General features: G+C 40.3%; 2 protein-coding genes across 2 annotated transcripts in view; both read left to right on the top strand.

Annotated features, from left to right (window-relative positions):
• KLHL14 (kelch like family member 14) overlaps nt 1–5,611 on the top strand; it is a gene marked incomplete at both ends in the record, with an annotated part of 56,639 nt that extends 51,028 nt beyond the window's left edge. The window contains 4 exons of the mRNA XM_082290947.1: nt 1,645–1,835; nt 2,000–2,158; nt 4,862–5,019; nt 5,471–5,611. Coding sequence (XP_082147073.1) covers nt 1,645–1,835; nt 2,000–2,158; nt 4,862–5,019; nt 5,471–5,611 — 649 coding nt within the window. The remainder of the gene's footprint in view (nt 1–1,644; nt 1,836–1,999; nt 2,159–4,861; nt 5,020–5,470) is intronic.
• Nucleotides 5,612–38,911: 33,300 nt separating this feature from the next.
• On the top strand, nt 38,912–71,605 carry LOC309571409 (ras-related protein Rab-10-like; the record flags this gene model as incomplete). The annotated part of the gene is made up of 6 exons (XM_082278881.1): nt 38,912–39,071; nt 45,121–45,181; nt 48,365–48,503; nt 56,641–56,730; nt 61,924–62,025; nt 71,222–71,605. The coding sequence occupies 6 exons, from the start codon at nt 38,912–38,914 to the stop codon at nt 71,294–71,296; spliced, it is 627 nt and encodes a 208-aa protein (XP_082135007.1). The 3' UTR covers nt 71,297–71,605.
• Nucleotides 71,606–72,089: the final 484 nt, after the last annotated feature.

The raw sequence follows: 72,089 nt of genomic DNA, 5'->3' as shown, positions 1-72,089 counted from the left end.
CTGCTGTTTCCATGGCTGTATCTCTTGATGTCTGCCTCACTTCTCTTCCAACTTATAAACCACCAGCCAGTCTCAGATGCTTTTAACAAAGAGGGAGATTTCTCCAGAATGTTAAAGGATGCTACAAACTTCGTGAAAATAAGTAGCTGTGCAAAAGAGCAAGAACTTATTCCTGCCTTCACTGAAGGAAATGCTCCTGAACATGCCTGGCTTGATGTCAGGTTTAGGGACAGGGCACACCAGACTTGGCTAGTTCAGCTGGTCATGGGATGGCTCTCGGGAAGCCTGGGGAGGAGTTGGACATACCAAAGCTGTTCACTGAGGATGCTGAGCTCTGTGTGTACCACTGTTCATCCAAATGCTTTACAGTGGTCTGCAGGTTCAAGTCCCTGATGGTGCAGGTGACCATCAAGCCCCCAAGATTTACTGCATGATTCAGGACTGAGATATGCAGCTGCTCCCAGATTCAAATTAAAGCGCCTGGGCAGGAACCAGAGTGCATTGAATCAGCCACAGAGCAGGGGTTGGCAAGCTACAGCCACACTCCAGAGTGCCTGCTTTGCAGGCACTGTCAGAGCTACACTTTGCTGTACCTGGCCTGCCTGCTTATTTCTGGTCTCCCACGTCATTCTGGTTTCACCCAGGAGAAAACTTTATGTTGGGGACTGGCAACTCTTGTCATTCAGTATTTTGTACAGATCTTCATCCTAGCCCAGCTGTGCTCTTCTGCAATTTTCTTTCTCATGTTATTGCAGCTTAAAATTAAAGGTCTCTACTCCAGAAGACCTTCCTGCTGTTGAATGATCCAGGGAGCTTTCCCTGAGAGTGGACTACACCAACCAAGGTCTCTCAAAATCGTCTACTGCTCAATTTTTACTTCAGCAACAAACACTCAGCAATAATTTTGGAGTCACGAGGAAGACAAACTAATATATGCCCAACAGTCCTGGCCAGAAAAATTAATTCTTTACGTGCACACCCGAGTCTCATGTAAAAGCAGACAGGTGGCTAAAAGTTTTCTCAGGGTTAGCTGAATGGAGACAGACCTCTTTTGAGTTAAAGGGTGGAGATGTAGTGTTGTGGCTAGCGTAAGGAAAGTTGTTCTATTTGCAGTACTGCAGAAGGAAGAAAAAAATGATAATTGAAGAAAAATTTTGATGATGTGGTTCTCTTAGTAAATTGGGAACAATGACCCTTGAAGGACCATAAAGAAAGTGAATGTCAAGATAATTTATTATTGTTACATTATCTACCTCATTTTTCACTTTGTCTTACTGAGTTGTTATATCCCTTACAAGGTAATGCCCCAAACATTAATGAGCACCTTTTTATCTTTCACGGGTGTGAAAAAGCAACAAACAGCTTTGAAAAGGGGTATTTCCTGGAAGTTTTATGTGTGCCTAATTGTTTTGACACAAAAAATGAAGTATTTTTTGATGTGGAATGTGTTTGATTTGTGAAGCAGCCACAGTCTCTAGGACAGCTGTAAGCGTGTGAAGCTCCTGGACACTTCTCTCTGATGTAGCATTTGAAGGAGCAGCTCTCTTAGTTCAGGGAGTCAGCTGGAGAGGGGGAAAAAAATGTTTGACATGGCTAATTGGTTTGTTGTTGACTTGTTGGGTTCTGTTCTGCCCTGTCCCCCAGGAGAGCCAGTTTCTACGCCTGCCGCCTTGACAAGAACTTGTATGTCATCGGTGGAAGAAACGAAACTGGCTACTTGTCCAGCGTTGAGTGCTACAACCTGGAGACAAACGAGTGGCGTTACGTGTCTTCGTTACCACAGCCCTTGGCAGCCCATGCAGGAGCTGTTCACAATGGCAAGATATATATTTCAGGCCAGTGTCTTGTATAATTCCTGCTATATGACAAGAAAACCAACCCAAAACCACCATAAAAGAACCCAAAAAATCCGCAGAACCCCAAAACCAGAGAGCTGAATTCCTGCTGCAGCTCAATGTCTTTATGGATATTAATTAACTGATGTGTATTTACTTTGCAGGAGGTGTTCACAATGGAGAATATGTCCCCTGGCTGTACTGCTATGACCCTGTGATGGACGTCTGGGCCCGAAAACAGGACATGAACACAAAACGAGCAATCCACACTTTGGCTGTAATGAATGACCGACTGTATGCAATTGGAGGAAACCATCTGAAAGGTCACATTTTTAATAGCAAAAAAGTACCCAGTGTCCCACATCTCTGATAAAGAATATTTTTGTAAGACAGTCACTGTTAAATACATTAAAAACCAAGCAACACAATTTAACAGGACACTTGAGCCAGCAATTTTAAAAACATTTTATGCAAATTATTTTAAAATTATAACAGTACATTAAATATATGAGTAATGAATGTATTAGATAATAAAAATGGGAGCTTCCATTACTCAAAGGCATGGACAATTTGTCATTACCAAGAATTCAATGAAACAAACAGATTATTCTTTGACCCGAAAGTACCAGCAATATTTTCCTCTTTAAATCATTTTCCAAAATGTGCAATTAAAGAGAGCTTTATTCAGAGCAACACACAAAAACAAGCTCCTGATTTAATGAAGAGAAAAAAAAAGGAAACTTCCAGCCATTAAATATTAGGACTAGGCTCTTTAAATCCCTTTTTAGTATTAAATGTAGCTTGTTTATTATAATTCTTTTTAGGGGTCCCTTGTTTTCATCTTTCCAAATGGTCTCATATTAAAATAACTATTGCTTGGGCATCTGGTATTTTTATCTTAATACCTATATGTCATTGCTGTTAAAGATGCTTCTTAATCCAGCCACTTAGACAAAAAGCACACCTCCTGCTCCTTTGTCCCATGATAATATTTAATAGTTTATATTCACTTTTTTTCTTCTTTCTCCTTTAAAGTTTAAAATGAAAGAAATAAAAGACTCCCAACAACAAAAGAGAAAATCATAATAGAGAAGAAAAAGTGAAAAAATATGTTAAGTGCCAGTAAGACCAGGTCATGTCTGACTCTGGTACCCAGGGCCTGCTGTAAAGCCACAGGCTGCTTTTGGAGGTCTGAGTGTCTGTGGAGCATGCAGGGGACCAAGTCCCAGCTGTAAATTTTCCCTGATAAATAGTACTGGTGCATAAACCCCTGCAGGCAGGTTCAGGGCTGCTGTGCCTCTGCTCCCCTCCCCCCCTCTGTGATGGGTGTTTATGGACTGGACCTTATAAGGTGAAGAGGGCAAAAGCTGCTTGCACATGAACACCTGAAAATTTTGTAGGTTTCAGTGCTTCACAGTGTTGGCTTTTCCTCCTACAAAACTAAAACCTTTCACAGCTCTCCTCTAGCTAAAGCACATGCTTTGGTTTGCAGAGGCTTGAGTTGCTTCTATTCTGCCACCTTTTTTTTTTTTTCCACACAGTTTCACCTACTTCTAATAAGCCTTGCATTTTTGCCTCTACAGCTGTTGCCCTGGGTGCCTTTGTAACGTTTGAACTGCTCACTGTTGTGAGAGGTGTTTAACATCCAGGCTGTCTGGTAAAAGGACTTCTTGGAAAAAAATGGTTTCACCTGTACAGTGAAACAAAAGGAAGAACTGCAAGGACAGAGAGGAGGGAGGGGACTGAAGTGTGGATGAAATGTTACAAATTCTCCAGGGGCAGGGAATAGCAGGGCTCCATGGCAAAGCCCTCCTCTGTGAAGCTGGAACTGTGTAGTAGTGTTAGCAGTGCCTTTACCACATCACAGCTAATCATGTGCATACTGCAGTTTGTTACAGAGCTTTTGATGGGCTCTGGGTGCACAGCAGTGGCCTTTATATGGCCCCTTGAAAACCTTACAGCAGCAAAGAATTATTTCATATTATTATGAATTATTTCATATTATTTCATATTCATTCCAGACATAAATAATATTCTAGCAAGCAGCTTCCTTGTGAAGTGCCGATATCATCAAATGCCCTTTTTGCAGAAATAATACCCTTTGCTGTCATACCTTGAAGAGAAGACAGAAGGGTTAAGTAAAGCACCTCACATTATTAAGAAAGTCACAATTTTACTGCAGTGCTCTGATAGAGGAGGTAGATTGAGGTAGGGAATTGCCTAAATATTGGAGCAGGAACCGGGATTCCTGCGTTCAGTGTCTGTGTTCAGCTCACTTAATTCATATTCATTGACACAGCTTGAGAATCTTGAGCTGAGACCTCTCTGCCTTTTGGTGATCAAACAGCAGCAGTTGCTTGGACATTTTTTGGCCTACCCGGGAAGGATGGGACCACCGTGTTTGTGGTTACATTTTTTGTTGCCTTAAAGACTTCACCCCAGCTGTGTGCTTTAGGGTATACCTTAAATCAGCTGGAAAATTGCAACTGGTCCTGCACATCATGTCCATCATGCTAAGCACTTTGTCCCTCTAGAACCAAGTGGTATCGGTTGTCTAAGCTCTCCCTGGACTTGTTAGACATTGATTTCTGAGAAAAATTCAACCTGTTCATTTTTGAATAGATTAGATCTGCCTGCTTTTGAGGAAGACTGCCAGGACAGTCTCTTCCTACATGTTCAAACTTGTATTAGCACTGAGAAACAAGGAAGAATTTTGCTTGAATCTGCTTGCATCATTGATAAGTTATTACTGAATGTTTCCTGATATGGTCAGGTTTTCTATGGATTCCTGATTTGTAGAAGACTAATGCTAAAAGCCTTGAACAGATTTATTTGATCTGAATTAATGAAGCATTAATGTTACAGAAGTTGGGTTAGATGTATATGAAGATATTGTCTAGAAAAATGTTTAACAATTATGTTATAATTGTAATATTGTAACTGTAATTTAATAAATTTAACAGTAAACCAAGTAATAAAACAATATGTCATAACACATATTCTCTTTTCTCAATGCCCTCATCCAGGTTTCTCCCATCTCGACGTAATGCTTGTGGAATGCTACGATCCAAAAGGTGACCAGTGGAATATCCTGCAGACTCCTATTCTGGAGGGTCGCAGTGGCCCTGGCTGCGCAGTCCTGGATGACAGTATTTACCTTGTAGGAGGCTACAGCTGGAGTATGGTGTGTACCAGCATTCTACAACCAACTTTTTATTCCTTCTGAGTTCTTGTGGCCAGTCCATATAATATGCAGATGGGATGGAGAGCAGATGAGAGGGGAAGTAGCTGCAGGGGAAGGTTCAGGTTGGTTTTCAGCTTGTGGAGAACATGGAGTGTTTTTTCACCTTTGTGCTTTCTATTTAGATAAGTTATTATTAGACTGTATTCACAAATATGGAGTAATTTAAAAATCAGAAGGAATTTTGGAAAAGTAATTGATGGGACTGTATGCTTAGAGCTCTGCTTATGAGGAGTCTGATTTTCAGAGACTGGGTGCTGAAAAACAAAACCAAACCTTTTGAAGAGCTTCTAAGTTAGAGTCACCATGGGTCGTTCTCAAATATCTTTGGAGCTGACATGTGACTTGGATTTTACCAAAGCCACATTTAATATGACATTTTGTTCTACTACAGGGAGCCTACAAATCTTCTACTATTTGCTACAGTCCTGAGAAAGGGACTTGGACAGAACTGGAAGGAGATGTTGCGGAGCCCCTTGCAGGACCTGCCTGTTCGACTGTGGTATTGCCGGCCTGCGTTCCGTACAACAAGTGATGGGCCAGGAGCACTGACACGAACACTGAGTGCATTTGGGAAAATAATGACGGGTGACGTAAATATTTTATTAGAACAGAATTCCTGTTAAAACAAAGCTACCATAATTGACCCCTCATTCCATGTTTATGCTTTAGGAGCAAACTAAAAGAAAAGAAAAACCAAGTGTTGTCCCATCTCAGATAGGTGCCGGTGTCTTACGAAGCACAGACTGCCATTTCAGACTGATTTAAACTTTTCCTGCTGCAGAGACACTCCTCACGTCAAATTTAACTTAAAAAAAAAATGATGGCTAACTGTTCAAATACAGCCTGAAGAGACAAGATCAGTATTGTGCATTGTATCTACCTGCATGTGATCTGTGTTGAAGTCATGAGGATGTTGTTTTCATGAATGCTTCAGAATTCAGATAGTGAAAAGCTCACACTGCATTGCAGAATTGTCTCCTCCTCTGTAATCCTAACCTACAACTACTTCATATGCTCTGCAAGCAACACAGCATCAGAAGATTATAAAAGGTAAAGAAATATCATTCAGTTTTTGCACAGCTTGGCAACTAATACACTCTGCCTTCAAAGTCCCCATGTGCAAGTGCAGCAGAAAGCAGACTACAATGAAAGCTATGCTTTACAGAGCACTTCTTGCAATAGCAGCTTAGGGATTAGGATCAAAGTCTTCTAATCACAGTTGTGTAAAGTCAGAGTCATTTCACTGAAATCACATGGAATGACTGTTTCTGCATTAGTATAACAGAATTTGGATCCTACAGCTTAAAATCTGGCTTTGTAAAGTAAGTTATTTCTATGACCACTTAATGAAGCACCAGAGACCTTACTTCCTTTTCACTAACCTGTTAGGTATCAGTATCTGTGCTAGTTCTTTCCAAAGACAAGAAGACTGCATTTAATCACAAATTTATTGCTTTGGACTCTGAAATGCTTATGCACATTTTTGGAGAGACACTGGTAAGTAGTTAAAGTAGTCCTGTGTGGTTAATCTTAAGATGCACTCTGAGAGAGTTTTACTATTGATCCAAAGTAATATAAGGCTAGACTTTCCACTGCCTTATAGCCTGTGTAATTATTTACACTTTGCAAAGCGAGTTCAGAATGCCCCCACATGGGACCAGTAGCACTTAGGGCTTGCTTCATGAAGTCATAGTTGCTTGCACAAATCAGACTGTCTACATGTTAAGCTTATGTCTTTCTGTCCTGGCTTTGCAAAAGCAGTGACAAAATCTGAGCCTGATTCTTCACTACCTTCACTACCAGACATAATCATCTGCAGCTCATTAAAGTATGTGCATAATTCTTCCACTGTGGTTTACTAGTGCTGCATCCATTACTCTCAGGACCATCCTCTTCACTGGTGTAAACTGACATTGCTCCATTGAAGCCAATGGATGTACTTTATGTCGGCTAAGTATCTGGCCTTTAATCTGCCTAGCTGTAGCTGGCTGCCCCAGATAAAAGGCAAAGGACACTCAGATCCTGCATTTTCAGCCTTGCACATACCTTTCACAACAGGACTTAATGCTAGTGCATTAAGCAAGGAGCAGGCAGCTGCTGGAGGTTGGTTCTGCTGCAGAGGCAATAGATGGGAGAAAGACTTCATTATTTGCTTTGCAAAATAGAAAAAGGGTGACTGTACACAGAAATTACACTATATATTGATGCTTGAGAGCAATATAAATAAAGGAGAGCAAATACCATGGGACTGCTTCTCTCTGGCATCAGTCCAGTTTTATCGCAACTCCCTTGCTTGCAGCAGAATTACACAACTTGTAAAATTGGAGTAATGCAGTAAAGACTTATACCACACAAATGCAGTAATCCAGTTGATGAGGTAGCTGCACGCCTGGAAAAAATGTTTAAACAAAATAATTATCTGAAGATGCTAATATTTGAATGTGCCCTTGGGGAGTTTTCCAGTGAGCATCACAAAAGAACTCATAAAGGTGGAGTGTATATCCTGAAACTCAATCCATTTCTCCTATATAGTGCAATCTTAGTTGGTTTTGTATTTATTTATATTGTTCAGATCCAAGGGATCCCTTGTAAAATATATTTGGTGCAATCATGACTTTTTTTTCCTTTCCTGTTGAAAGTATATAAATATAAATATATATAAAAAAGGAAACTGTTAAGATACTAAATGAAGAAACCTTGTATGACATTTAAAAGGTCTGCCACTGAACACTGACTGTCACCTGTCTCTACTAAAATGTACCATTTTTAAAGGATACTTCTTGTCCTTTTAAATGGTTCCTTTTTTTTATCAAGATAATGCAAAGATTTATGAGGACTGTCTAAATCTTTCTGTCTTTCAGGAAGGCATGACCAGGGAAAAAGTGCTAACTAAATAAGTCACACAAAGAATGTAAATTTTGTACAGTACTAGACTGTGTAAATGAAGCTTGCTTGTAGGGGGGAAACTTTAAATAAAACTTTATGTACTAATTCAACTGTCTGCCATATTCCTACTTATAAAGTGTATGTATAAATAATATCTACATTAAATTCTTTGGAACTTTTTTTATCATGTAGATGTGTGAACTTCCTTTATTTTGTGGTGTAATATAACAACCTCATTGTTTTCCAAGTGTCACTACTCAGTGCTTGTCAGGGCAGTGACCGCAGTAAAACACGGGTCTGTAGTGAGTTGGTCTTCCCCAGAAAGAAGGGAAAGGTGCTGCCTGGGAAAGCAGCACCTTTTTCCAGCAGGGAAAGCTCCACCCTTGTGCTTGCTCTGACTGGAGAAGCCACTGCATGCCTGTGAAATGCCTCTGCCATGCTCTGCTCCCTCTGTCCCACGGTAAGGTAAGTGAAAAGGACACTGCTTTGTTAAGCCCAGTCTTGCTCTGGGGAATTTAGTGCTTGTTGTGGCAACTTCATACCTCTTAAAAATGTTCCTCCTGTGGCAACTGACCCTTCTAACTATGGGTATTTCAGTTCTTGGAGGCAAAGTGCTGGCATGGGCATGCAGTAGAGGAGTTGGGACAAGAGGTATTGCCAGGCTGAGAAGACAAGGTAAAAGCAGGAGGTTCTACCAGGAAGCAGAGGCATTATAAGTGCCAGTTACTATTCATGCATTGTTTTTTCATGCCTACCAACCTTTGTCAGGGACCAGAACCTGCCTATGCAAACCAGGGGGGTGCACTGAGCAAACTGGCCCCCGTGCTTACAGCAGGTGTGGGCTGTACTGGAGGGTGGCTGTGGGCACAATGAAAGAGGGTTCTGATGGGAGGGAATCAATCCTGTTCAGACCTTTGGAGGAATGGAGAAGTGAGCCAGTGGCAACTATGGTAAGATAGCACAGTGAATAGGATTGTTTCATTAATGAGTTTATTTCAGCAGAAGAAGGAAGGGAGGGAAATTTATGCATATTGTTTTTAAGTAATGTGGGAGGAGGATGAAGAGGAGAAACCGGAAGCAGTGGACAGAGATATGATTTAGAAAGGAAGGGAACATAGTAAGAAAGAAGAGTTAAGAACGAAAGGAAAAAATAGAAAACAAGACTGTGAGAGGAGAAGGTGGGGATTTTTTGAGGACCAAGAGCACAGAAAAAATCAGGACTAATGAGGAAAGCAAAGATGGTTTCTGAGAAGCATATATCAGAGCAAGGCTGGAAAAAATTAGAGGAAAGGCAGTACAAAGGGCAGAAGAGAAATGTAAGAAAATTCAATAGAAGACAACATGAGACAAACATGAAAAGAACTAAGTAAGCCCTTGGGTGGTGGTATTCAGCTAATAATTTTCAGTGGTCTAGCTGTCAAGCAGAGGGATAAATTAGCAGAGTACTTAGGTGTTGCAGTGTTTAAGCTTTAATGCACAGACTTCAGCACAACAAAACCTATCAAAGAGATGCCCAGTGACACCTCTGTGGAGGGCCTGGGCTGTGGCCAGCACTTAGCCACAGCCAGCACCTGTGATGCAGGAGGGGAGCTGATGCTGGTGGTGGGAAGCACAGGAAGAGCAGATGAGTCACAATTTCTGGTCCCAGCTGCATTGGAGGGATTCTCTGATGAGAGTCATGTTTGGCACCTGGACACATGGACTGTTCCATAGTTCTCCTTCTCTCCTGTCCTTCCTGCCAAACCTTAATCTTCTCCATTTTTCCTTCAGCATGACAAACTTGCCTAGGTACTTTTGCAGAGTGGGGCCTGGAAAACAACAGATTGGTGAATGAAGGTACTTCCCTGGTCTTGAGCTGTGGTCCCATCCACTGGCCGAGAAGTGTGAGAACACTGACTTGCTGTTGACTTGCAACGTGTACCCATGCCCTTAAGAATAACAAAGAGGGCATTTGAAAAATATCCTTTTCCTTAATTACAGCACTGTCTTCAAAGGTACTGTGCACCCGCCTCCCAAAACCTGGCATTGCTTTCCCTCATGTGTTTGTCCCCCTTGCTGCTTTTAATACAATGATTTACTCTGCTAGCTGCATCTGTGAGCCAATTTCTGAGAAAAATCCATGCCAAACCTCATTACATATACTGGTTTCTATTGTATTATAATCACTCATCAATAAAGTCCTCTAGTTCCCTTGCTTTTAAGGGAGAGACCATATTTCAATTTAAATAGAGCTTTCTGGTACAGACAAAGGAGATAGAAATCCCAAGCAGTGCTAAAAGGCCAAGGGAAGTGCAAATGCACACATTCCAGGGCAGTTTTAAGATACACATTTCTAATTTCTTTTCTTAGTGCAGCAGTGGAAAAGAGTCACTGGTTTCAGCCTCTCAGGTCCTGTCCAAGGAAGCAGTGACAGCAGCCCTGGAGGTCAGAGTGGTTTGCAGGAAGGGAAAGCACACTAATGAATTCTGGAGGGCTTGTAATGCCATAAAAGATTCAGTTAATCTGCAGCATAGATGTTGATCAGCGAAACTGAACCTAACTCTCTGGACCTTGTCAGATGTATTCTGTGCATGTCAGTGTTCCACACCAATTACAGATTTTAGAAGATGCTCTCATGCAAAACTATGCACCCTAATATATAAGCCAGCTCAGATGTAACTAAAATTAAAATCTGACTGTGGCAAATCTCTGTGATCCTGATATATGAAAATCCAAATAAATGATTTGTTCCCAGAAATGAAAAATAACTTCAGCAGGAAATTTCAAAATTACTTATGCAGGATTAATCCAGTTCAATGAATGCATCTTGCGTTGATTAATAAAGCAATCCTGAATTGCAAACTAAAACGAGAGGAGACTTCTGGTGCTGATATATTTGTGTATTTCTGAAGCTGGAGAGAAATGCGCACTTGCAAGAGATGTGGTCAACCAGTGTAAACAGAGATTGAATACAAATAGTGATTTTCTAATTGTCTGTCTTCTCCCTGCAGCAGAAAACTACCTTTTTGTCATTGATCTTTTCTTGAAGAACATAGGTACTATGTTACCTGCCACATGCTGAATGAGAACAGGGCATCTAACATGATTGTACAATGACTCCAATTAGTATCCAAATGACATCTGCCGTCTTATACAGCAAAGAAAAGAAAAACTTCGGCTACTTTCTGCTGATTTTCTTGCCACACAGAGTAGAAATTTTGGTCAAGTAGCATTAAGTTTTGTGATCTGCTGCCCTTGAATTTAATTGGGCTTAGAGGTGAACAGATACAGGGAACATTTTCGGAAAGTGAAAACAAGGGAAGGAGATTTAAATGAATATAGCATTTTCCCAAATTTTTTGTCAGCATCTACACAGACAAAAAAAAATTAATTTTATTTATTTAAAGGGGTCTCATGGTTAAATCTAAACACCCGTTCTTCAGTTTGGAGAATTACCTTCAATCATTGCAGTGTTTTAAAAAGGAGGAGTTATTAATGGTTGAGATAGATTGCAAAATATCATTAAAATCCTTATGGTTTTATCTTTAAAAAATGGTTTCTCATGTCACTCTTAATAATCTTCCAGAAAATCACACTTGCAGGATCAGATTCGTAAAGCTTCCTTAAGATCTCAGTATGTTGTGTGGTATTCAGCTCCTGATTCTTTGCAAACTCATTTCCATTTATTTTTCCATTTGTGCAAAATAATTCAGTTTTCAAAAAACTTTGTTTGACTGAGGCTATTTTGTATGAATGGAGGCTGAACTTCAAATGTACTGAATAGTGAATAGTGAATACCAACACTGATGATCCTTTGCATAAACAGTAACAGAAAAAAATCGTTGCTTCCTGTGTATGTAGGGGTTTTGCAAAAGGGGTACAAGTATACATATACACATTTGCACCCAAAAAATGTTAAGTTCATAGGCCATAGCAAGGACTGCTGTGCCATTGTTTTTGCTAAAACTATTAACTCAGTAACAGCGCTGAAACTTGGATGTTTTTCTTTAAAAACCACCTCTTTAGCTGCAAAGATGCCATTAGTCACAGCAGGGAGCATAACCAGAAGGAGGATGTCTGTAACTATAGCAAGAGAGCACATTAAACTGTAGGTCAAAATCACGACTGACTGATTACCTTCAGGGTGAAAGTAAATCTTCAGCCTTGCCGGAGTGAGAGGGAACAGGACTGGCTGGGGCTTGCCAAGGTCATCCCCTGCCTCCCCCCCAGCACGGCGGGGCCGGCCGTGTCCGGCGCGCTCCCAGCAGACATTTGCTGACTCGCCTACCCTTCGTAGCCAAGTGTGACGGGATGGAGTCACCGTCATCATCAGAAAATGCTTCCTAATGCCTAGAGTAAATGTCTCATTAGTTTAAAGAGGTGATTCCAGGAAAAACCTAAAATAGAAAACAAATATTTTCCAAAAATCTAAGTCCACAATTAAATTATCTCTAACTTTCACAACTGACAGAATCTTCAAAGCTGCTTTTTCTTCTCCTGCTTTCAGTGGATAAGGACAACTGCTTATTACCACTCTTTGCAACAGCTTTTTTTGCAAACCCAAAGACTATCAGTCCTCACTTTTCTCCAAGCCTGTGACTCAGTCTCTCCCTGACTATGGAATTTACATCTACCAGCAGTTCTGGTTTTCCGTTTTTAGCTGATCTCCACCTGGCCCACATCTTCAGCTGCCCAGTGACCAGGAGGTTTCTGTCTAACTTACAGTAATGCAGCCCAGGGCTGCATTGGACTGCAGCTTTGCAATGAGGTCTTTCCATCCCTACAAAGCCTCCCTATAACTTGCCCAAGTCAGAACTGATCAGACTGATATTTTAGCACTATTCAAGACAAAACATCCACTTCTTACCAGCACTTCCACTGAAAACAAGGATGAAAGCTGACATCTGGCTGTGCAAGATTCAGGTAGGGAGTCCAATAAACTTTAGCGAATGGAGTTTACATACAGGACTGTGTAAAGATTAATTAACCAGCTGTAGGAAAGTGTGGCACTTTAATCAGTGGCTGGGCACTCAGAAAAAAGAAATTACTAATGTCTTTTAAACTCTTTTGCCTCTTCTAGTGGAATAAAATTAAAGATATTGGTGAAGAATTATGTCTGGCACATCATCACCTCTTGTGAATTATTCTCCAAGCATTCACTTTTGCCATTATATATTCCACTGGTTTCAAGAGCTGCTGAGCATTTCCAGTACCTGACCTGAAAAGATGTATTTCTCCAACAAAGGTCTGTTTTGACTAGCACAAGGGTGTCGTGCTCTGGATCCCCTCGTCTTGCCTTTTTAGGCAGTTGCTCAGGGCACTTATTTTCATAGATGGATGTATTCATGCTTCTGAAAAACACAAGCTCTCCTGCTTGTCCTGTAAAAAATGTCATTGGACATCAACTTCAGTTGATTCCAGCATGGATATTTACTCCACCCTTGGCCCTGTAGTTCAGAGTTTAATCAGAAAACCTTTTGTTGCAATCCTTAGTGATACTGGATCTAGTAACTAAGTCTTTGCATTCAGGGTTGCAGTAACACTGGCCATTCCTCTTACAGTGGGGAAAAAACCCAAAGAGCTGTAGCCTTGATCTGCAAAGTGAACTGTGTATTAGACTCCATGCCTAGTCCAACCAAAACATTGATGAATGAAGCCTTGGACTAGCCCACACCCCAGTCACTACAAACATCACATTTCCGTGCCAGCCCATCAGGATTTTCTCCCTCCTCTCGCCTCCATTCCATGGAGATATGCAACAGCTCTTGCAAATGCCCCCTCCCTGGTGTCACTCCTGGTATTCCCTAGGCTGTGCCCAGCCCTGGCCTTCCCCACGGCCCGCTGTCACTCACGGATGGGCAGCAGGGCTGGCATTGGCCATGTGTCAGGGACTGCCACTGTGCCCTGACCATGTCCCTGTTTCAGATGAAGTAATTAAACTGTGTTGCTTTGGGGAATTAACTGAATAAACATTTTAGAACCCAGCTGCAGAACAGAATCAACACCCTCATACTTCACCAGAGGACACTTATTGATAGCTATGGCGAGAACCCACAAAATCATTTTTAAGAACTGGAACAACACTTAACAGATGAGAAAAAGAGTTGTCATTCTGTACGTATTGGTTCCAATTAGAGGATGAACTGTCCCCTATTTTCCAAAGCATGTTTAATTTTGAATGGGTTTCTCATGAGCAGTGGGCTACCATAGGCAAATCTCATTTTGACAAGTACTAATTACGGACAACGCAGTGGCAGACTGTAATCTCTGTCATGAGAGCTATCAACAGGGATGCAGCGAAGGCTTTAGCAGTGGGTGGCAGTACTCTGGGTCAAATTAATCACCACCATAATGACAATGAAATCAGTAGAGCTTTGGGATGTTAAGTTTGATAAAAGAAGCCATTCTGTTCTCTGTCTGGCTATTTACATTAAAGCCTGGCCTCAGTTTGAGCTAATCCTTTGTCACAGTGTTCAGGGCTGGATTTTTTTTGGCTTGGGGGAGAGAGAACAAAGAGCAGTCCCCCTTGCAGAAGAAAGGTTTTCAGGTCCAGGTCTGAGTGGCTGAAAATGGATTACCTAAGTGTGAAGCAGACAGCCCCAGATTTGAACAGGCTGCTGTTTTGAGGCACGTGAAAGGACTCAAAAATATAAGTGAGATTTTTGGGGGTGCAGCATTGAAAGTGCTGATATGCAGGAAGTCAGCGCTGTTTGGTTTTGGATTCTTGTGAAAGAGCTTTAGGAAGGTCTGTTTTCCTCCTCTGCATCCCTTTGCCACAGCCACAAATTGAGGTGTGAACAAGTACCCCCTTGGAGCATGATGTAGGCAACTGCCAGACAAAGAGAGAGGCAGTGAGTGCAGACACAGCTGAAAAAAAAGATTCTAGGAATAACCAGGTGACACAATTCTGCATGTAATGATGCTACACTAAACTGTGGCAAATCTGAACCCAAGTCAGCCTTGCCCTACAGCTATGGACTTATTCACCATGAGGGCTTCATACTGCTTAATTCTGCTTTAGATACATGTTTCATGCTCTGCTGCTAATGGCTGTGTCTATAATACCGAGCCTTGGACCATTCCCTAGCAATGTTCCGTGTACCAATGCGTCCCAATGCACAGGCTCCCTCTGCACCCACAGGAAGGGCACGTGCAGGGGCTGGACAGGAGCTGCTGCCTTCCCTGACAGCTCTTCAGGCTTCACATGCAGGGCAGCAGGGCCCGAGGCGCTGTTCAGTGCATTCCAGCAGGTCCATGTGGACACAGCCAAGACAATGGGCTGTGCTGCTTGTGTTCTGCTGCGGCACAAACAGGGAACACCTCCTTGTTTAGCCACACAGGCCTGCACCCCTCAGGGTTATTGCTCCATGGGCTGTGCATCTTCTGGCAACTTCACAAGTACTGCTTTGGTAAGGGTGGTGTAGCCCAGCTTTTTGTCTGGGGCTACAATAGAGAATTTTCATTCCTACATCCACAGTCCTATATAAATGGAAGAATGAAATGTAAAACAGAGTCTTTCCTTTCACCTATTTAGTACCAGACTGGTTGCAAAAATATATAAGTACCTTAAAATCCAAATAAACTGCCAACCATCCGTTTTGGATCCATTTTGTAACTATGCAGAATAATCTGTTCTTTTATTAGAGTGGTTAAAGGAGATTTAGAGGGAGGAAAGAGCATGGTGACTTCCAAGGGAAGAGTGAGTGATTCAGTGCAAAAAGGGTAAATTTCATCTGCACATTCTTAACTGCGAGGACATTCTGCACATCTCAGGAGTGCACTAAGTGGTGCAGTAAACCAGTAAATTAGAAGAATGTAAATTCTTTAGTAGGAATTGCACGCAAGGGAAAAATGCTTCCTCATGCTCATATTTGTTTTCATGAAAATAATGTACACTCTTCCTAAAATCATACTGGTACAAAGCTGAGTAAGACATCAAAACCAGTAATAGATATTACACTGGACTAAGAAATGGCAATGACACAATTATCTCCTCTGTTTCTGATGATCACTGTGATAAAGCCAGGAGCTGGAGTATTTAGAGCCAGCTTGTAGCCTTGTAGCTCCCTTTCCCTCTCACTCTGTCTGTCTTATTTATCTCTCATTAAACTAAATTGTATTCTTATTGGCTGACTGACCTCTGATACTGTTATTAATTGATTTATATAGTGCCTTTTGCAAGCCTCAAGGCACTTCAGAGAATTGAAAATATATAAAAGGATCACTTCACCAATCACCTCAGTGCAGCCACCTCTGGGCTAGAAACAGGTGGCCATTTGCAGTGGCACTAGGAAGAGTTTGGGTTAGAAAAGAAGGCAGAGTTGTGGAACCAGGGCTTCTAGCAGTCTTACTGTCAAGCTGCTGCCTTGATATCTGACTGGAAACGTCAAAAAACTTTAGGAAAAAAGACTGTTTCTGGCAAATGATGAGTCAACAGAACATGTTCAAAAGCAAGCTTAAGGCAAAATATTTTCATGGTGAATTCAGTACCCAAGGGGTGTGACAGGGCCTGTGTTTTTTCATGGGGTCTGGAGGACCACAGAACCCCCCCGGGCATCACTCCCTCAGAACTTCCGCGCAGCATCAGCCTCCTTGCAGCACTGACTGACTTCCCCACTGGCTCCCGTGTGGAGCACGTCCTCACAAGCCTCACGGTGCCCACAGGGGACTGCCACGAGTAAATGCCACGTACAGGCTTGGTCACTGGACAGCTGCCGGGCGCCAGGTCTGGTGCTTCCTCCTCTCGCCGTGTCAGGCACTTGGGAAGCTGACTGGGATTTCAGAGTAGAGACTGGGGCTTCCTGGCAATCTGAGTCCTGTTTAGCTCAGGACCTAAAGCATCCCAGGCAGTGTGGGATGGCTGCTAGCACCACTGCTACACTTCCTTGATGCCTGCTATGAGTAATGAAGAAAAAAACATAAAAATAGGCTAACACACACACACAGGGTGGCCACCCTGACAGGAAGGGATCACACAGACCAAAAAAAGGATGCAGATCTTCTCCACAGAAGGGCACCCAGCCCCCTTTCCCTTACCCTCAGTGGTGACTCCCAACACCCCGACAGAACCACACCTGTGGTCCCTGTCAGCGTTGATGCCGACTTCTCAAATGTGGCAAGGCTGTAGTTTTTCTGTATAATATCTTGAGCATTCACAATAAACATTTTTAATACTTTCCCATCAATCACAGATGAGAGGGCTTTGTGTTTTTTCACAATATTATAGTTTTGTCTTCATTTGAAACATCTGAATGCCTCTAATTAAAAAAAAAAAAAAAAGAAAAAAGAAATCTTTCTGAAGGTGCAAACATAACAGAGAATATCAGAAATCTCCTTGATTATGTTAGGTCATTAAAGCTACTTAGTGAAATGCTTTGTATAGATCGGAAGGTTTTGAACCCTTCCCCATTAAAATGAACCCTGAACATGAAAATGTGCACCCCTTTCCAGAGCAGAATTAATTTCACTGACTCCATTAACAAGCAGGTCTGCTCTCTTCTTATCTTTCAAGAATTCTCTACCTGATTGCATTTATGTTCTCATTTAGCATCTCAAAATGGGCACTTTCTCTCAAGAAGGGTTAGTGCATGACTCACCCGCTTAGTTAATCTGACTAATTAGCATACAGTCACCCATTAACAGCATTAGAACAACAACTGTAGCTCTCACTACCTCACTGTCTGGAAAACAGACCTCTTTTAGTTTGCAAGGACATTGGCTGCTCCCTGTCTTTTGACAAGTGTGGGGTTATTTATCACACCAGCACAGGATTTGCAGATAGCTCTGGAAGGGGTGATATAATTCTTAATATCCTGCAAAAACCCTCAGCCCATAATCTTTCCTAGCAACTTATTGGAAATTATTCCAAAATTAAGTCCTTAAGTCTGCAAAAAACCTCTCTGACATCCGAGCTGCTCCCATGCACCTCTTCCAACTTCATTGAAAGAAACCAATGGTGGAAATTAAATAGGTTTTTCTGATGTGCGATAAGTCACAGTAAATGCATCAATATTAAAATCTTTCATACTTGGACCATTCGCAGCAGTCTTGGACTTATTTCCCACAGCTATTCTAGGTATATCAAGACAGAAGTAAGATTTGTGGCTGCTTAGAAGAGTAATTTTCTGGGAAGCATGCCTTGCAAACCAGGAACATTTTTATCCATGGAGGTGATGCTAGGAACAGCAGGTTAAAAGACTGAACTAGGGAGGCAAAGCCAGCAACTGCCAGAGCTCCTTAAGACAACTGCAGAGTGCCCAAGGTATGCAAGGAGATTTACACACCCAATTTCAGCCTGCCCCAAATAGTCTGAAAAGCTGTAGGACCCAGAGAGGTGTGAATTTCTATCATTTATTTCAAAGGATTGTTCACGGGAAGCCTAATTTTGTTCACTTAAATGCCAGGACAGTTAATCTTTCCACTTCTGCTCACCACACCAGAAATCCCTGTCCTCTAACAGACTTCCTCTGTGCCACCAGCAGGCAGGTGAAACCCACCAATGCCACACACCTTCACACCCAAGGAATAAACCTGCAGGCTGCTGTGCTGTTTGCAGTGCTCAGATGGTCCTCAAATCACAAGTGAAAGTATTTAAACCCCCTTGCTGTTAGCATGGAGCTGTTGGATGCTGGTGTTTGGCTGTGTTATTGAAGGGAGGCTGGCTTTGTTGGGTGCCTCGGAGCCAGCTCTGGCGCCTGCAAGGCCTTGAGGTTTTGTAACCTCCGTACCTCACCTCCTCCTCAGCCAGCAGCGAGAAGCAGCAGATGTAATAATTGAAAACACAGGTATTCAACACAGCATCACGAACTTTAGAAATCAGAAATGCTTAGTGGACCTGCAGGTTTTAGCTGATGGCAATGTCACTGTTCACTGTCAACAGCAAATCCAATCTTTGGGCAGACTCAGGCTGGACAATGCCAGAAGCCATACCGAGTGAAGTTTCTATCAGTTTTGAGCAAAAGCTGAGCCACAGATCCCCTGACCAGAGATCCCTCACAGGAGGTGATGCTGCTTGTACCCAGCTCTGCTGCACGGCCATGCTGTGCCACTTGTAATGACTGTCCCTGCCGCAGCTGCGGCTGAAAAGAAAAAGCTCCTAGCACAGATGGAACAACACCAACGTCCCAGGAATCTGAGTCAAATTTTGGTTTCAAAGTGCCCCTGATGGTACCAACAAAGATTTTGTCCAACTCACATTAGCAGTTAAACTAGTTTCAGGACCAGTGGAGGGCAATATTGCTTTGGCTTCCTTGAATAAAGGGATTGAGGCACCAGCTAGGGCACAGAGCTGCTGTTTGCAAGGCAAAACCCTTACTCTGGGCACAGGATGACACTTCTTGCTCCACATAAACCAGCCCCCAGGGTGTACAGCCTCTGGTGCCTCCAGCACCACCCTGTGGAATGCCTCACTCGCTGAACACCAACTTGCTGTAGAAATTGATGCTTTTGTACAGACACCATTTCCCCAGACTTGTACACAGGGAAAGACAGGTGGAAGCAGCTCCAGGGTGAAACAGATTCTCTGTACATACCAGTTCACTTATGACTTCTGTTGTTTTCCTCATTATGAACTTGACTCAGCATTCAAAAATTTCCCATTTCTGCATTTACCACAAGTTCATGTCTAAGTAAATATATGAAGGAGGTAAAAAAAGAGTACTTAGGCTGTATTTTGTGGAAATACAGTCTAGTTAATGCAGAACGTTAAGTACTTCTGGACTTTAGCAAAGTGTTCAGAAGGCAAAGTCAGCAAGCCTGCAAAAGTAGCATGTGACTTAAAATATGTGCCCTTTTTAAAAGCAGTTCTTTAGACCCCTTCCATAATTTTAAATCCCTTATTTTAACTTTAAGAGGGAATGTTCATATTTTGTGTTGCCACTCTTAGCACTTTTGAATCTATCTTGCAGTTGTATAATTTATTCTGCTATAACTTCTCTCCCTGGAAAGAAATGCTTTGCACTTGTACTCAGTGAAGAGCTGTGGCATTCCTCCTTTCTCATCTTTGGTGTCTGTGGCAAGTGATGGCTGCTTGTTGGCAACGATGGAGCAGGTGGCTGCTGGGTGACCGCTGCTGCTGCTGGGGTGGTGAGTGGGCTTTCTGGAAAGATGGAACAAGAGCAACAGGGCTGAAGCCTGGTTGGGTAGAGATGGCAGGACATTGTCCAAACGAGGGACAAAGCTGGGGCACCTGAGGGGAAATTAAAGCCTGATGAGGTTTGCAGGATAGATATGGGGTTCGTGGGGGCAAATGTGAGGTTTTTCCTTCTATCGCCTCACTCACTGGCTGCTGCCATATCCCTGCCTGGTCCTGCTTCCACTGTGTCTGGGAGGACCACAGTCCCCATGGAGGGTCCCACTGCAGTTGCCAGTACAGTCCCAGCACAGACCACCAGCAAGCACTGATGAGTCCTGCTGCCCAGGCTGCAGTGGAGCAAATCCGTCAGGAGAAATGATATCTTTGGTTAGACCTGTTACTTAGTAAAGACCTGTTACTTGTAAAAACACAGAAAAGCTTCCTAGGTTTTTTTACCTGCAGAGAAATTTGTACCTGAAAACGTGAGTATTTTTTCCCAGCTATATCAGTTGCTCCAAGAAAAAAAGGTGTAATTTCTTAGTGCAGTGTGTCTGTCAAATCTGTAGATATGTATCACAGCTGTGGTTTGGAAAAATGGTATGGAATTTAGCACGTGCCATTCAGTGTGAGCTGCAGATCCGTGCCTGCTGAAATGTTGTCCAAGAGACACAAGTGCACCTCAAACCATTTTTTAATTGCAACCTGTATATGTTCAACCTGGCCTTTACAGACACCAGAATTTATTTACACAGCACAGAAAGTGGTAGAAGATTGGAACTGAAGCCTGGAGAGCCTTAATGTGCTGCTGGGATTCCTTTTTGCATGAGAGAAGCACCTACATTTTTTGCATATAACTATTAATGATAGGACAGCAGCAAAGACAAGTGCCTCAGTGGAGGCTAGGTACTTTCTCAAGAGCCATGGACTGACAGAAAATATCTGCATTTCACCTTTAACAGGTGACTGCAAACAACAGGTTGGCAATGCAAAAAATCATCCCTCTTACTGATGTTATACATCCATCTTTCTGAGAGAGTTTTGATGTCAAAAATATTATCAAAAGCTTCAGTGAAGACCTGAAACAGCTAATCACCAAATAGGTCCTTCAAAAACCTGAAATCAGTTTGGGTTTTCAACTTTTTGTCTTGTGATTCCACCAGGGACACATTGGAACCACGAAGGTTCGTCTGCTTTTCATTTCCTTGTTGTGGTACTTCTGACACAGGGAGTTCCCTATTATTGCATTACATGTACAATGTTTCTGGCTCCAGAAGACAGGAAGGAACCCAGTTGAAAAGCCTCTACTTTTAATGACAAGAGGTGCTCAATGTTCAGTGATCTTAGTCTTCAAGAAAGAAATATACTGTACTTATGAAGACTTGCACCTCTGCCTATCCTCAACTCTGACCAAAATGGGGGAATCCAAAGAGACTGAAGTTAAACGAGTGCTGGCACATCACATGGCACAAGAATGTATTGGTTTTACTCTACTGATACCATTTAGTGCCTCTTGTGAACCCATGCTTGTCCATTCCCTTTAATTTACATACTTGCCAACAGCCTTGCTGAAGTCAAGCTAAGCACGCAGGCAGGGTTAGTCTAACTCACCTGTGAAAAGCTGAGAAAGGAAATATTCTTTTCTTCTATTGCATTTAGTGTTGCATTACCAAAAATACTGAATTGGACCTTTATTTATGTAGAATTAGTAATTGTCACATGGGCCTTTAGCTCATTTGTGCACAGAACTATCTTCAATTCACAATCCTGTTTGCTTTTAACACATGATCACAGGGAAGGACTCCATACATCCTCAGGTTGTCCTCTGACATGTCTGTATTCCTCAGGCAAAGGTGACTAATGAAAGAATCACTAAACTTTTGGCTGCTGAGAAAGTCACAGAGAGAAAAGAATTTATCATTTATCAGGAATGGCATCTCACTCTTCTGCAAAACTGGCAAAATACTCTCAAAGAAGCAACCTTTCGATCAAAAAAGCCTTGTCCCTTTAATCTTGTTTAGAGGAGAATAAAGAAAATTTCCAGATCCACCTTACTTCCTTCGCCTTCATCTTTCTTTAAGCACCAAAAGTGTTCAAAACCAGACACCATTCTCCAGCTGAGCACCACACCTGCTCTGAGCAGAGGAAGAAAACTTCATCTACGCTGCAGGTGAAGTGCATTTTTTTATACGTCTCAGTACAATGTTTGCCTTTTTGCCATATCATTAACTCATATTCACTGTAACTTCCAGATCTTCTTCATGACTTTTATGCTGTTGCAGCTATTCCCAGGTTTGTGGGGTTTGGAGTGCAGGTTCTCCTTTCTGAATGTAGGGTTCTTCCTTATGAACTCACCCAGTGTTTTCTTCTTACCACCTTTTTCAAGACACCAAGAATAGTCTAGATCCTAATTCTGTCCTGAAAACTGTGTGCATCTCTCTTAGCTTCCTCTGAAGGTGCACAGGTCTCTTAGCTTGGTGTTTTCTGCAAATTTAATCAATATGCTATTTACTTCATCAGCAGTGTTTCACTGAAATTTAACTCTGAATGAATATTCAACACTCAGTAACACCAGGTCCATGAGAGATCTCTGAGACATTCTCTCTTGAAACATACTTCAGTGTGACAGGGATCTACTAATTATTCCCTTTAGTTTTTGAAGTGGTTTAGTACTGACATACCCAGAGTATATTTTCCTTGCTTGCTCATGCGAATTCCATATGTGTAACCATGACAAAAATCTGCCCAAAATTGTGATTTACAGACTCTTATTCATTCTTCCCTAATCCACAAGGCCTGTTATCCTGTCACAGAAAGAAATTAGGCTGGTTTAATACAATTTGTACTTGACAAATCCCATTTGTCCTTGCAGCTTGTTTGATTATTTGTTCCTTTAGTCTCTGGCTCTTCCTTTCCCTGCTTTCTAAAGATAAGCTTTACATTTATCATTTTCCAGGCTTACCCTGTGTAACTTATCTGGCACACATTTCATTACTTGTTTTCATCTCCAGTTTCTTCTGAAGGTGAGATTTGGTCAACTTCATCGGTCATCAAGCAGCACTCTTTTAAGCTGACACACTCCTGTGCACTTTGTAATGTGCATGATCAATGGCTCCAGAAGAGCTTTGGAGCACTCCCTCAGTGCTAACTATCCTTATTTCACAGAAGGTATCAGTGCTCATGCTTGTGGATAAACTAAAGCCACAGTTGCCTTAGTCTCCACAACCACAGCACCACCAGTCAATTTGGCTGCTCTGCTTTGCTTAGCCACAGTCTACAGTAGCCCAAGGTAGTTTTGTTCCTCTGCCTAAACAATGACAAACTCCAAATTTCAAACAAAGTGATCTTTGAGGCAGGTCACTTCTTGGATTCTGATTTAAGTCATGCCACCGGTATAGCACAAACAACTGTAGTTTGTAAAGGGCAGAAGAGTCAAGTTTCAGAGTCTGCTTCAATCTTCTAACAACTCACCAGACCCTGTGTCTCCCATCCTGGCTCCTCTCACCCTTTTGGTCTTTCCACTTCAACAGGTCCTACCTATGCCTTGTGAAGCACAAGGTTGGAGAGATATGTAAGGTGGAAAACCCAGGAGGGCGTGGAAGATGATGGATGAGGCAGCTGTGAAAACAGGGTTGAAGAAGAGTTGTATGGAACATCTGTGGTGGTGTATTCCACCCAGCCCACCTTCATCTGCTGCCCACGTCCCCCAACCTCCCCCAATTTCTGTTGCAGCATGAAACAGAATTTAGGAAGTTACAGTTGATTTGAAAAAATGACAGACTGTCTCCAGAACCCACTCCTCATGTAATTCATGGGTTTGGCCACTTTGAAAACAAGACAGGAGATGGTGACTTACTATGGAGTATTGGTGCTTAAATGCCAACACAGCCCCACCAACAGCTGCAGTACTCAATGCTGCAAACCCAGCAGCCACACTACAAGCAGCCACACATCCATGGATGGCAGCACTAGAAAGAAAATGTATGATCTTTATGGTCCCCTTACAGGAAGATGATAAAGAGAAATTTGCTTTTACTTGGGAAGGTGTGCAATGTACTTTTAGCAGACTCTCATGGGGGTATAAACATTCACCCATGATTGCTCATGCTGTGCTTGCTGAACTTGCTGAACTTTTACAGACAGATTCACTTCCTCAAGATGTGAAATTTTGTTAATATAGATGATATTCTAATTGCAGGAGATTCACCTGAAAAGATGGGGAAGCAGCAGTAACAGTGCAAGCACTGCATAAAGAAGTTGAGATCCCACCTGAAAAATATGTTAAGGGCCAAGTGAAGAAGCAAAGATTTTGGGTACTTGGTGGATAGCAGGCAGTGTGGTAATTTTTCCAGACACCTTAAGAAAAGCAGAATAGCTGCAGTCATCCCAGTCTTGGGAAGAGTTACAAAAGCTGATGAGAACTCAAAGATAAAGGAGAAAACAGAGAAAACAAGTGTCTGGATTTTCTACCACTGCTTGCCCATGATATTCCCTTTCATGAATGGGAAAACTGCAGAGTTGGAATTTGGAACATGAAGAGGCAGTCAAAACCCTAATACAGGAATTAAAACCATCAATCACTGGGACCAGTACACCTCCATGACCCTGTCATAACAAAATGGGGATTTGCTGAACAGAGTACTTCCAGTAACCTATTTCAAATTGTTTCACTGATGCTTCAGCAAAAAGGATAAATGGTAAATGGCAATGTAAGGCTGCTGCACTAAACATTAACACTGGCAAACAAATAATAGAAGAAGGTGAAGGTAGTACACAAGTGGGAAAATTAAGGGCAGTTGTTTTGACAGCACAAAATGGAGGAAAAATGATCTATGTGGAGTCCTATCCTGTGTGGAAAGGCATCACACAATGGTTCAGTCAATGGAAATAACTGAACTGGGAAGTAGGCAGATCTTCAGTTTGGTGAACTCAAGACTGGCAATTACTTCTTGATATAGACAGGAAAAAATCATTCAAAATGGCATGGGGGAAGGCTCATGCCAAGGGTAACAAACCAGCCACAAACTGGAATCAAAAGGTGGATGAATTGACTAAAATTAGGGAGATAAAAATAGGGATCTCTTTAAATCCTGAGTGGTATCAATTGGGAGAATAGCAACATCAGAAATTAGGTCACACTGGCAAATCAGCACATTATTTTGCTGCACAGAGCAAAGGCTGGAAAACTTGTGTAGCTACTCTTACAGAATGTCCTCAGTGCAGCGTAAAATTACAATCAGATCACCCTGCTAAAGCATCACCCTACACGTCAATCAAGGGAAAACTTTATGGTCTACATGCTACACGGCAAGTTGACTGTATCAGGCCATTCAAATCCTCTGTAGATTACCAACCTATCCTTACAGAGTGTAGCAGTAGTCTTCTAGCTTACCTATGGTGACTAAGTGCTGAAAGGCTGATGGATGAAAGTACAGGGGTTACAATCTTGGTTCTTGAGTCTACTTACCCCCCATACCATTCGAAGTGATACTGGCTCATATTTCTCATGTTAAGAGGTGGAAGGATGGGCCAAGCAAGAAGAAATTCAGTGGGTATTACACACTCTAAATTACCCCAAATCAAATGGGATGGTAGAAAGACCTAAGGGATTATTGAAAAGGAGCCTTAAGACACACAATGTTCAGTGGGATACTTGACTTTCCAAAGTGCTTCATCAACTGAGTAATTGGCAATCTGTGAGTCCAGCATTCTTTGCAAAAGCTGAACTTGATGCTTTACCTTCCCATGAAAGAAAATATCGATAGCATTACAGCCAGAACAACCCGTTATGGTAAATTTACCACAAATGGGAACTGTGCCTATGACTCTGACTAAACCCTATGGCTTGGGAAGCTACTGATAGGAGTGTTGAAAAATACAGAATCAATGCACAGTGGATTTATCCTGCATCACAAAAGGGATAACCCATTCCACTTTCCCCATCAAAACCTTTTATTTCTTTTCTTTTACAGCAGAAAAAGAATCTATATTGATAGCAATGAAAACAGCTGTATACCCCCAACACAGTCTTGTTTTTCCTCTTGATTGAGACAATATAATCCCTCCAGATCAAACACAAAAGCCTTGGGATCATTCACTACATTATACTGGAAGATTGGAGATCCTGCCAAAAGATAAGGCAAGCTTAAACCTTGCTACTTCGTTTATACAGTGAAATGAGGTACATCTTGAAGATAAGTGAAGATGGGAGACACTGTAGGGAAAAATAATTAGCATAATAATAATTGTATACTAGGGGAGGAGATAAAAGATAAAAATAAAAAGAGGGTGCTGGGCAATCAATGGATCTACCCAGAAAGTCCCATCAAGATTAATATATACTATACTGATTGTTTCAAACCAAGAAATAATGAGAAATCTTGCTATAAATTCTCAGAACCAGATTGCTGGTTCAATTTTACTTCTACACAACCCATACTCACATTTTGCCTCTGGGTAAACATGATGTAGAACTATTATTTGATATCATTATTGTTAAGCATAAAATGTGGAATTTCTGTACAATGGGGTGTCTATGGGTTGATACATACGTAATTCTAAATGTAGCTATGCCTGAGCTAAATACATCAGCAGTAGCACTACACAATAACATCTCCTTTTGTAGGCAGGAAAGGGTTAGTACAGATGAAAAGGAAAACCAACAAATTCCATCTTTAAATGGACCTAAAAGAGACATCATTTTGATATGATGTGGAATACAATACTTTGGGATACACCAGAAAGCCAATCATTGTGATGGGACTAAATCAGCATGAAACCATACTCTATCTGATAGAACATAGACTGTGGGGCCAACAAAATGCACACAAACCTGCTGATGTTGGTGCACGTGTTGTTCAGACACAACAGGGATTTATTTGTGAAAGTAATACCCTCATGGCCCAAGACATTTTTTTGACGCCGAACAAAATGTCATTTTGAAATACATCCTGACGAAACCCTGAAATTGTATATGTTGGAAATGGATTTGGGGTACTTTGAGAACTCTTTGTGATTCTATACTTACAGATAACACCACTGTAGAGACAAGCAATCGGTCAAATATCTGTGTCTGTAATTTTGCCAAATTGGGATGCAATTTTAACCATTCAGCTCCTGTCACAACCCACCAATTGTTTCAAACTAACTGCATCTCATATCAAGATTTACCCCCTACCCCCACTGGCATGAATTTTACCTTGGTGAAGAAAATACTACAAAATGATGACCTGAGTCAAGAACCAGAACATACCTGTCTAAAACCATGGACATTGAACTCTAGGCACTGTTCATTATGACACAGACAAGAAATGTCCTAGAAAGAGTGAAGGAGGATGGAGAACATCACCATTGGGATACCTTGTTTGGGTGGTTGTCATCATCAACAGGAGCTCTGAATTGAATCCCACTGTAATTTTATTTATTTGTGTTATATTATGCTTGTTATTGAACAGAGTGTGGAAAATAGCTAGATGGGTAGCACAGTTGCAAGGTCCTCCTTACATATGTAATACTACTCAATCATGTTTAATAAAACCTAAATAATTATGTAACAACCAAAAATTCCCTTTAAATTACAACTGGAATATGGTATTAAACTGTTTATAGACCCTGAGGCAAGAGGTGATCGCATGACCACTCTGTGGAGCAAGACAAATTGACTTTAAGTCATGGGGTGGGTTGTGGTGTTGCATTTCCCACACCCTCACGCCCCCTTGGACCTGCCCTGTGACTTCAGCAATTCCCATTAAGCCTGACCATACCAGCTGGGCACTGAAGCGTCCCTTGACTGTACGAGTTGGGCAGTGAAGCACTCCTTGTCCATACCAGGAACTCTTGAATTGCAAAGCTGGGAGCGGCACTGTTCATACCCAGGACATCCACTTCCTGACCAAGGTGGAGAACAAGGGATAATCAATTATCCCCTGACAGCCTTGGAACATTACTTAGCTGAATTGTAGCCCAAGTGGAATGGTACCATTGTTATCAGACTTTTGAAAAACTTCAGTAGTTACCGACTTGGGTTATGGCCAGGATTATGGCCATAATGATTAAAGTCAGTCATTTTGTGACCCTATAAGCAGGGGACCTAAGTGAGGCCCTTTGAGCTCTGATGGACTGCAGTGGACTGTGCCAGTACCTCTGTCTGAGTGGGATGCCTCTCAGAGCCCACAAACTCTCAAGTTTGGGATAGTTAAGGACCATCACCAAAAGCTGATGGGGCATGGGCTGATATGCTCCACTCTCCTGATGCTCAGCCCTCATCCTTTGAGCAATGCATTCATACATTCAACAGGAGTATTTCACTGAACTCAAGGGGAATTTTTAACAGGTACCTTTTCCCATATATACACTGTGCATCTGTGTGTATGCATCTGTGAATTGATCCAAATGCCCTCTAACATGTGTAGTATGAATGTTGCCATCCTTGGTTTATAATTAAGTAGCTGTTGTGAGTGTAGTAAATCATATTGGATCACTTTATAAATATTAGTCAATGATTAAGTGCTGCTAAACCCATTAAACATAAATCACTGATCAAATACAGCACTTAGATTGGACTCGGCTACATCTAGGATCTCTCAGGAGCTTAGAAAGCAAGGGGGTCCTCTATGAACTTTGTGATTTAACAGAAGAGCCTCCCTTATCCTTTTGCACCCTTACCCTTTTGCATCCTCAGTCTCAGTGTAAATCATTCTAAATTGATTGTAAACTGATTTTCCTTTGTATGCTTGGTTTATGTAGTGAAGTAGGAGAGTGAACCTTGCCATTGAACTCTGTTAAGCCACACTTTTGCAAATTTATATTAAAACCTGCTTTTGCTAATACCTTTGGTGATGACTTTTTTTAGTGGCCTGAACTACTAATTTTCAAGAGTGGCACATGGGGAAAATGGTGTGTGTGTGGCACACTGGGCAAAACATCAGCTGCCTCAGCCATGCTCCTTTAAAAAGAAATCGTAGCAGTGACTTCAAAATTTCTGGTGTACAAATAACGAGAGAAGGCTAGCAATAATAAAATTGAGCAGAATGGTGTTTCTGAAGAAAGCACCAGTTTCATACAGTTGAATTGTTCTGTGGCAATACTAAAGGTTTCCAGGCAAACCGTGAACACGAAATATTACAGAAATGCAAAATTGATAATTTTCTTTCTGTTGGAATGGGAAGAGAGCTTGGCATCCAGGTGTACAACCAGTGTGTCCCACTGCAGGAGTATATTTTGCTAAACAAGGCACACAGGCCTTTATCAACATTTTTTTTACTCTCTCTCCAAATAACTTTCAACTGCTTGATCAATATTTCAAATGATGTGCACAATCACTCCTTCACCTCTGTGTGTGAGTGGGGACCTGGATTGAAGTTTGGTTTGCTTTAACTGTAAATCAAAGAAAATGTTCTTGACTTAAAGCACAGCTTTTATTTAAGGGAGGAATACCTTTAAGAAGGTTAGGCTGAGTTAGAAGTGAGAATTGATTATTTCATACCTTTTGTGGCAAAACTGCACCTTCTGATTTTTCTCCCTTCAATGGGCATTAAGCATTCATGTTTCATATAGCTTCCCTCCCTTCCATACCTCCCTCAATGCATTTTTAACTTTTTTAGACAGGAAGGGGAAGATACCATCTTCGTTGCTAGGAAGCTGTAGAGATCAAAAGGCAATTTATTTATTCTTCTTGTTTTACAGTTATTGTTCTAATAACTCATCAGAGGGTGTGAGCTACTTAATTACATTCCATTTTCACCAAGTGTTTTATTTCAAAGTACAGCACAAAAATGCTAGTCTCCAAAGTAAGGCTTGTGCACTTGATGATGTCAGCAAAAAATAAAACATGAGATAAACCATCAATTTTTCTCAGGTATCTTCTACCCTAAAGGTGCATTTCAGGTACTCTTGTTCTGGATTCCCAAGAAGCAGCGCCAATCACAAACTGATACTGGTTATCAGTTGGTCAGCCTGCCAGCACTGCTGTCCAGACTTCCTGTGCAAACTCCCCTAGATCATATTAAGCATCTTAACCTGTATCCAAATTTTCTCAGAAAAACAATCAAAATATAAATGTTTTACATGGCTTCATGTGGGCAAAAATATTTTCTTTCACCAGGGCAAGATGGAAGCCGTCTACCATCCCAGGCTCCAGCAACAAGCAACCTGCATCTGCATAAGTAGCAGCAAGTAGAAAAGATGTGACCACAGCAACCCTCTCAGCCTTTATAGCAGCACCACAGAGCTCATCAGTCTGTGACCAGGTCTGGGCCCCAAGGCCTTGGATTCTGACAGAAATTCCAAGCATAAGGAAACCGTCACACTTGGGTTGCTCACTTGAGACAATACGTCACTATGCAAGATGCAGAAAGCTACATTAAATTCTTTAAACTCGCAGCATATTTAAGATACTGTTAAGAACTTGTAACCTTAAGTTACATCATAACTTAAAAAAAAAAATTCTAAGGCAAGAGCTGAATATTTTGAAGTTATCATTAAACAGTCTACAGTTTTTAAACACTGTGATTTACTGAAGAGTTTTATCTGCTTTCAAAAGTAGCCTTAAATAAAAGCTGCAAAAGAACTGAAAAATCACTAATGTTTCCCTGACAAATACTTATGATTCAAAGTAGTTTCAGTCAAAATGTTATTATATAAGAAATAAACAGATTGCATTTGTTAATACTCAGAAAATATTGTATCAGAAACACTAGTCGTCCAAATGCTGCAGGCCGTGATACCAGGAAAAATAGAACTTCCACAAGTCAGACCACAAGGGAAACTAGGGAGAAAGGAAGACAACAGTGAGATAACAAGTTAAGAAAGAGATAAGGAATGAAATATGCCCCACAAAAATCCTGTGTTTGAAGGGCTGAGGTTCTCACATTTAGAATCACTGCTTCAAAGCTGTGAGGAACAAGTGAGGCATATAAGAGGGGGCTGCAGCAGTTAGTTTCTGTCTGTCTAGCAGATTATAATTTCATTTTTACAGAACTGTCAGGTTCCTCAGCTTCTTCTGTTGTGACCAAATATACTTCCATTCAGTTGAATCATGCAGTACAATCCCAATATGTCTTCTTTCCAAGGCTGCTTTCTGCAGCCAGTGCTTTTATGGGACTTAGATGAGGTTTTCGTGATTCATAGTACTTAAACTACTCACAAGCACTTTTTCAATTGGAAAATTCACTTCAAGTAAATGCATCATCAGCATGATTGTTCATGCATGAAAGAACTACAAGCAAAACAATGAGCACCATTTTTTAAAACCTACACTTAAGCCAAGAAAAACAGTTATCATGAAAGATATTAAAAGACCTTATTTTTCAGTTTCCATGAATCTCTCATGGAAAACATGGGTTATACTTGTTTCTGCATCTCCTATTCTGAGAATCCCAAATTGCAAATGAAAAAAAAATATAATGTGCACATTGGTTTAGAGTCGTTAACATGATACATAGCAACATAAATTAGATTATCTACAACAGATTGGGGTACTACTGATTTAGCCTTATTCTTTTAGCAGTCTTTTCCAGAAAAAAAAGCCTATAGGATCTAAGCATCATATAATCTTACTATTCCCTACTTTGCTTCCAGAAGGCTAAATATAAATAAAGTGCAATTTAAATCTTTTTAGAATTGGTGGAAGATGCTCTAGTATCTGCCAAGCACAGTGCATTTGAAGAATACGTCAGATACTTAAATGAAAATGGATGCCAGAATTTTACATATTTATCCCAAGGAAAACATACTCTCTGTGGGTTATGTATGTGCATATGCCTATGTGGCATTTTCACAGACGATTTGATAGTGGTACTTCCAAAATATTTCTACAACTAATAGCATCAATGCAATCTTTCACTCTTACTCCATTCTGGAAGTGTTTATTTATTTATTCACTTAAATAGATTTATATGATACATAAAAAGGTCTATCTGCACCTCCACATGCTTTTGATATATAGGAAAACATAGTCAAACTGGTGAAAACAAGTATAAACTCAGCAACCTACATTTAAATCAGAAAACAGTCATCGGAAAATAAATTTAAAACCATTGCCTGCTCCAGACAGTCATTCAGATAACCAGCACTAACCAAAACCATGAGGCCAACTGGAGACAGTGACTTCAAATCTTAAAAGCATTTTAAAAAGGGACTCTGCAAGCCCCCAGCTCTGAGTACACCCAACCCAGTCCCAGTTTTGTGCTCCATGACTAGTGAGGACGGCAGATGGGGCCATCAGATCTGAAGATCAAAGGAATTAGGCAATTTCACAGGGGAATGGTAGAGTCCAGATGTGAGAGCTCCTCACCAGGATGAAAACTGAGAGGATATATGTTCCCGTTGCTCTTTCTGTAGGGTTTGGGGATAACTGGGTGCTTTTGGACATGGATGGAGACTCCAGCCCTGGAAAGCTGACTTGTCTGGGGAGCTGCCAGCTGCCAGCTGCCTTAGAGTTTGCTAAGCAAGCTTCAGAGGATTAAACACCACCATCAGCAGCTACCAGCACCTCTCCTCCAAAAACTGCTCCATCAAAGGCAGCAGCTCTGTGGCCTCAACTCCATCTGTGATGGGCTGACAGCCACCTCGTAGCTGGAGTAGCAAGTCTGGACACAGAAGAGGAGCATGAGGCATGGGAGTTAGCAGGGCCAGCTGTGGCACAAGAGCAAGCCAGTGAGTGACAGCCAGGGAAAATGAGCTAATGCCTACAGGATAGATGGAGCATTTTCACTGGATTACTCCTCCAGCAACCTCACTTGGTGAACTTGAACTGAAATATGGATGTTTCTACTGAAGGTGATACAGATGTAGCCTGTGTATTCTCAGGCTCATCCATAAGCAGTCTTCTTGCATGGTTTCCTATTTGTTTCCATTACTGGGTAAAAAAAGTAATCGAAAGAGTATGTCAAAGCTTACCTTCAAAGCTGACTGTCACGGCTGCTTGGCCTTTAGTTTGTGACCTCTCTAAGCCACATACTCCATTTAGATCCTCTAAAACTGCTGTAGGAAATCATTCCCGTAAATTGTACCTAAAGGCCCCTGCAAGGATGAATTCAGTCCTTCACCTCTACATCTGCTCTAATTTTCTACTCTCCATCCCCCTGATATGGAGATCAATCATCTCCCTCAGTCCACACTGCTCCTGACATTATAGGTGCTAAGAAAAATCAGAATAAGCATATGTACTTAGTGCCTTCCTCCTAGTCCTTGTATCTTGATGGTAACATATCTTTTCACCCCTCTTCCTATTACAGGGTTCCTTTTGTGATGTTAGGATGCTCCTCGAGTTTTCTTTCAAATAATAGCAATTCCTGTGGCAACTCCTGTGAATGCTGTTTACCAAGATATTTTCTGTATTGTTTTTGTATGCCCAGGTTTTTGTAGGCAGTGGGGCCACATGGGGGGCTTCTGTAAGAAGCTGCTAAAAGCTTCCCCTCATGTATAACAGAGTCAATGCCAGCTGGCTCCAAAATGGACCTGCAGCTGGCAAAGGATGAGCCCATCAGCAATGGTGGTAGCGCACCTGGGACAACAGAGTTAGTCACAACCACAGAATGGTTTGGATTGGAAGGGACCTTAAGGATCATCTTGTTCCAAGCCCTTCCCTGGCAGGGATGCCATTCATTACACCAGGTTGCTCTTGGCAACGATCCAACCTGGTCTTGAACACTTTCAGACATGGGCCATCCATAACTTCTCTGGACAACCTGTTCCAATGCTTCACTACTCTCTTTTTCTTCCTAACATCTATACTAAACCAGCTCTCTAGCAGTTTAAAACCATTGCCCCTTGTCCTGTCAACATCTGCCCATATAAAAAGTCCCTGTCTCTCCTTTTTAAAAAGCCCCTTGAGGTACTGGAAGGTCTCCCTGAAGCCTTCTCTTCTCCAGGCCAAATAACGACACCTCTCTCAGCCTGTCTTCATAGGAGAGGTTCTCCATCGCTCTGATCATCTTTGTGGCCCTTCTCTGGACCTCTTTTAACAGGTCCATGTCTTTCATGTGTTGAGGACCCCAGACCTGGATGCAGTACTGAAAGTGGGGTCTCATAAGAGTGGAGTAGAGGGGAAAAATCATCTCCCTCGACCTGCTGTCCACGCTACTTTTGATGCAGCCCAGGTTGGCCTCTTGGCTGTGAGTGCACAGCATTGGCTCAAGTTCAGCTTTTCATCTGTGAGAACCCCCAAGACCTTCTCCACAGGGCTGTCTCAATGACTTCTTCTCACAGTCTGTACTCAGATTTGGGATTGTCTCCACCCAGGTACAGCACTTTGTGAGGTTCTCATGGGCCCACTTCTCAAGTTTTTCCAGGTCATGAAGGGAATGGGGAAACCCTGGGCAACCGCAGCCAGAGAGAGGAGTGAAAATATGTGAGAACAACAACTCGGCAGACACCAAGGTCAGTGCAGAAGAAGGGGGAGGACATGCTCCAGGCACCAGAGCAGACATTCCCTGCAGCCCACGGTGCAGACCATGGTGAGGCAGCTGTGTCCCTGCAGCCCATGGAGATCCATGGTGGAGCAGAAATCCACCGGCAGCCTGTGGAGGAACCCACGTTGGAGCAGTTGGATGCCTGAAGGAGGTTGTGACCCTGTAGGAAGGCTTCTGGCAGGACTTGTGACCCTACATCTTTCTCTGTAACATATCAGAATCCTTCTTACTCGTCTTTGTAACAAAAATATTTCTCTTAGCCTCAACTACCTCTCCCTCTCATTACAGAAATCCTCACATCATTCATTTATCCTCCTTACTGCTCTTCAGTCAGCTGAAATTACCTGTTACTGTGACCACCAACTGCCTCTTTCAAATATATTGAGAAACATGGCTTTGAATCCAGAGATATCAAGGGACACACAAATTGAGGATAATAAGCCAAGGCAGAATGTAGTGATGATTTCTGCCGTTGAAGAAAGTAAAATTAAAACCTATTGCAAATCAAAGTGGATCACGAGCAGCTACAAACAACGGGTACCTCATTGCAATCACTTTTCAGCAGTTTTTATCAGTAACCACACATTTGAGTCATTCTGACTCAGAGAGATGTCCTGCTCTCTGATGAAATCTTAAAAATTATATTCTGGTTTGACAGAGAATCCTGTCTCTTAAATAACTAAAATACTTTACAGTTCGCCCAGAAATTTCATTTAAGGATTAGTGAACCCTGTTTGCCTATCATGAGTAATTTATCTCAATTTTGTCCACTCAGAAGTGATTTTATCTTAACAGAAATGAAAGCAAAAAGCTCCACTTTGGTCATTTAAGAGAATCTATTCAGTGAGTAATCTTGACATGAGCAGTGACTTAGTACTGAGGATTTTAAATCCAAATTAAGCCTCCCTCTTTCTTCTCATTACCATTTTTAGCTTATATCTCCAGCTCAGGAAAACTTTCATGAATATGCTGCTAATATTTGTAATTGCATTAGTATTCTAATATTCCATCAAAATAATTTCAAATGGAAATACATTGAACCACTTAGCAATATTTTGTAAGCTTTATTTCATTAAGGAGGAAGCTTCATTTATTAAGGAGGCTGTGGCATCTCTAATGGTACCATTATGTTTCAAAAGAACGTTTCTTCGTCCTTGGTTCATATTTATGTTCTTCTCCTTAACTTTTTTTTTTTTTTGAATGATGGTTGCTTGCAAGTATGTGCAAAGCAGGCTTAGTGACAAGATTATGCCGCATGGCTTGCATGAAATATTTGGCTGAAGAATTTTTCTGGTTCCTTCCTGCATTCACAGTACTTTCTGTAACTGCAATGAGGAGTTGAACCACTTTTGTGGGGGTTTGGCTCTATGAAAAATCAACTGCTGTATCAACTTACCAGGAGAGATTGAGAGATTGCCACACTACTGCAAACTAGGAGGTGGGAGCAGTTTGAGAGTTTAAAAATATGGTGTTATCTGCTTTGCCCAAAGTACTTCTGTACTCACAGTAAACTAAGCTGTTACTTCTAAACTGAATGTTTCAGGTAAGAAGTAAAAATGTAAGAATCATATCTATGAGAGCAACTGCAACAATTTACAAATATTGAAGAAAAGGGAATGTGATGTTTTAATAATCTAACATTTTATAAAATTAAATAATAAATCTAGTCATTTTTCTACATAGGAAAGTTTAAAGTTCTCCCACTAAAATGCTTTTTAAAATTGTGTCTTTATTACTAGTACTGTTCATCACATTTTTGGATAGAGTCAAGAAATGGATTTAAACAATCAAAAAAGCTGAATGAGAAGAAAATACATCCTTTTCCAAGGATGTCCCAATAAGCATAATGAAAACTTCATTTTGTGCCTTGCACCAATTATTTTGTAGCCACAGTCATTATTTTCAAGTCATTAGCTTCATTAAACTAACTTTGCTTATGATTAGCTCTGTAAGTACAGTAATATCATACAGTTTACAAAGATCTGGAACTTTTTTCTAAAGCATGAAACATACATTAAAAAAAATTTCATTCATTGAATGGTAGTTTTTCAAGGAGCTAACTTTTAAATGGTTTTAGTCAGTGGTAAGAGATGGAAAGAGTGTCCCCTTGTGGATAGGAATATGAGGGAAAGTGATACTGTAACTCACCGAGAGCAGCAGTAACCCCGGGTATTTGGAGTCTCATTAGGAATTTGGCTAGAATCCTACCTTGCCCATGGCTCATAAATCAACACTCGAATGTACAAAATGCTATGGAGAGCCTTTTTATTTAAATTGGTTGGCCTGACAGACAGCAGAGGGTAAAGACTGAGCTAATGCAGCATCCTTCTTAACACCACCAGTCCAAGCTAACACGTAAATCTAACTGCTGCAGGCAGCTGCAGCACTGCTTGCATTTGAAGAAACCTATTTTGAGAAGGACAGCCTCAGAGCAGACAATGGGAGAAGGCTCCAGAGCAAAGACAAAGCCTTATGGTGTATCTATTAAGCAGCGTGCTACCCACATGCATGCATCTGTCCAACCCGTGCTACAGCACCCATCCACAGGACACAGCACCATTGTCCTCGCTCCAGCAGCCGCCCTGACGGAGGGACCGGAGCAGGACTGATGCACATCTGGCTGGAGACACTCGTCTGTGCCTGCAGATGTTACATTATCTGTGTTAGACATGCCCATATGCACCATCGCCTCTGACCCATGAGAACTACCAGAAGATGCCAGCACCCCCTTCTTCCCTCAGATCTGGGAAAACCAATGGTAACTTCAAATTTCTGCATGGGGAAGCAGAACTTCATGGGGTTGCTGAGATAGCAGGGGATCTTTCTCGTAGGAAGCGTTCTGGTTTATGAAATCCAGTCCTTCCCTATTGCAGGCAGTTACAGGCCCCCTAAGAAGTTCTTGTTTTGCCTTTATTTAGAATTTTCTCCCAATTACCTCAATTGCAAGAGTTTTCTGAAATATCATTAGAACCCCCACAAATTTTGGCTTAGCCATATTCATGGTCAATGTGTATCTATTCACGATATTATTATTTATTTTACACAGCTTTTTTTGCATTCTTACAGTTGAATACCTGGCAAAGAGTAACCATATTCCCTCCTAGCCTTTATTTTGTCAAACTAAGCAAGCCACATGCCTGCTGCTTTATTGTACAGGCCAGGCTCACAAAACACCTTCATACTGTGATGTGTCACCTGAAAGTATCCTGTGGGCTCAACTTTTTCCACCAACAGTTGCTCAAGAATATATTCAGACTCATCAATACACAACCTTACTCTGTCCCTAATGGAAACACTTTAACTGATGCCCTCTTTTTTAGCGCTGGGTTTTGTACACAGTCACATCTCAGAGGTCACTCCTAAAAAGCCCACCTAACTCAGTAGTTGATTTCATCTGTTGATTCCTACTCATTATTTCTCAGCTTGCAGCAGAAATTCTCATTTTTCCAGCAATGAAGGAAATTGCATTGAGTGAGCAACAAGTTTCTGACATCTTTTGGAGATTTTCAATCACAAAGTGCTAAAGGTTACCAAGTCCAATACTGGCAAGCTGAGGTGCAGGTTGGTATGAGGGGTGAAGGGGACATAAGCCTAAAATAATACTTGGCCTTTGGTAAGAGGACATTTGTGGAGTCACCATCCCTAGAAGTGTTTATGAAGATCTGGATCTGGTGCTGGTGACACGGTTTAGTGATTTAGGGGTTACACTGGCAGTGCTGGGTTGATGGTAGGACTGGATGATCCCAAAGGCCTCTTCCAACCTTGATGATCCTGATTCTGTAATCCTGATTCATGCTAGGTGGAGCTCACAGAATCAAAAATTGTCCTCCACAAAAAGCAAGCATGTCACATCTACATCTCATACATAAACTGATCAGGTTGTTGCTTGGAGGGTTGAAGGTGACAATGTCAAATCCTGTGGGAAGTCATTGCAGGCCTAGATAGACACAAGTATTTGCAAACCTACATTAGCACTTTTCATTCAAATATATCCTGTTCCTAAATTTATGACACTGGATGAGTTCCATGTGCACACTGGCAAATGGCTATGGGCCTTATAATTTGGACAATGTGGGTAAAACCACCCAGACATATATTAAGCCTAAACTGCAGATATTTTGTTGTTGTTGTTTAGGGGGGTTTTTGTGTGTGTGTGTGTTACAGGTCACTTTGACTGTCAGATAACAACAAATTAAAAGAGGAAATTCTTAAAACCTGTTTCCTCTGCCTCTGACTTAACGCTAGGAAGCAATGTGAAACCAGACTGTTTATTTTTGTACTTCACGGGGGGAGCGTCATGGGGGTTGTAAAAGTTCCCCGCTTTCTCCCCGGTGATGAAACTTCTTGAAAAAACACGTGTATCTTTGCATAATTTCACAACGCCGGCTCCGGGCACTGGCTGGCGCGGCGCTGAGGAAGCTCCGGGCCCGCTCCCGCCCCGCCCCGGGGCGGCTCGGCCCGGCCCGGCCGCCACTCGGCGCCCGCCATGGCGGGGCTGGGAGCGGGGCCGGGCGGCGCGGCGGAGCCGCGGCCGCTGCTGGTGAAAATCGTGATGGCCGGAGAGTCCTGCGTGGGAAAGACCTCCATCGTGCGCAGGTACACGGAGCCCGCCGGCTCTCCCGCCACCTCCTACATGGCCACGATCGGTGAGTGCCCGCCGGTTCCGTGCGCCTCCGCCCGCCTGGCTGCCGCTCCTCTCCCTCCGCTCCCCGGTGCCCGCGGCTCACACACGCTCAGCTCAGCGCAGGGAGGTCTGACATCTCCCAGCCCGGCAGTGCCGCGCTGACAGCGCCGGTCTGGCCATGTCAGACCTCCCTGCGCTGAGCTGAGCGTGTGTGCAGCCGCGTCCAGCAGTTTAAACCTTTGCCGGTGTGTCAGGACACATGTCACACTGGCTCCGGAGCCTCTGCAAAGTGCTGGCTTGTTACACTGTCCTTGCTGTTCGTCTGGGCATTGGGAACCTACTCCTGTTGTAAACTCATGAAGACTTGTTTCTCACTGTTTCTTATTGCCTACTGAGGCCCTGCTGCCATACATCACTGCAGGTGCAGATAAAACAGTACAGAATCCCAGATCAGCTAGGTTGGAAATGACCTCTGAGATCATCGAGTCCAGCCTGTGACCAAACGCGGCCATGTCAAACAGACCATGCACTGAGTGCCCTGTCCAGTCTTAAACGCCTCCAGGGTGACTCCACCGCCTCCTTGGGCAGCCCATGCCAATGTCTAATAACCCTTTCTGGGAAGAAATTCTTTGTAATGTCCAGCCTAAACCTTCTCATTCTTCTTGTCCTGTCACTTGTGTGTGTCACTTGGGAGAAGAGGCCGATCCCCACCTGTCTACAGCCTCCTTTCAGGTACCAACCTCAAGGAGTTGTCAGATGTCTGTAAAATGCCCAGTTCATCAATATTTCAGGCTAGAAAGGGCTTAAACTTTATCACTTTAATGGTATAAAGGTATCTTCTACTGTAGTTAGCGGTGTGCATGACAATTAAAGCAGAGCTGTTGCTATGATGGAAATAATTAACCCTGCCAGACCGTGCAGTTCTGCGCTGGCACCACGCTGCAGATGTGGGGTGGTGGGGAACTCCCCACTGCCTTGGCACTGCAGGAGCGCAGTGCCACGGGGAGTGGCAGGGTGACTGTCCACATGCTGAAAACCTTGTCTCTGGCATGAAAGTGTGTTGTGTGAGTGCGGTGCTTTTGGAGATTTTGCTGTGGAGATTTTTACAAATTTTCATTCGGAAATTTAAATTTTTTCGAGTTTGTGAATATTTTAGAGTTTTAGAATATTTTATTTTATTTTATTTTATTTTATTTTATTTTATTTTAAAGAGAAAACTAAATTATGTCAGGAAATTGTGTATTCTTGCATTTGGAATATGCATGGTCCTTTTACACATCTTTCAGTGTGGGAGGAGTTGGCATAACAGAATTAAATACCAGGCAGTAGCTGTGGCAGTAGTTGGTCCAGGGAATACTTCTTGTACTTGAGATGACTTGACCTGTCCACATAAGAATGGCTGAACTTTAACTACTTTTTTTTTCTTGCCCTTTCTTGCAAAGCAGTTTCTGAAACCAGCACAGACGAAGAGGGAAGAGCACAACTAACAGTAAAGTCAGGAAATTGATCCTAATAATAGGCAACTTGTTGCCAGGCTTAGCAAGAAAGCCCAAAGAATGGCTATAAAAATAAACAACAGCTTTGTTGATCTGCTTTACGTTGAGATTCCTGACCATGAAGTTACTATTTTGAGACATAATTTATTTTACTCCTGATTCAGACCACTGCAGACTCAAAAAACTTTTATATGGTGATGATATTAAGAATATATTTCCCAAGTTGTGACTTGAACTATTTCAAGGAATAGTGAAGATAATAGGGTTTTTATGGCAGTTTATGGACTAAGATTAATCCCTTTATTTTTATTGGTGACACCTATTATTGAGATACTTAAAAACTTTTTAAAAAAATACTTATCTGAAATGTAAAGAAATAATCCAAACATGGTATTTGTTACCTGAATGTGTTTTTAAAGTTATTTCTGAAATACTGTGTTCCATTTAATTCCATTTTACCACGTGTATTAGACTTTGAAAACAGGTGGGATTATGAGTGGTGTCTTCCAAAAGAGTAATGTTGGAAGTGGAAGATTCCTTCTTCATGGAGATAGCTGCAATGGAGAGCGTGCTCTGGAGGCTGTGGCTCCTAGTGGTGTAAAGAAAGGAGACACAATATAGTGTTCTGTGTTTGTGATGTCTTTTCCCTCATTAACACCGCCAAACAGATAACTGACACAATCAGAACAAATAACTGTTTTTATCTGGATGTCTGTTTCATACAAGCTCAGTCAAATGAAACCTTCCTGTTGTACAGCCTATTAAATGCTCATGTGCTGTTAGGTTATTTTTCACCTTGCCTGTCCAGTTGAAATGCTGATTTGAGTGGAGGGAAGATTATCCTGGCGGTGCAGTCTTGCAACTTCCTGAGTTCCCTGACTCAGGGAAATCATGTGCCATCATCTTCCTTGATGGCAAAGGGTCATAGGCACAGAAGTTAAAAGGTTGTTGAAAGTCTCATTGCTATGTCATCATGAATCACAGACTTTTGTTACTAGGAAATATCCTAGAGTTATTGCAGGGGAAAAAAACTGAACAAGCATTTTGTAGTAGGCTCCAGGAGTAGTGATCTTTTCTAAAATTACGTATTTTGTGAGAAAATGGAGAAAATACATCCACACTAAATTTTCATTGAAAGCTTTTAATGCAGCAGTCAAATACTCAAGGCTGAGTGCCCTTCCTCCTTTTGGATAAGTTATAAGCAGTTATAGTTCTCTAATTAAACTTATACACATCATAAGGTGGATGCACTGTATTATGAATATACTATAAAGAATTAATGTTTTTGTTTAAACAACGACATTGCATATAAGGTCATAGAGAAGGTTTATGAACAAAAAAAACCCCTTGTATACCAGTGAACAGAATTGTGATCTCACAGGCTGTGAGGTTATTTTGCTGTATTATGGTGGCTGTGGTCCCATAGCACATGTGTTTTCTGTGAGAAACATTTCTAAAGAGCTGTGAGTCCTCCCAAATCTGTCATAGTTGAAAGTGGTACAACTTCAACATTAGGATTAAAAAGCCTGTGTAGATTCCCTGAGATTTACTTTAGAAGGGAATGAAGTAATCAACAAAAATGAACCATATTGAAGGTAAGTGTGCCCTGTGTTAACAACACCAGTAGCAACCCACCTCTTAATTAATTCTTTTAAACAAAACTGGGTTTTCTTGTCACTCTTACTTTCCTAACAAACATCACTAGCAAACCAGGAATTATCAGTACTTGTGACTGCTCAGATACTGCTCTGCTTCAGACATTTCTTGACATGTTCAGAAAAGAATCTGTTGATTCAATGATGAAAGTAATGCACCAACAACTAGAAGGGGTTATGTATGGGTAGGAGTAACAGTGGAAACTCAACCCCCAACATCTCACTGGGCTCTTGCCCAGTTTGGCACAGGAGCTGATAGGAACTGCTTCCCTGTTTCTGGAGTTGAAGATGCTATATGACGGGCAGTGGGCTGGGTAGAACCTGCACGGGGCATTCACCACCATCTGTCCATGCTTTCACTCTTGCATCCTGCTAAGCTACTCAAACTTGCATTTGCTCCTGATAGACATATGCTTTTGAGCATTTTCTATCAGGAACCCACCAGCTCAGGGTAAAAAGTGTGCTGTAATTTTCCAGGCCAGCTGCAAAAGGCCTCTTTGAAGAGGACTTCTGCAGAGGACCAAAGGGAGGGAAGAGAGGGCCATTTCAAAGCTGAATTATCCCACGGCTGAGTATTTTTATGCTTTTTAGACCTAACTGTCTTTAAGGTGCCTCAGTCCTAATATGGGCATTATTTATTCTTTGTAATAAAAAGAAAAGAAATTAATTTCATGGCTGTAAAAGTCAGAAATAACAACCAGAATTTGAACTTGCAGTCAGCATCCCCCTTCTTGGTTTTATTTGACAGCTTAAAAGAAGCAAGTACATGCTGTTGCATTCCAATAACATTTATCTCAAGAGCTGTAATCAATGCTTGCTTTGTTATGTTGATCATGTTGTATACCAGGTAGGACTAAAAGTATCTGAAATCTGTGAGCTGTCTTTGGCATTGTGTATCTCATTTTTCTTTTCTGTCTTTCCAATTTGCTAAGTTTGCTGGAAATTTCATATAAAGACATGAACAATTCATGCATGCAGAACATATTGACTTCTTTTTTTCACTAACATTCATTGACCTTTTAGGTCAATAAATTTTGAAGTTGACTTAAGAAGTCAATATGCCTGATTTTAATTTAGATTAAGTTTTAGTCTGATTCAGCACTCTGCTTCCCTTTTTACAAATAATTTTTTTTAAAAAGAGCTTATAGCAATTTATTATTAAAAGGTATGTCAACTAAGAACTTTTTCCTATGGTTCTGGGAATCCCTGTCTGGAACATAATTTTTTCGCTGTGTTCCTAATGCACCATATGGAAGTGACGTTCTAGCCTCCCGGTGTATACTCTGTCCTTCTCAACTGCTCCAACATCAATTGTAGAAAATGATACAGATAATTAAACAAAACTATGTGAATTTCAGGAACAAATGTTTTCCATTGCATTGGAATTTCACCTTACATGAGCAAATTTTACTTGAATTACATTTCCTTCTGACATTATTAATTCCATCAAGGAAGCTTTGTGTAATATTAATTACAGATACCAATTATATTATTTCATCTTTCCTTTTCATTGAAGCTTCAATGAAAATTCATCAAGTGAAGGACATGGTTATCATAATAATTTTTAAAATACACCTCAACTCCCTTACCACATACACACAAAAAATGTTAATAGCATTGAAAGTGCATGTGAGTGCATGCATGTGAGAGTGTACTTGTCAAAATTTGGTGCACAATACATCTGTGAGTACAAAGGAAGGGAGCATTTCCTCTGTTGCATTTTTGGTTTGCTGCCATGGGTGCTTTCCTTTGATAAAGTAATTTGGCACGTTCTTACAGAAATCCAAACAGTGGTATTAACTTAAATTTTTTGTGATTTTTCAATCTGTCTGGTTATTTCAAATGACGTTACTAGGGAAAAGACACTCTGTCATTTTAAGTAGCTGTAGTTTGCTCTTATGGAATTTTGACCAAATAGTATCGTCAGCTGTCACATTACTTTAATTTCACTTACTATAATTGACAAGAAGAGCCTAATTGTTTTTCAGTGAGGGGAAAAAAGCAATCAGAGAAATTATCAAACGGTATTTCAAACTTCAGCAATGAAGCAATAGGGGAAACTGGTTTACTCTGTGAAAATAAGTCACTCCTAAGATAGCAGCTGATAGCTTGCAGATTATAATTTTAAAACTGGAATTTCAACAGCTCATAAATCTAGGTATCATATAGCACATTTGAAGTACTAATTTGATGATTTAATAAAGGAAAACACTATAAATCATTAAAAAAAAATCTTTGAGGAAAGATCTGTAGGATATGTAGAGACAACATTCTGCACTGATTTTAAGTGTTAATACTTGCTTTTAGCATTGGCTTTGGATCTGATTTAGGCTGTAGAGCCAGCCCTCTTCATTTTGAATTAAATCCCACGTATGTTGATCTTTGCATTTAATGAGTACAGCCAAATCCTACTTGGGCTCATGTAACCCTGGATATTTTCTTTAGGGGTTTGGAAATAAGGACAGAAAAACTGTGTTGCACATGTGACAGCTTTGTAAGCATTTGTACTTTCCCATTAATAGCTGCCATGGTCTTGAAAATCCCCACTATATTTGCACAATGTACTATTGTGCACAGGCCATGAAACTGCTGTCACATCTCTTGCTGATCCATGGTAATACTTACTTGTAGGTTCAAGTATCTGCACCTTTGCTTCGACCTGCCCCTTCTTTGCTTGGTACTGGCATTGCTTTGTATTGTATTTGTGCAATGTATTGGCACATAGTTGCTTTCAGCACTGAGTAATTTCCTTTTGCATCTTCCATTTTGAATGTATATGGTTGGCTAGTTATTCTTTCAATGGTATTGTTCCTTTTCACTTTCTGTTTGAAATTGCATGATACTAGTGCTGAGAAACAAATCTTCAAAGGGAATCCATGTTATTATGAGAAATGTTACAGGTTTTCCTTTTTTCTTCTAGGCATTGATTTTAAAGTAAAGCCAGTAATGTTTAATGATACAAGAGTGAAGCTTCAAATATGGTAAGTTTTAATTAGTATCACAAAGAAAGCCAACTAAATTGCATTATGACATGAAAAATCTCATCTACTTTTAATTGTGTGTCTTCATAATGTGCAGGTGCTCCTACTAGGTCATTTTAAAATTTGAATTTAGCCTAGGAGAGTACATTTTTTTCAGTAACTAATGTAAGTTAAAAAGAGGATTCTCACTGGGTTGCTTTAACAATAAAACTTGCAGCATACAAACAAATGCAGATCTATGATCCATATGAAGTATATTTAATTATATAGGAACATGGAGGAAAGTGACAAAGCAAGAAGATGTTACATTTCATTACCCATCAAATATATGTTCAAAAGGGTCACCAGGAGAAATGACTTTTGGTAAGATGAATCTTTGGGAATGTACAGTATTTTTTGGTTTGGTTTAGTTTTTCTAAAGGGTATGTAGGGCTTCTGACATCTGGCTCCCCAGACATCTAATACAGAAGATTATCTCTAATTACCACTATTTAACTTCTCAAGGAGTAAATCTGTACATGAATTATCTGACTGGTGTTGGATCTGCAGTTATTCTATCTCAGGCTTTAACACAAGAGTATTACAGGGTTGTTTACAGCTTTCTTAAGGTGTAATTCATAGAATCATAGAATGTGCTGAGTTGGAAGGACCCATCAGGATCATTGAGTCTGACTTCTGGCCTTGCACAGGACACCAAGAATGACACCATGTGCCTGAGAACATTATCCAAACGCTTCTTGAACTCTGTCAGGCTTGGTGCTGTGACCACTTCCCTGGGGAGCCTGTTCCAGTGCCCAAACACCCTCTGGGTGAAGAACCTTTTCCTAATATCCAACCTACCTGCCCCAAACTCAGCTTCAGGCCATGTCCTCAAGTCCTATCACTGTTCTTGAGAGTGAAGAGATTAGTGTCTGTCCCTCTGATTCCCCTTCTGAGGAAGTTGTAGACTGCAAAAAGGTCTCCCTTCAGTCTCCTCCAGGCTGAACAAACCAAGTGACCTCAGCCACTCCTTGTATGGCTTCCCCTGTTCTCATGGGCCTCCTTTGGAGGATCTCTAAGAGCTTAATGTCATTTTTATACTGTGGCATCCAGACCTGCCCCCAGCACTCAAGGTGAGGCTGTCCCAGTGCAGAGCAGAGCGGGACAATCCCCTCCCTTGCCCAGCTGGCAATGCTGTGCCTGATGCCCCCCAGGACAGGGCCAGCCCTCCTGGATGCCAGGGCACTGCTGACTCATGTTCAACTTGCCAGTGACCAGGACCCCCAGGTCCCTTTCTGCAGCCCTGCTTTCCAACATCTCATCCCCCAGTCTGAACACACAACCAGGACTGCCCTGTCCCAGGTGCAGAATCCAGCACTTGCCCTTGTTAAACTTCACGCAGTTGGTGATAGCCCAGTCCTCTGATTTGTGGAACGCTCTCTGCAGGGCCTCTCTGCTCTGGAGGGAGTCAGCAGCTCCACCCAATTTAGTATCTTTGGCAAACTTACTTATTATCACTTCAGGTCCTGCATTCAGGTGGATAATGAAGATGCTGAAGAGAGCTGGGCTGAGGATGGAGCCCTGTAGAACCCCATTAGTGACTGGATGCCAGCCTGATGTCACCCCATTCACTGTAACCCTTTGTGTCCGACCTGTGATCCAGTTGCTCACCCATCACTCACTATGGTTATCCAGCTGTGTGCTGGACATTTGATCTGGAAGGTACTGTGAGAGACAATATCAAAAGCTTTGCTGAAGTTCAACAAGATCATATCTATTGGATTTCCTAGATCAACTAGATGGGTTACCATGTTATAGAAGGAAATCATGTTCAACAAGTAGGACTTTGCCCTCATGAAGTTATGCCAGCTGTGACCAATGAGTGTGTTGTCCTCCAGGTGTTTTTCACTATCTCCCAGAATAATATTTTTCATTATTTTGCTGTGCACTGAAGTGAGACTGATAGGCCTGTAGTTTGCAGGGTCTTGCCCTTCCTGAAAACTGTGACAACTTTACCCAGCTTCCAGTCAGCTGGGACCTCTCCGGACTCCCAAGACTACTCAAAAGAAGAGCGAGGCTTTGCGATGACATCAGCCACCTTTTTGAGAATCCTCAGATCAATCCCATTAGTCCTCATAGATTTGTAAGAATCCAGCTGGAGAAGCAGATCCCACACAATTTCAGGGTCAGCTGGGAGTTCATCATTCTCACAGCCATGATTCTCCAGCTCAGGGCACTGAGAACCCCTTGGTCTGTCATCCATGTTGAAGACAGAGGCAAAGAATTTGTTAAACACCTCTGCCTTGTCCGTGTCCCTGTTGGTGAGGTGACCATCCTCATCCTGTAACGGGCTGATGTTATTTCTACACTGCCTTTTGCCATTCATATATTTGAAAAAACTTTTTACTGTCTCCCAGATTTCTGGCAACTTCAGCTCCAGTGTAGCTTTGGCCAGACAAATTTTCTCCCTACAGTGGCAAACAGCATCTCTGTATTCTTCCCATGTCATCTGACTTTGCTTCCACTGGGCGTGCACCTTCCTTATTTATCTTATTTCCCATCAGGTTTCACTTACGCAAATGATGTCAAGTCTCTGGGACTAGGCCAAAGCTTGGAGCTTATCTCATTTGTTCTTCTTGCTTGGTGTATTAGTGTAGAAACATTTCCGGTGTGGTACTTTGTAGCCAACGTCTCCTGAAGCAGATTGAGGGATCCCATTTGTGTTTGTTTCCTAAAGTTTTGGCATTGTGTGTAGGAATCTCTGTGTCTGTATTTTATGGCTTTTCCCCAAAACCTGTCTACCACCTAAACCAGGTTGCTGTTTGTGTCACAGTTTACAAAGGGGTTGTCAGAATATGGGGAGGTCATCTGACATCTGATTTTTTTAATCACCTGAGTTGTTTATATAAAGAAGGAATGGTGGGCTTGACATTACTCTCAGTTTTCAGCCACTGGCTTAGCTTCCCTCGTAGGGCTGAATTAGTCAGAATAGATTTCTGGTGTATTTCTTTCACTGCTATATCTGGCATCCAGATTTTCTCTCATCCCTATTTTTTCTTGTTCCTTTCGTGTTAAGAGTACATAATTTAAAATTTGGACAATACTCCTTAAAGTGAAATAATCTTTCTTGGCGATTCTGCAGTTTGATCATCTCTTTTTTGTTTGCTTGGTTGTGTGTGTGTGATTTGTTACAATTTCTTTCAGGGATACTGCTGGCCAGGAACGATTCCATACACTTAGTACCAGCTATTTCCGTGGTGCACAAGGCTTTGTTCTCGTATATGACATCACAAATCTGAAGAGTTTTCAAAGTATAACAGTCTGGATGAACGACATATATGAGGTAAATATATCTGTCAGTGGTTGATCTCTTAGTGGAGGTAGTTAATATGTCATTTTAAATGCATGAGATGTGTTCTTGTTCCTGTATGTTTCTAACCAGAATTTCTTGCATTTAACTCAGCACACAGTATGATAGTAGAATTACTGTCATCTGAAACTGGAACATGGTGTATATGTAGACAAGCCCATGGTGATGGAGGAATGTTTTCTGAAGTACTTCTAAAACACAGCTTCCAGTCCAGCTTTGTGCATGCTGAGTTACGGTGCTCTTGTCACTGCTGTGGCTATGCATAGATGAATCTCCATGAGCTCATCCTCGGATTTTAATTAGATTCCATATCAAAATTCCGTATCATAGCCAGTGATTTCCCTTTGCTAATTTCATTACTTCAGTGTAGTTACCTCATCCCAAGATCAAAGGGATTAAATACCATCTTTGTCCTTGCTGGATAGTCCTTGAGAGGATGGTTTCAGGAGGGAGGAAGTGGGATGGGAAGTTGTTTGGTTAGCTCAGCTGCTCGTGGTGCTGCAGCCAGAAATACGTGCTTTCATGTGACATAGGAAGTGATTCAACAGCACATGGCTGCCAGACGGGGTATGTGTTCTCACTGGAGCTTGTCAGAGCCCTCTGTCGTTCACTCTGAGTTCCTAATGTGGTAGAGAACTAACACAGCAAAAGAAGTTGGGTGGTTTTTCTGCTCCATCAGTGAGTTTAAGAGGCCCATAGAAGGTCTGACACTTAACTGGAGTTGGAGCAAGGTAAATTGGTAGGAGTAGAAAGGCCAGAAGAAGAATGTGTGGGAACAATGTGAAGGGAGGGAGGAGTGGGCAAGCCCTTAGACATGAGATCATTCAGCTGCATGTAATTCTATATTCCAAGTCTTTTTGCTAGGTCTCTCTTGATGTCTTCTCAATTAGACAGAGGCAAGGCAGTTTTAGAATGGAATAGTTCAGCTGTAAGGGACCTTCAGTGATAATCTAGTCCAGCTGCCCAACCACTTAAGCGCTGACCAAAAGTTAAATTATGTTATTAAGAGCATTGTCCAGATACCTCTTAATTTGGCTTGGGGAACTGACCATCTCCCTAGGAAGCCTGTTGCAGTGTTTGACCACCCGCTCAGTAAAGAAATGCTTCCCAATGTCCAGTCTGAATCTCCGTGGCACAGCTTTGAGCCACTCCCATGTGTCCTGTCTCTTGATACCAAGGAAAAGAGATCAGTACCATCCTCTCTACTTTCCCTCGTCAGGAGGCTGGGGGAGCAGTGAGATTGCTCCTCAGCAGTAGCACAGCAGTTTGTAGTTAGCATGCTTGTGGAAGTTAGTGTAGGAACACAAGCAAGGTAGTGCTCTTTGTTGATTAAAAGCAAGTAAACTTTCAGGCAGGTTTTTTAATACTCTTATGATGTGGTGGGGATATGACATGATGGATAGGAGAGTCCATCTTGGGGAAGGGGGCTTGAAATAAAACCATCGAATGCATTATTATATATTTTCTCTCTTCACAGCTTCAGTATACGGCTGAATTAATGAACTACACGTGATCATATATTCAATAATAGCTACATGGGATATCTTATATCATTGGTAAAACATTACATTCACATTATCTCCTTATTAAAACCATTACTCTGGTGACCTCGTACATCATTACTCTTGACCTTAGAGTTGTCTTGGAAGTCTTAGTGGCAACAGAGCCTAACTGCAGTTAACATGTTACAAAGGAGATTCCATGACACAATATTCTTACTGGCTGGTATGCACACACTTTAAGCTAACACATCTGTTTTATTATTTTGTTAAGCAAAGCATGCGCCCTTCTTCTGTTGGCCACACAGAAGTCACAGCTGGATATGCCACTGGTTGTACAATTTCATGGTTAACAAAGATTTAGCTCAGCAAACAGTATGATAGCAGGTTTACTGTTACCTGAAACTAAAAATGTAAATTATCTGCATATATCCATTTATATCTATGTATCTATCTAAATTTTGACATAAAATACTGGTCTGTCTTCACACTGGCTCCAAAGGGGTCGTTTTGTCCTGTTGTCTTTAATTTGATCGACAGGGTGATTGATTCAGTGGGCTACAATGCACAACCATAAACACCAAGAAGGTGTCAGGGCTGTAATGGCTAGGGTGGAGGGAAGGATGGGACTAGCTCCTATGGCCACCACACAGGCTAAGATGTGCTTTAGTCAATCAGGAAATAACACCTGCACAAACCTGCTCTCCGTTTGTGATATTTAAAAGCTTTCTGGTAAATGTACTCAAGCTGTTAATACTTAGACTGTTAACCCTTGAAGGTACTTTGTTAAAGTTTAAAAAATGGAAAAATACTCAATCTAAAACAATTTCTAGGAATGTAAATTGCATGATTGATTGTACCAATCTCAAAACTAGCAATTAGTGTTGTAATAGAGCTAGATAGTAATAAAAAATTTAATTTAGTCCTAGTGGGATATCAATTTCTGAAGTGTCTTGGTGAAAATATATGGGGCCATTCATTGCAAAAGAAATGTTTTTAAGCAATGACTGTTAAAACACAGGGCATTTCATGAAAATTAATTACTTCCTGGAGGTCAGTGACATTCCTTGCATTTGCTTTGGTCTGTGAATGCAAACCAGTATTTAATTCCCCACAAATGCCCAGAATAAAAGTGACTGTTGCTACAGCACCATTTAAAATATGCAAGTGTAGAAAAAATAAATAAGTTTTTAAAAGGGAAGCAGAGAGAATACAGATTTCACTAAATACCAGACTAATAGGTAATGTAAAGCTTGCACGTGAACCAATCAAACAGAAATTTTGAGGCAATTCAGTTATTACATTATGCTCTCATTTTTTGGTTCTTTGCACATAAATATTTTAAACAGAAAGTTTTTTAGAAGTCTGTTCAGTGTGCTAAGCCATTTTTGCAACAGTTGAAAATGACAATCCAAGCAATTTAGCATTCTTAAAAACTCCCATTGATTTTATAAAAACTGGCCAGTCAGTGCAATTACAGTGAGATTACCAGTAATGTTCTCGTTATATTTCAGTTATTTTAAGTGTGGAATATGGCAGCTTCATTATTAAAAATTAATTATTGTCCAAGGAAGTTCAAGACACAAATATGCTGCCATATCTGTATTGCTGTAAAATTTGAATTCAGAACTAGAGGAAATTAAGGAACATGACTGTACTTTTCAAAAGCTTGCTAGAAAAATATACTCACTCACAGATTAATATCTTAGGGCATTATTGTCAAGTCCAGTATAGGGATATTGGATTTGTAATGCATTCATTAGGAGCATGATAATTGCAGGAAGATAACTTTAGAACCTGAAACCATTCTTTATTTGTAGGATTGCAGGTTATGTTCAGTTTGTTAAAATGTTCCTCTTGTCTGCTGACATGGCTTTTAGCTACTGCATGCACCTGTTCTGAAAGGCTGATGCTGTTTGGCCTTTGAAAATTAAATACAAGCAGCTGTGTAACAAATCCATTTGCTGAAAGCAGCTATTTCCAGGATGTTTTGAACAAGATTCCAACTAACATTGGCAAAAAGTTCCTCACAATAGAGTGTTCAAATGCTCAAATAGGTGCCCAGAGAGGATGACTTCAAGGAGATACCTAAAAGTCCATTCAACAGCGCCTTGAGCAGCCTGACCAGATTTTGAAGTTGGGCCACCTTTGAGCAGGGATTAGACCAGCTGTCTTCCAGAAGTCCTTGCCAACCTAAATCACTCCATTTTTTACACATGGCATCTGGGTCTCCAGAAATTGTTGAGATAGATGGTAGGTCCTTGTTTACTTCCAAATACCTTGGAAGTAAACTATTAAACTGGTTTTAATAGTGCTAGTCTCCTGGTGTGGCCATGCAGGTGGCATTACCAGGTCCTAACAATTCTCTCTGTGCTAGAAGTTTTCTGCCATCTCAGAATTTTCTGCATGGAGAAGATAATTTTCTTTACTTGTGAAAGTCTTGGTGACAGTAGTTTAGTGTTGTTGAAGTACATTAACCTTCTATTTGTCCTCCCCGAAGAAGTGACCCCTCAGCCAGGACATGAACTGTATGGATTGTTGAGTTGCTGCCATTTCTACATAATGCCCTTCTTTGATTTGGTTCTTCTGGTGTGTTTGGGAGACTGGACTGTCTTTAAGTGTTTCTGCATCATACTTAAATAAAAGCAGCATAAGAAACTGCTTCACAAATGTAAATTAGTTTGACTTGAAACTCTTCTGAGTTTTTCTTGCTCAGATGGGAGAGGTTGATGTCAAAAGATCAAATTGTCCCAGTTCGTAGATAGGTTTGTCGTTACAGCTCTGATTAGAACTTAAAATTCTTGTTCTTGTCATTTTATTAAATTGGTTTATCTGTAGTCCTAGGTTGGTTTGGGGATGAATAGGTGTGTATCTACTGCCTTCTAAATTTGCTAATAGACAAATAAATTTTATCAGTCATTTATTTCCACTGAAGTCTTGGAAACCAGGCATTTGTAACTGAGGTCATAAGGTGGCACTTAGAAAAATTTGTGGACAGAGTCATGTACAGCAATCCTAATATGAACACTGCCCATGGGATGCTTTCAAAGAGGCTTTGAGGACAATCTGTTCTCAGCAAATGGTTCTTCAATATTCCAAAGGGTAAGTTCCTTGTGTCATTGTCCAGTGAGTAAGAAGAAGTAGCTTCCCAGTTTTATGGCCTTCTCCAGCTCTGCTATCATTTTGATGTTTGACCATGTACGTCTTCTTCGAATGTGAAAAACTGTATTAATGCTACATTTCTTCCTTAAATACAGTCTATTTAAGTATTCCCATAGTGTGTTTCTCAGGTATGCGTTCTCAGTTTGACTGTTCGACCTACAAACAAACTTTTGTTGCCTTTTCCAACTGTAATTAAGGAGTATCAAAATCGTGCAGCCCTTCACAACTACACCGTGGAGGTGTGGTGAAGGGACAAGGTGGTGTTCTGGAAAATATATCTCTGGATAGATAGCTTTTTATACAAGGTCTGGGTGAGCTCATAATCATCATGGTCGGTTTGCTGCAGGGGAGGCTGAGGTCATTCGTGGTAGGTCTGTGCTCACTATTTAAGAAGTGAAGGCATTGTTTCTTCCAATAACCTGTAAGTACAGATATGGTGTAGTTTTCTTAAAGAAAAGGTGTCTGCTACTTTTCATACTCACATAAATTCACAACACTTCTGGAAAATTAAAACTGCAGAAAAAAAAAGACCTAACATTAGAAAAAAACCCACCCAAATCCCCAAACAAATTACATACAAAGGGGATGAGCAAGATATTCTTGCTTTTGCATTTTTGATTTCTGTTAATAGCCTCATAGCCAGGTTGTGTATTTCCCTGTCTGGGTGGACATTAAGCAGTGGGATGAAGGGCACGGGTGGGTGGCCCCTGTCAGTAATGTGCTACAGAGACTGTGGTACTGTGATGTGAGTGTCCAGTGTTCCGAGTCCAGGATGTGGCACTGCTGAGTTTGAGGCTCTGCTGCTGCTCCCTCCCGTGGCCACTGCTCAGAGCAGCCTGGCTCCTGCTGCTGCCAGATCCAGCTTCCTGGGAACCTGGTGAAAGAAAAACGCTTCTGCCAAAACCTGGTGGCTCCAAGCTGTGCCAAACACTTGAGAAAACTTGGTCAGTCTCAGTAAATCTCTTTGCTCCAATTTTTACAGAGAAATACTGTGATGATGTTTTCCTTTTCAAAATAAAATAGTGTAGGTATTCTCCAGGTTCAGATTATATTTATTTTAAGCTTCAGTAAAATGTGAACTTTGAAATGTTAAAACCCAAAGAAAAACTGAGAGAGTGGTCCAAAAATTGGCATTTTTGTAGATACCAGAGCAAAACTTCATCTGGAAAGAAAAAATTATTTTTGCTTTGATGGAACTGATGAAATTTTTAATAGTACTTCTCCATAACATGGGGGAAAAATGTTTCCTGAGTCCATGAGCTTACTCAGTGCTGACTTGCATAATAGGATTATAACAACAGTAAAATAACCATCATCTTTTTAGCTATAGATTTTGCATTTGGAAAGCTTATTCCTGAGCTATAAATAACTGAGTATGAAAATACACAGCAAGCTTTTGGAAGCACTGAAAAGCCATATTTTTGGCCAGGTCAAATCAGTGTACCCGTGCAGGTTTGATGCCAGCTGAGCACACGGTCAAAATTCTGCCTAGTTGTATTGACTTAACTTTTTAAGACTTCATACAAATAAATTTTCAGAGATTAAAATGGACATCATTTTGACTTACAATCTTCATTTTTCTAAATGAAAGAAGCTGCAAGATACCATCTGTAAAAAAGGAGAACTGTAAGTGCTTTGGTGGAGGATCCAGACAAAGTGAGACTACATTAATGCATTATATTGATGTAGAAATAGTAATTATTTGCAGAAATAAATACTTTTTGACTGGTAGTACTGATAAATACTCACTGAAAGGCTTAGTACCTCAAACCTCATTTAAATTTTGCTATTGTTTGAAGCTGTTTAGAAAGAACATTCCTACTGCAAAAATTTGTGCTGTTTATACAGAAATTAAGTTACAGAATGAATTCAGTGGGTTTGTACATGCAGTATGCAAATATTTCCCTCTCAACTTTTAACTTCAGAGTGAAGTTAAATGTCACTCTTAAAACCTTCATCAACCTTCAGTCTTCTTTCAAATTAAAAGTTGATTATATAATGAGATTTAATTGTCTATTTACCCTATTTTGGGACTGATGTATGTGATTTTATGTAGGAGAGCCACTGATCTTAATGAGTGAAGTTTCAGTGCATTCTGAAACAGCCAACATTTTGGTCTATTAATCCAGGGTAGAGGAATTCATTATTTTAGCCCTGTACTTTGTACTCTTATGAGGTTTGCTTCATTTTAATACTACATTTTCTTGAACATAAACTGTAGGTATGGAATAAGTCTAAGTGACTCTAAGAGGAGAATGGATTAAAAAAAAGAAATAGTGTTCCTTAATATTAAATTGTGCCTACTGATGAAGTCTTCAAGTTGTTGTAAAAGTAGAAAGAGACTAAAAATAGTGTTCTTTCATCCTTTAATGAATAGAGGTTTTTCTTTGTATGGTTGTGACGGATTTTGTCTTATGGCAAAGTTACAAAAGTTAAGGATTTGACAGAGATCAGAGATTTCATCAAAGTCCCTGTAGAGAGATCTGTAGCCTGAGACCAGGCGTTTTGAGTCATCAGGGAAGCTGTGGGAGCATGTACCTCCGGAATAAAAGCCATGGCATCAGATTACGTTAGCTTCTATTGTTTGTAGATCAAGACCCTTAAGTGTCCTTCATTTAAGCACCAAAAGGGGTTTTAAATATTCTGATTTTCATAAGGAATGTCAGTTTTCAAATTCCACATGCTGTTGCAGAGCTATTCCCTTTCCTTGTCATTATTCCAGTCACATATAGTTACAATGACTTATCTTAAAATAACACTGATGTAAAAAACCCAGTGCATTTCACAGTCATCATGCATGTGAGTGGATTAGAGGAATAGAGATGGAGACAAGGTCAAAAAGGTAGATTTTTCTTCCTTTTGGAATCAATGAGGTTTTTAAATTTTACTTCATTAAAAATCTATTGCCTTCTTCCTAGTGTCTTGGAATAATCAGACTTTTATGTTGAGTTTGAACACTTTGAAAGTAATTTTACTGTCTCTGTGCAAATTCAAGCACAGAGAGGTGCTCTTTCAGGTGCAGCAAATTCCTTCCCTTTTACTTGTGAGTGCTGGATGTAGACCAGAGTCATATGCCAATCCATGAATCTATTACTTTAAGGAGGGCAGTGTCTGTGAATTCAGGGTATTTCCAGTCACTTTAAAGCCTCAAGATGGAGCATTCATCAGAAGATGGTGCCCATGCACCATATACTTTATATCTTACAAAAGAGGTTGGAAATTACACGTGGCACTTCTAAGTAGCTTTTTTCTGCTCTCTGCAATCTTGCTGTTTTCCTCCAAATCCCAGTAACTGGTGGAAAATATTTGCACATATGAAGGTCACAACAGAATTTAGCCTTTACTTTCAAGGAAATGGAGTGCTGAAGGTTAGTGTGAGCTGAAGATGAAGGGCTTTTGTTGTTTGCTTTTTTCTTACTTGACACTTATTAATGCTGGTTCTCTTTTAGAAAGCAGGTGATGAAGTGGACGTAATACTGTTGGGCAACAAGTGTGATAAGGAGTCAGAACGGGTAGTTCCAAAACAAAAAGGAGAAAAGGTATCTTTGGTACTTTCTTTGGGTCCTCCTGAGTTTCTTAGTATGTGACTGTGAGCTGTTAAACTGAAAATGGTAAAAAGCTCCTGAATTCCAGAAGTTCTATTAGGACTTGCTCTAGAAGAGCAGTTGTAGAGTTCTGGAGTGTTGGAAATACATTAAGTAATTCCTAGCTGATCTCTTTAGAATACTGATTTTTCTTTTAAAGGTTAAAATGTACTTTAAAAGTTTTAGGTGCTACAGTAGAAATCTTATACAGAGTCTTCATTTTCAGAATACTGTTGTAATGTGGAATATTAAAATGTAATACATTCTGCATAATTCTTCTGATACCACCCATCAGTGGTATTTTTGCTATAGTCTGACTATAGAGAACTATTCTGGCAGCCTGTGCAAAGTGATCTGCCTTGTCTGTGAATAGCTTTAAATAACACTGGACAGATACTGAACATCCAGCTCCCCATAACTGCATATCTGATGTGTAGGTGAGACTACAGCAGAGTTTATAGCTGCTGACCATGAGTAGGGAAAGAACTTGCTAAGTGGGGAGTGCTGTTCTAAAGGGAATGGCAAATGTCTCTCACTGAGAGCCAGTGAGGAAATTCAGAAGTCATGCTATGACAGAAGAAATGGTATAATAACTAAATATGCAGGAGAGCATGTCCTATATACCAATAACTTTTGCTACTGCAAACTATATGCATCTGTTCTCTGAAACTTGGAATTAACGCTCCTGCTATGCTTTCAGGCATGGTGAGTCAGGCAGGATGTCTCATGTTTAAAGAAAAACACAGCTTCTTGCCAATTATATAATCCCAGATTAGGGAACTTTAAAAAAATAACACCACCTTTTGGACAGCATTACACTCCTGAAAGTTCATAGTTCATAGGCAAGATGTTTTCAGTGTTAATGTACCATATCTATGTACAAGGAATTAGGTTGCTGAAAAACTCATGTTGTATTCTCACACAAAGAAAGCACTGTCAGAAACTTAGAGAGTCACTGGATGCATGTGCACAAGAGGGCAGTAGTAGGGTTTTGCATAGGGTGTTAACCATGACGTTTTCTGACTTCTGGGTTCTTAACCATGCACCCAAAATTCCTCTTAATGTAGCACTTTTTTTCAGAAACAAATCATTACCTCCTCCCCAGTTAGTCTGCTTTCTAGACTTCCCCTGTGTTTTGAGGCAAGGCAACTCTTGTATTATACAATTTCTTCTTTTAATGTGATTTACAAGTGCTGAAGGATCTGACTGAGTGTGCTGGAGGAAGATTCCATTAGCAGAGAGACAGTAATTGTCCTCTCATTCTAAAGAAGAAAGTATCCATATTAAGAGGGGAGAACAGTTTGATTCTGACTTTGACAAATAATAACTCATAGCTACATATTTCGTATTACCCTGATAGTATGGGCTTTAAGTATTATTCTATTCAGTTTCTTGCACAGAAGAACCCTAGATTCCCTGGGAATCTCATCATCTGTATTGGCATTTCTGTAAAAATCTGTTGTAACTGAGTGGTTGTCGTATATAATTTCATTTCAATTTAATGCTGAGAATTTTTTTTGTTGTTTCTTTTTTTGTACAAAATAATGTAATAATTCATGTTGTACAAACTTACGTAATTTTGATCACTCCAAAATTGAGATATTTAATTTTAACACTATGAAAATTAATCTTCTTGCATTAATTGCTTCTTATTCACTTTGACTAAAGTTTTAACTCAACCTTCTTGGGCTCCTCTGTTCACCCCCCAATATCATTATCTTTTTCGTTGAAAGATAAAAATGTTGAAGGTTATATGACTTGGTAGAATGTGGCTGTTTTTCTCCTATGAAATCTTTCTAACAGAAAAAGCCAAGTAAAATTTTCTTCCTTTTTTTTTTTTTGCTTTTGCTGTCCTCATAACTGAAGCTGATTTATAGTTTCAAAGCTGATTTTTCACATGTAATACAACTCTGCACAGTTTAGGAATATTTCAGACATATCTCTCTGATTCAACACTAAGAAATCATACCAGCACTTTGCTAGGAAGTAGTATTAGCATTACTTATTTCATTGTTGTATGTAAGATGCGATCTTACTTTACACAAATTCTCTGAACTGTTATCAAAGATATTATAAAATATCATTTCCCAGTAGCATAATTCCCACAGGTTTGTAGATGGATTTAGGTATTTTATTCATGTATCTATTCAAGATGCTCCGAAAGGAAAACGAAATAGTTCTTTGAATATGCCCATCTATTGTCTTCAGGAGAGGGAGTAGCCAAATACGTGTTCATACTTTTGAGTGCTTTACCACTGGACTAGTGGGGGTTTTTCCATTGAGCTACATTTTTGGAGGAGTTGCTTGCCCCAGAATTTAGCAGTATGCAGGGTAAAACGAAAAAATGCATACATTAATTTTCTTCAGTCAATATTGTGCACATATAGAGAAAATGAGGGTGCATTAATAGATGTAGTAGGCAATGTAGTAACATGATACAGAGAAGGCTCAAGTAGTCAAGTTTTCTTTGTTTGATTTGATTTGGTTTTTCTTTTCTTTCATCTTCACAAATAGAACTTGCTCCCAGGCCTCTGCTGGTACTGTCATGGTTTTGTAAGGAGCAGGTCAACCGGCAGCAGGAAAGCTTTGGATTAGAAATTGCTTAGGAAATTTGCATGTGCCCATAGACATGATGAAGTTCACCCAGTTGTGCTGAAAGAGCTGATCATTGTGGTTTGAGCTGCTGTCAGTCAACTCTGAAAAATCATGGTGGTTGGGAGAGATCTCTTTTGACTAGAAAGATGCCAGCATGATTTGTATCTTTTTTAAAAGGCAAGGAAGAAGGTTCAGGGAACCAGTCAGCCTTGCCTCAGTCACATTGTTCGACATCTTCATTGGTGATCTGGCTGATGATAGAGGGAGATTTGCATATGACATGAGATTAAGGGGTGTGACTGGCACACCACACGGGAGAACACCAATTCTGTGGGACCTTGATAAACTTGGGAACTGGGCCAGCAGAAACATCGTGAAGTTCATGAAGCGCAAAGATTTGCACCTGTGATGGAATAATCCAAGTCACGAGTCACTGCCCTGCTACGAAAGACTCATGAGTTAAAATGAACACCAGCTTGAATATAAGTCAGCAAAGGCTTAAAAGGTGCTGGGCTATGTTAGAAGGGTCATGGATGTAGATCTAGTGAGATTATTACCCCCTTACTTAGTGCTGGCAGGGCCACATGGAACATTGTATCCAGCTTTGGCTCTTCGCTGTGAAGAAGGGTGTTGAGAAACTGCAGCTGGTCCAGCAGACAGGTACAAAGGTGATTGGGGTCTAGTACCAGTATTCCATGAGGAGAGGGAGCTGGGTAAAGAGCAGGCTAAGGAGCAGTTACTGGTCTACAGCAACTGAAGTGGCACTAGAGGAATGACAGAAATAGACTCTTCTCAGTAGAGACAGACAATAAACCAAGGGGCAGCAGACACAAGTCCTGGCTTGGGAGGTTCATGTTGGAGTTGAGGAGAACTATTTGCACTAGAAGGGTGATGTAGCCATGGGGGAGGGTCCCATAAAGACTACAGAATCTCCATCATTGGTGGATTTCAGGACTTCTATAGACAAAGCCCCAGCTGACCCAGTCTTGTGTGGGCAGTAGCCTCATTTCAAGTGGGGTTATCTTTCAAAATTTTTCTGTGATTCCATGATTAAAGGGGTTGGTTTGTGTTCATCAGAGTTTGTGCATAGGTAACCTCTAGGAGCCTGTTACATGATACAAGGAAGGAAAAGGGCTATTTCATAGTAGATTCTGTGTTCTTTATAATCAGCAAACCAGTTTTCTCTACTTTATTAGCCCAGTATTTTTTTATTGCTTGTATTTTTCTTTATGACCCATTATGCATCATTGTTTTGTACTGGCAATAGTCGAATGATCTTAACTTTCTGTAACAAGTTGCTGCAGTACCAAAACCAGTTCACAGCAGTCCACTGAGTTTCAGAATCCCTTATGAAGTGGTCTCTGTCTAAAGAATCAGTTAGATCTTATCTTTATTTTCAGAATTACATTTGCTTGTAGCATTTTGGAAAGGAAACCATTTTGCTTACTTTTTTTACCTTTAATCTTTATTACATTTTACTAAAACTTTGAAGTCTGATTATTGTATCTGCATCTTCATGCCTGATTTTGGAATTTTTGTCAAATGTTGATTAGTTACTTCTAGACCTCGTTGAAAGCAAACAGAAGTTACCAACATTAGACTTTTTATCCTAATGGAGAGCCTTCCAAATAAATCATTAAGTGGTCAGTAATTACTGGATTTTCTATACATTATAAGCAGTGGGGTATTTTCTTTGCCTGGGATTATCTTCTCCAGATGTATTCTAAGAAGAGATCCATTGCAATGGGAATAATTGCAATGAGAATAGACTCTCCCAGTATGGGTTTTTTGGCATATTTGTTCCCACCTTGGCCCCTCCCATGTGAGATGATGCAATTGGTTTTTTTTCTTCTTCTCCATGTATTTAACTGTATAAAGTAGAAAAATTTAGGACCTTAAAAAAACATTAGTTTCATTGTGTTAGGGTTCTGTTCTTCATGCCAACATAATTCAAAGCTATTTCTAATTGAAATACACTGGAAATGAGACAACAGGAGTAAATTAAATAAACCCAACCATTGTAAAGTCTATGCTGCCCTTGTAAGTATTTTCTTCTTTGCCTTTTACCATAATATATTTTTGCATGCATATGTTTTCTTTGCTTGCCTGTTACCTCTCTGTCTAGCACAAAGGAACATATCCTTTTCTATTTCATCATTCCAATTTTTTTCAACAGTTTTTGTCATATTTTTATCTGCAGGCACTCCATTAGTTTCCTCTAAATAATTGCTTAGGAGACAGTTCATTTTCCAAATAAATCACAACACTGAGAACAGACCCACTGGAGTTTATTCTTGTTATTTACAAGTAAAGAAAGGTTTAAAAAGCTGTTTTGAAAATGCAAAAATTTAGGAAGAATGGTTTAAGAGTTACCTGAAATTTGTAGACTGAGGATGAATATAGAGTACTTTACTGAGCAGTCATGTATTTAATTAGTGTTTTTAATAGTGTGTTAGAAGCAGTCAGAACACCTCCATATCTCTTGCTACTAGCATAAGGAACTGATTTTTTTCCTGAAGAATGTTCATCCCATTTCCTACATTTGTTTTTCAGCTTGCTTGGGAATATGGAATGCCATTTTTTGAGACCAGTGCTAAAGAAAATGTGAATATTGAGCACGCATTCTCAGTCTTGACTAAGGAAATCCTGGAAAAGGTAGGCTTCTTTTCTAAGTAGAAAGAGAATGGGAAATTCTTCTTGACAGATTGGGTAAACAAGGTTGTAACTACAGAATAGTTTTAGCAAAGCACAGCCAGTGCTGGTTTTGCATTACAGAGTTAATGTTTTGGGGAGATCCTGTAGCTGCAGGCATACAGAGGAGAAATGTGGGGGAGAAGAATCGTGGGAGAAGAGAAAAACAGAAGAGGCAAGCAAATACAATACAGTTCAGAGAGAAAGTGAAAATTCAGGAAGACTGCATTTGTGGCTTTATTTCCCATGCTTTTCTTTAAGAGAGTGGTTAACAGCTCCAGAGTAGTTCCACTTCTGTGCCAAGGAGATTCCTTTTTCCTCTGGGTTTCTGTAGAGCGTGAACGCAGTGAAGATGCTGTATGATGGTAGAATCAGTAGAGCTTTTATGTTCAGCAATAAAATGTTTTATCCAAGGTTCATAGCTGTTTGTTTGGCTGATTTACACTAGTGCTTTTGAAGTTATCAGGGCCTAAAGATTTGAGTTAATTAGTGGTAGAATCAATATTGTAGCTGTCAGAGTCAGCATCTCCAACTTGAGTGTGTTGGCTTAAAGGTCTCCTTACTCCTCAGAGTTGCAATTCTTTTGTAGGACTGAATTATTGTTCATTAGCTCTGAAAAGGTTTTGCATTGCAACTTATTTTTAGACAGTAGAATATTATTTTAGACATTAATAGATGTTCTTCATGCAGTGCATTATCACTGCCATTCATCACCAGTATTAGGTATACAAAACTAACCTTCCAGTCCAAATACTCTTGAAGTCATAATAAAGATGAATGAGCAAAATTACTGACAAAGTCACAAATAGCAGTGTTTTGATTAAGTAGCCATAGGGGTTGGTCAGAATAATAGTTCAGGGTTGGACTTCTTCTAAATCAGGGTCCTGTCATACTACAAAGTAACACAAGCTGTAGCTGCTTATTTTGGGGAAGGAAAAAAAGGGCAAAAAAATCTTTTGGTTACTTTAACATGAAAATGAAACGCAGCAACTGAACAGTCAAATACTGTTTAGAACAGGAGAATAATGGCAAGCCCTTGAGTTACTGAGCTTGTTGGAAAAAAGTCTCAAGTAAGATAACTGATTTTGTTGTAAATGAAAAAGACATTGTCTACTGTAAATAGAGAATATATTGTTAGTATGAAACATGAAAACTACAAAACAGTATCTGTGATCGTAACTGCTGCAAAGACAAATGTGAGAAGTGAGCATTTCTGCAGAGTGTATTTGGCTGATATCTAAGAGAATTCTCTGCACATGCAGAAATGATGTTTGGGTATTTTTCACATTAAGATTGCCTACACTTATTTTACTGTAAGTGAAACTTCAGTATTCCTACTCACCTTTATGAAAATTCATGGGTTTTGTAGTGTGGACATGGCAAAAAAATTCAGACCACGTTCAACATGTTGTACTGCTGATTGGTTTTAATTAGAACTGCTTTGAACAGTTGTATGCTCTGCATGTATGTGTGTTTGGAAAATGTGCCCATGAGGATTTGTCATTTGTCTGTAGTAACGTTTCACCTTAGCTAAAAATATTTGGAATCCTGATGAGGCATCATGTACCATTACTTTGGTGTATAATTTGCCATTTTTAGTAAAATGCATTGTTGATTTAAACAAGAACCCCTTTAGCCCAGTTGGTTATACCACTGGCCTGATAACAAAGAGTTTGCAGTGGAAAAAAAAAATCTACCTTACAATTTCATCATGGTTTTCAGGTTCGACAAAATAATTTGCCTGTTCACAAAACTGTGAAATCTGAATGTAGTACTTGAATTTTAACTTCCTCTAACTGATGAAATTTTGGAGAAGGGAAAATGCAGTAGCAAGTGTGACTAGTAGCTGTGAAAAATGACCTGATAGATGCCAGTCTGAGATCATTTCAGTCGTACATCCATTTGGTAGTGGTGAAATATGTATTTGCTGATTGTAAAAAGGAGATACAGCTTTGCTCAGTGTTTTGGCCCAAGGCACCTATGTCTGGGGATATCGGGCCTCCCTTCCCTCTGCAATAGGACCACCTGTCCCAGACTGATGAGATGCTTCAGTGGAAGCACGTCAGTGCTTTCCCAGTCCCACAGAAGAAAGGAACTCCCTAGAACAGTCTATTATGGCCATGCTTTTGGGAAGTGCATGAAGCTTACTCAGAGGTAAGATAAATAGGCAGGGCAGGCTGGCAGGCAGTAGACCATTCTCAGATGCATTGCAGTAGACTGTATTAATCCAAGGAAGTCTAGGACTTTTTATATACACTCTTGCTTGCCGTCTACTGTGGACATTTCCTTAGTAACTTAATCTACACAAAACACTCCTATAGATGGGGAAGATTGGTGTCCAGAGTTACAGAGCTCATAAAGAAGTACTAAGCTTCTTGATTCTTTTGAAATTTAGAACAGGTTGTGGTTCAGTGGAGGATTGTGGAAAAAAAAAATTAAAAAGTTTTGGACATTTAAACAACACAAAACAAAAAAGGGCAGGTGTTTCAGTGTGTTGTCACTATTTTGTGCTCATTATCCCATCTCTTCTTTTGAAGTTTTTCTTGTAGTGGGCTTAAGGGATAGAGAAGACTTCTGTATCCCAGTGATCTGGATAGCTAAAGTGCTGCTTGACCTTTCAGATACTTTCCATCCCAGCCATTCTATGCTGGGTCTCGGTTCTGCAGCTCTAATTTACATGGGCAGTCTCATTAAAACCATCAGATGTTTTTTTGACAGCTTGCATTGGTGACAGCTAAGGAGTCATGCCATATTTCTGAGAACTCCCAATTTCCAAACCAATCAGTTAATAATAACTGAATGCAGTACTTGAGTTTTAACTTCCTCTGACTGACAAATTTTTGGGGAAAGGCAATAGTAACTGATCTGATTGTATTTGAAAGGCTGCGGTGGAAATAAATGTTAATGACACAGATTATTCCAGGAGTTTGCTTAGACATGTTGATAAATAACAGTATTTTATTTATTCACAATTCTTAGGAATCTCAGATATGCCTAAACCTGTTCATTAATAGATGACAGCTGTTCTTTGACAATGCTTCTGGTTTCCAGTGAACTATTTGTACTTGTGAGTCAGTCTTCTAAAAACAATCAAAACCAAAAAAATACCACCCAGAATACAGTTAGCATTTGCTCTTCTGTGTTCTTTGGTTTCATGCCTGACAAGCAGTAGTGTTCTCAAGCAGGTTTTTAAAAAAATATTACAAGCATTTTTATATGTCCTTGTGTGTGTGATTGTTGGTATTTTTCTAAACTAGAATCAGGAAAGAAACTCCATTTAAAAAAAAAAGGGAAAAAAAGATAATTAAGTTATCACCTTTTTCTGAAAACAGCAATAAAACTAACCAAAACTTACGTTCTTCCTACCTCCCAAGAGTGATTGAGTACTAAGATTATTTTAATCATATTAAATAAACATATATCTGCTGAGTAGAGAACAGTGAAAATCCATTTAAGACCTTGCCCTGTGCTGTTGAGAGTAACATTTAATGTTTAACAGCTGGATGTCATTCGAGATGAACATTCAGAAGTAGCAGGCCTCAATTTTGCCCTTCCTTCATTTCTTTACATTTCTTTCCTGTGGCAACAAGATTTTTGAGATTATACTGTGTTTCCTATTCCTTTGCTCTTAAAGTACCTTTGGAACTTGTTAGCTGATTTTAAACAATTTTGACAGATCAGACTAAAAGATATTTAAGTTCCTGAGTAGTTCCTTGAAAATAAGGTGAGAGGCAGAGTACTCTGCAGAAGGAAAGTCTCCAGGATTAGTTCATAGAATATTAAATAGAGACTACTACATAGAGAGACTGAAAAATGCTTCAACCAGCCACTCCAGCTGGAGCTTGCATCACAGATATCAAATTTAATTCACTTCAAGACCCAAATCCATAGGAAGTCGGATTTCATTATTGCTGAGGTTCATGGAATTGTTAGTTTGTCTAAAAGATCCCTGTGTCTCCAGCAGTGCATACTCAGTGTTTCTTTATTATCCTCAGTCATGCATGGAGCCCCAGGCTTTATTTGCCCTTTATTTATCTTGTACTGACCACAGAATATTAATTCCTTCGAGAGGTTTTTCATAATGCTTGTATTGCTGTACTTTAGATCCATTTTAGATTTTATCTCCTCAACGTTCTTAGGAACATCAAGTAGCATATTCAACATTGCACATGTGGGAGCCGAGGTACAGAGATTAAAGCAAAGAGGGTAAATGCTACCAACTCACTCAGTGCTGGTGCAGTGTAAGGCATAATTTAACTACACTATCTTATTTAATTTTTTTTAAAAGTCTGTTCTGGACATTGAATGAGCCAGATACTCTTCTGGAAACAGTAGCATATAATTAGGTCATGTAAATCAAAACTTAATCACAGTGTCTGTGTATAGGGGATGAGATTCATCTTAGCATGCAACCTGAGCCAGCTGAAATTTGCATGACTAGTCTGGTTGTCTGGAATCATCTCTATTCAATGGAAAGAGATGAGTCTCTAGGATAAAATTGTGTTTTGGAGGTGCCTTTCTCCCTCCACTGATTTTACAGACCTCCATATCTTAGCCTATATGGTTTCATATGATTCAAATTAAGTAAATTAAACTCCAGGAGACCAAAAGAAAGTTAGAGACTTGGCTTACTTCTGGCATTTGCCGCTTCTGCAGGATATTGACTTTGAAGATATATTGCTCTCTTAAATAGAGTTTTTATGATGCAACTATAGTAAATCTCACCTAGATGATCTGTAGGGTTGAGGAACCTCACGGGAGATCCACAGCTGTCTTCTCAAGTTTGTGAAATAACTAATTGCAGTACAGCATTGCTACAGTCTACGTGGTAGTAACAGGAGAGGGAGATAGAGCCCCACGCTTTGCTGGTGAGTTAGATGTTTTAGACATGGTGGAATAGGAGCTTTGGGAACAAGACCTTCATCAACATTTCTTGAGGAATGTAGTCAGCAGCAGCTAGATCCTGCTGTGCCAGACCTCATATCCTCCTCTCCTGCTCCTGTCCCTGTTCCCACAATGATTGCCTTCCCTGCTAATATATCCCTAGCCCTTGCTTAACACTGCTTGTGCCATGTCCAGCCCATTGTTACTGCAAGACTACTCTCTTGCATTTTGAACAGATAATTAGAATTACAGAATATAGGGAAAATGCATAGAAAGTGTTTGGACTATTAATAACTGAGCTCTCTTTAATGGCAGTTCAGGCACAGAAGTCACATGGACTTGGTTGCATGAAGTTCTCTGCCAATCTTTGTCGACCATCACTGTTAAATATAAACAAAATGATTGCAGTAATTAAGTAGGATCATTTTGTAATTAGAATAAAAATCCTTAAAATTGATATAAGATATAAATAATAGTAACCTCAGTTACAGTCTCTTCTGTTTGTTTCTCCAAAGCCCCTAATTTTTCAGCAAACACTCCAGGTCTGAATTTGACTTGGGACATGATACGGATAAAGCAAAATCCTTTCATTCTTTCAAACCCACAGTGAGCCCCACCTTCAAAATAACTAAACCAGTATCAAAATACTAAAAACTGGTGCTAGAGAAGGTGGACCCACCATTAATGTGGGTAGATTTTCAGCAAGGAATGGGCAGCTGAGCTTAATGAATATTTATATATTCACTCCATTAAAAACCTTTAAAAGGGGTTGTGGGATTTTTTCTTCATTACATTTTCCTTCATATACCACCCTAGCTTTCTTGCCTTGATTGAAAAAAAAAAAAGGAAATTTGGTAACTCAACCATTTCATCACAATTACTGTGTCTAGGTATCTGTTGCATGCCAGTCATACAAACTCTGCTTAGAAGTGGGAAGAAGAGACAGCCAGGGGGGCAGTTTTAAGCAGGAAATTTAAAACTGGCTCGAAGAGATGCCTGCCAGTTAGGTGAGATGTCTGCTGTGCTATTTAACAGGAAAAACTAGTATTTGATAGCAGGAAGTTTCAACATCTTACTGAGATCACTGCAGGGTACAGTGGCATCTGTGTCTGTGGCGGTATTTTCAAAACCCCCCTTTGCCCGAGATACCCAAGTGGAAACTCCAGCTTCTTGGTACCATTTTGGTTCTTCTCACCTTTTCACAGTTTTTTGCTGTTTGTTGGCTAACTTGTGGGGCAGTGAGTTACAGCAAGCTGAGCTGAAATGTGAGCTGGAAGTGTTAGTGTTTGTGGAGCCCTGGAGGAGGAATGCTGCCCGCCTTGTTCTCACAGGTGGGAGATATTTGCATACCTCCCTGCTGTAATTTCGGGAGAGGGGGTGCCCCACCTCTCCCAAGGCTTGGCTGAGGCTGAGCACTACGTGGGATTGCCCAAATCTGATCATTGCTTCAGTGCTGTATGCAGGACTTGTCATATGTCTTTAGATTATGAATGTGCAGTTTTTAAATGCGTGTGCAGCACATTTGCTTAAGTGGATCCCAGACCCTTATTTGCTTCACAAAGACCCTGTATGGAACAGTCTTACAAACTGAAGTGATTAAGAGTCCTCAGCTTTTAAATGGATTTTAAAATGGCTGTTCTTTATTTGTGGAGTGGTGGTTCTTGTCTTTCTGTCCTGGCTAATTTGTTGATGAACTATCAAATAATGGTTTTAGAGATTAATAAGAACTGTTGCATTATCAAATATGTTTCACCATTCTTAATTGCTTAACAGTACTGAGAATCCTTGCTAAGGATACATGAACAGCTTACTCACCACCCAAAAGTACTATTAAGTAGTAAAATGCTAAGGATGCAAGTAAGTATCCTAAGTGTTTCAGGAAATATGTTTCTCCCCTTTGACTGAAAGCATAAAGTTTGATCTTGAAGTATAATCTGCAACATCTGTGAATTACCTGTTTTCTCTAAGTAAGTGAAAGTTGAATTCTGAAACTGTTCAAAGAGGGATTTTTCTAGAATTTTTTTACTACTTAAACTGATTGTTTTCTCCTCAAGAAAAAGCAGGGGTGAAACAAAACATACTTAGTTGATGTTCACAACAATCAATGCTCAGTGTTGTTATTTCTTAGTCTCAATTGAGTGAATTTAAATTTCTTATTGTACCATTATCTTCCAAAGCTTTTATTTTCCCTTCAGAATCTTATCTCGAAACCAGAGTGGTATCTTGTCCTTGAGATGACAAGGTTAGGTTTGTGTACTTTTGATTGTACCTTGCTCCCTTTTTTAAAAAGGTCTTCATACTTTAAATTTACTGCCTATGCTTGCAGACTACCAAATACTGTCTTTGCCCATCAGAAATCATAATAGCTAATGCCTGTACCTCCCACAACTGCGTGAAAAGTTAAAACTTTTTTTAGTTAAAACTAAAAGTTAAAACATGCAGCTATAAAGCTGCATGTTGATATTCATGGGTAATTCTCAAGAGTAATAAAAATGTTACGTCTCTTGGTCCTTACCACTCAAAAATAAATTTAAAAAAAACAGTAAAAGTGCACATGCTGTATTTCTTCCTTATGTGGAGAATTCATTATGTAGAGAATTCATTATGACAAGAAATTCCTAAAATCAGTAAGTCACAGTCTGCAGGTACTCTACAGTTAGACAGTATTTGCTAATAATTTTACTGATGACAGCTTCAGCATCCATCCTGAGGTTTAGACACTACAATACATTTCCTGCCCTCTGCTCCTTTCTCTATCCATCACTTTTGATGCCTTCCCAGATGTTTCATTTTCTCCCCCCAGCACCATGCACTGTGGAAGCCTCCCTGGGTCCCTGCAGCCCCAGGGAGGAATGAGCTCAGCCACTCTCTTGGGGATGTCTCTGGCACAGGGCAGCCAACGCTCTGGAAGAGCTGGAACTGTGGCTACAGAAGGAAAAAGGAAAAAAATTTCATGCATCTTCTCCAGCATTTTAGGTAGTGATGAATATTCTCAGCCAAAGAGGCATAAAGCTTATTTGTAGCATGTGGGAAACTTGATATTTTGCCTTCGTTCTGATGCAGCCGACTAATTTTAGGTGAATCTTTCTGGATGTAGTCAATGTTCAACTATCCTGTGACTTTGTAGGTGTAAGTTTTCAATTTGAATCATGATTAGCATTGTACTACATGACGCCATTTTTCCTTTCTTCCTTTCTTTTTTCCTGTGCTTTGGATTTCATTCGTTCCAGCTTAGCAGTTGTCTCTGGAAGCTTCTCTTTATTGTCAGAAATGGTTGTTTATGGCTGTTGGGTTTGGGTTGAGAGAGGAATGTGGTGAATCCAGTGGTTTCACTTACTTCTCTGCACTTAGTTGGTAAACCTGCCAAGACACCGGCAGGAGGGTGGCAGGTAGAGAAGCTGGGGCTTTTATTTTCCTGAGCATGTGACAATACTCTCTGTGTCTTTGTGCCCTGGTTCAGGGTTCAGTGTTCATAGTTTCAGAGTACAAGATTGCGACATGTACTGCATTGCACAACTGGGTTCGATTGTTTCTCTGGTCAACACTAATTATCTAGTTGAGTTCATTGCTGAAAGGAAGAGTCCTGGTTTTGATGATTTTCATTTTTGTTATAATCTGATTTTGCAATCAGTACATAAATGTTTTACAAGGGTGGAATGCTATTTTGATAGTTCATCATGATAAAGACTGAACTGTTTCCATTTGGAGGTATTCCTGGTTCTTAAATAGAGGCAGGGCAAGAAAAGAGAATTTTAGTGAATTTCACAAAACAAGTTAATGTCCTTTGTAACAGTTAATAGCCCATGCCTTTTTTTTTTTAGTGGGTACTGATACTGTGTATTTCTTGTTGCTTTCAACTGGACTTTTTCAACCCATGCTCAATACTGCAAAGATAAGAGTACTTAACTGAAAATTAGCTAAAATTGGTGTAGTCAACAGAAGAACCTGTACTTCTAGAACAGTTCATGTGAGTAAAGATTTACAGGACTGGCACATATGGCTTGTAGTGACTCCTCAAAAGACACTTTCTGTCACCTTCAGATTTAGGAGAGATATTTGAGGCAGCTAAAGAATGTAACGATGCCAAACTGGGACTTGCATGGGCAATGGTTTCCATCTAATTTATTAGAAAACTTCAATCATTTAATTAAATATTCAAAGGAAAAATATATCCAGTGACTTCACCAAATATTTTACATTAAAGTATGTGAAAAAGCAAACTTTTCAACTGTTGTGTTCTAGTTGTCTTAATGAAGTGTTTGCTTTTGTTTTACAGAAATCCTGTGTATTACATGACATAGACGTTGTGTCTCTAAATGAAACTAAGAAGAGAACCTGCTGTGCATTCTGATATACTGTTTCTTATTCCATTTTCTCTTCAGGAAATACCAAGTGTTGCAAAGGAACAGACAAGATTTTAAAAGTGAGCCTGTAATCCAAAAACACAGTGTTTAGGCATCCTTTGCATTATACAGACTTTGTTGCCAAATTCTTTTATATGTTTATATTATATTTTCATATTTTTAATGTGAAGATAAAACAGTTATCTGATTTTGGAATTATTAGATGCATCACAGGGTGAAAGTGTTTGAATGCAAATGTTTGCAGGAAGGAAGTCTTAAGTGTACTAATTTTCTGTTATTAAAAAAAACACCCTTCACTTTTTTTGTGTGTGTTATTTATACCAGATTTATAATACAGTGAACATTGACATCATCATACAAGCAACCTACTGATATATGAAATTATATAACATCACTTTTAAGTACCTGATATTTACTGCAATCCCATAAGACAAGTCTCAGAGAGTTTTTGGCTTTGTTTCTTTTATACCCATTTCAGAAACATACATGCTACTTCAGTACCCTTGAATAGGGACTCTGCAAAGGTGATGTCTGAGAGAAAGGGATAAACCATATAAAGATTGGTGTCATGGAATGGTCAGGGTTGGAAGAGAGCTTGAAGATCATCTAGTTCCAACCTCCCCAACATGGGCAGGGACATCTACCACTAGAGTATATTGGTGGACCTTCCTAAGAACTCAGAAAACATGGAACAACAGAATGCATCTGGTAGTAATAGTAATGTTTCTGATATAAAATTTTTTAATTCCTTAAAATAATTTACACAGGTGTTAGCAGCAT

Source organism: Coloeus monedula, assembly GCF_965178545.1.
Source record: "Coloeus monedula genome assembly, chromosome: 1".
NCBI classification, from domain to species: Eukaryota; Metazoa; Chordata; class Aves; order Passeriformes; family Corvidae; genus Coloeus; species Coloeus monedula.
This window is presented reverse-complemented; position numbering and strand designations above follow the sequence as displayed.